Source organism: Diadema setosum, chromosome 2, assembly GCF_964275005.1.
Source record: "Diadema setosum chromosome 2, eeDiaSeto1, whole genome shotgun sequence".
NCBI classification, from domain to species: domain Eukaryota; kingdom Metazoa; phylum Echinodermata; class Echinoidea; order Diadematoida; family Diadematidae; genus Diadema; species Diadema setosum.
The window spans coordinates 15,530,633-15,602,721 of record NC_092686.1 but is presented as its reverse complement, the minus strand read 5'-3'; the positions used below and the strand labels follow the sequence as shown (position 1 = coordinate 15,602,721).

At 38.1% G+C, this 72,089-nt stretch overlaps 2 protein-coding genes across 2 annotated transcripts; one reads left to right on the top strand and one right to left on the bottom strand.

Annotated features, from left to right (window-relative positions):
• Window positions 1-23,062: 23,062 nt before the first annotated feature.
• LOC140242819 (uncharacterized) lies at window positions 23,063-57,733 on the bottom strand. Its single transcript, XM_072322574.1, has 19 exons — window positions 57,697-57,733; window positions 57,570-57,575; window positions 41,854-42,055; window positions 40,975-41,243; window positions 40,084-40,204; window positions 38,851-39,235; window positions 38,183-38,318; window positions 37,783-37,948; window positions 36,893-37,126; window positions 33,864-33,987; window positions 32,151-32,288; window positions 31,091-31,295; window positions 29,788-30,045; window positions 28,747-28,974; window positions 27,589-27,720; window positions 26,550-26,707; window positions 26,092-26,176; window positions 25,204-25,362; window positions 23,063-24,571 (listed from the first exon to the last, which is right to left on the bottom strand). The coding sequence occupies exons 1-19, from the start codon at window positions 57,731-57,733 to the stop codon at window positions 24,315-24,317; spliced, it is 3,300 nt and encodes a 1,099-aa protein (XP_072178675.1). The 3' UTR covers window positions 23,063-24,314.
• LOC140242808 (phosphatidate cytidylyltransferase, mitochondrial-like) lies at window positions 57,732-69,522 on the top strand. Its single transcript, XM_072322567.1, has 8 exons — window positions 57,732-57,866; window positions 59,510-59,692; window positions 62,749-62,841; window positions 63,728-63,878; window positions 65,489-65,634; window positions 66,612-66,771; window positions 67,818-67,880; window positions 69,276-69,522. The coding sequence occupies exons 1-8, from the start codon at window positions 57,732-57,734 to the stop codon at window positions 69,347-69,349; spliced, it is 1,005 nt and encodes a 334-aa protein (XP_072178668.1). The 3' UTR covers window positions 69,350-69,522.
• Window positions 69,523-72,089: the final 2,567 nt, after the last annotated feature.

Sequence of the window (72,089 nt, the reverse complement as noted above, 5' to 3'; positions counted from 1 at the left end):
TTTGCTTCGGCTGTTGTGGTACAACTTCGTGCGAAATTGAAAAATTCCGTATTCGTATGGCCATATTGTGCCAACTTCGGGATGTGACGCCACACTTACCACATCTTTACATGAACAATCAGCCAGGCAGCAATTGTTATTCAAGTAACCATGATCATGTAATGTTACGCTTACCTCGTAAACATGATCTCAATGATTATTTTACCAAGTGGTACAGCTTTTTTTTAAACAGTCATAGGTCAAGATTATGTTTCTTTTCATGCATTTTGCACGTCCGCTGCTTGCATGTGCAGGGCTTTACAAGGGTCATTCCAAGACACACAAAAATGTTCTGCCTTTGGTCTGGTTGCTTTAAACACTGATTACGGTGGGAAATATTATGAGAGCACATTATACCGTTTTACTCCAAACATATTCCACTCCAGTGGCGGATCCAGGGGGGAGAGCACCGGGCGCCCCCCCCCCCCCCTTCATTTTTGATAAAACAAAAGAAATAAAAAGAAAAAATGGGGAGGGGTGTGTGGCCCCCCCCCCTTTAATTTTGTAAAGGCGCCCCCTTTTTACGGAATTCCTGGATCCGCTCCTGCACTCACACTCGAGCTTTGTGGTCTTGTGAGAGGAGTTCATTTCCAGTGCAAACTGAGTGCTGTTCACTTTGACTTGTACTAGGTGTTACGAAAAACATTTCCCACTTTTGGTCCTTAATAGTTAAAAAGCTATATATCAGATAACACTGACATTGATATGGGCAATAGCTGAATAGTGTACAGTTTTGTTGGCGGTACTTTAAAAAACATGGCACAAATCAGTTTCATTAAATTCAATATTTATTGAAGTTGGGTTTCAGGTTTTGCAATGTTTGTTTGATAAGTACTTTATTTTCTGCAAATCAATATACATAAGTTACATAATAATGAACATGTGAGAAATATACAAAGTAAATTTAAAACAGAGTCGTTTGACTTGCATAAACAACGATATGATAGGAAATTAATGATATAATATACAGTATGCACGTCTATGCAGCAGGGATTACAATAACAAACTTATTGTGGTTAAGAAGCGATTATGCAGAGAGCCGCCATTGTAAGCATTGCTTGAAAAAATGGCCGGCCGTCTGTACTAAATTGTAATTTTGTACAGGGGTCAATTGGTGTGTATGGGAGTGTGTGGTTAACACCATGACAATGGTCCTGAACAATGGCCAGGATTGGAATACTCTATTACATATTCATGAGAAATTCCACTATCATAATAGCTAGTCCTTATTCATCCTGAAATGTGGTGTATGCAAGCACATGAAAACATGTGCTTATGTTTTTTCATGTGCATGCATTTTAACCCTTTAAAGTGGGATTTCACGGAGCACGCGAACGATTTGCGAAGGACGCGAATGGCAAAATCCAGCATTCGCATTTTGGTCTGCAAAAGATCGCCAAACGAACGTGAGGGTTCGGAAGCGTCGTCAATTGTTCGCGAATGTCGTTTTTCCTTCGGCGAGAATTTCAAAAAAGTTTGAAATTTTCTGCGAACCTTTTCCGCACACTTGGTCGTGATTTGCTCGTGAATTGTTCTCGAAAGTGTCTTCAAAGCCTCGTCATATGCGCAAGACCTTCGCAAGACACGCGCGACGTTCGCAAAATGTTCGTGAAACCCCAAACAGACTCCGAAACTTTGGAGAATGTCTCGCGTATGTTACGCGAAATCTGCAAAGTTTTTCCGATCATTTTACGACGTAATCGCAAACTGTTCGCGTACCTTTTGAGACATTCTCGCGAACGTTTAGCGCACGTTTGGGGGATGTATGACCTTTATTGACCTATATGCACGTTTTCTGCAAATAAAAATCGTAGCATACACCTAAACATCAAACAATTATTAACAACTATAGTAACAAAAGAAATTAAAGACTAGCAAAGAGAAAGAAGTGTTTGATATACAAAATAAATCACAGAATACAGTTAAAATTAATCTAAAGTATGTAAAATGTCATTTGAAGTATAGAGATTATGTGTTGGAGGAACTGCAAAAAAAAAACAACATATTATGCTTTACTAGTGGAGGAGATACGTCCTAGGAAAAAAAAAATGTAGGCAAGCACACAATAGAAAAATGAGAGAAAAAGAAAGGAGAAATAGAGGAAAGAAAAAAAAATCAACTCAAGACAGCTTCCACCTCTCCTTGGGTACATTTTCTCCCATGATTATTGAAAATTTTTCGTTGTTCGCATTTCCGTCGCGTGTTCTTCGTGTACGTAACATGCTGTACTTTAGCAATGATACACACGACATTCGCACATACGTCGTGGAAACTTCGCACAAATTGCGCAAGAATAGTTTTCGGCTTCATTGTCGGAAAACATTCGGAGAAAAACTTTTCCGAATGTTGGATTTTGTCATTCGCGTCCTTCGCAAATCGTTCGCGTGCTCCGTGAAATCCCACCCTTACCGTGAATTCAAACTAGCAGTGCCCAGGGCAATTCATCATGAATTATTAATAAAGCATTCATGTTCTTTGGAGCAAGAGTCCAGAAGCCTAGTCAGCATAGCTCTGAAAAGGTAGTATTCGTTGCATTCATGTCTATTGTTCAGGGTCATTGTAAGCACACACTCACATACACATCATTGGTTCTTGTGTAAAGTTCAATTTTGTACAGAGGGTTCAAATTTGACCAAAATCTGGGACTTGTCTCTAAAATAAATCATGGATTTAACGAAACTGATTCACACTCTCATATTCAAATTACCTCCAACTAAATTGTACACTTTTCAGCTATTACTCATATCAATGACAGTGTTATCTGATGTATAGTTTTCGAACTATTAAGGATCAAAAGTGGGAAATGTTTGTTGTAACATATAGTATTATAGGCCTGCCCACCTGAAATCATCGGTTCGAGCCTTGGTTCGATATTTTGTGTTTCTTACAATATATAGTATGATAACGTTATTCTTTGTTGTTGTTGTTGTTGTTTTGTTTTGTTTTGTTTTGTTTTGTTTTTTTGTTTGTTTTTTTTTTTTTTTTGTTTTTTTGTTTTTTTTAAGGATGGAAGAAAGTGCACCAACCTACCGGCCCACGGTGGCCCATTTACGCAGGAATGACCGCAGCTAGAGTACGAGCAGTACTCGGACACGTTGCCGTAGTAATCCGTCGCATTGAGAGCACTGATGCAGTCCCACTGAGCGGAAACTGCAAGGAAATGATGAAAGATTAGCAACATTCAGAGTTTTTCTAAAAAAAAAAAGAAATACGAAGAAATCATATTACATATAGAATGTAACGACTTTCCAAGGGAAACGGGAAGGAGGGGTAATAGCTCACCTCCTCCCCCCCCCCCCAGAGTGCACCCCCCCCCCCAATGCACACACACACACACACATGCACACTAAAAGATATTCCTCGGCCCCTGGCATTGATAAGGTGGTAACTGTTGTAAAACGAACCAGATTTCCGCTTCCTTCATCATTTTCTTTTTGTAATGATGAATGTAAAACGCACAACATTTTCAACAATACTAATATCTTAACAACGAATACAGCTGATGGACATTCAAATATTAAGAGCTGCTTACGTACACGTTCGAACGTTCTAAAGAGAGCTAATTCCGTCTATGAACTTAACCATTTTTATCTTAAAACGAATTAATGTAATATATCTTAATGTTTAAAGGTATTCTTTTATCTCGTTCTGTCAGTAATTCATCGCTACGTCCGGTCTTTGAAAGCGGTCTGCATGTCTTGCTTATTCTCAACCGACGTATAAATGACGCAAGTTCAATTTCAAGTTCTCGTTTTTCCTCGTTGCACCTTCTTTAAAGTAGTTCACGTCATGCAGTGTTACTTTACGCGGCAACAAAATTACACTGGTCTAAACGATGTTATAAAAATCATATTGATGATTGTTAAAGATGATGTTTCAGGACATCATCTTCAACAATCATCAATATGATTTTTATAACATCGTTTAGACAGCGTGGGGTTAATGAAAGCTTGTTGAGCCCTAGCTTGAATTCTGCGGACAATTATATCTCGCCTATATATTCTTTAAGCCACGTGGTACACAATGTTATACAAGTATAAAAATATTAGATTCAACACTGTTGTACAATTTGTTCCTTTCATTTGTTCTTTTATCATTATTATTTCATCATCATTTGGTTCATTTCAAATCTGCATTTATTCTTGTTGGAATCGACGGACATTAAGTGATTAGCAGCAAATTTGGCAAAGGAAAAAATAATAGTTTACTACCAACATAACGGTCGTCTTCTAACATGTCTAACAACGAGAATCCAGATGGACAGCTCGCAATACAGACGAGTTTGGAGAAGACTGTTTCAAACACCAATCTCATAATAATGGGCCTCTCCTATCAGCGGTTATCGGCAGAGACAGTACAAGCGAGCATTACATAATTAATGTGAGCGAAAAGGCGGCATAATGTCATCACTAAATCAATTATCTCGACATGCAATTTTCAGAGGTTATCTCAAATAGGTTGTTTTGAAAAACATCAAACAATGGCCTCATATCTCATTTAATTGTTTTTCCCCGCATATCGCATATCCTATAGTAACCTCTCCTTCCGAAAATGACAACAATCATATCATTGTTCATATCTGAAGTTTTGACAGCTATGCAATTATTACGTTGTCATTTACTAATGGATCTTTGCATATTGTGTGGAACTTTTGCATTCCCCCTATCCAATCGATACAAAACTATTGTAAAGTAACAATATTCATTTGCGCAAGCGCGTGAAAGACATACTGAGATAAAACAATTGGGTAAATACGAATACATACATGAAATAGATATCAAACAACCAAATAGTATAATCCATTATACGTATGTACACCTCCTCCATGTACATACACCTGCATAGACGCGTAACATACAAATATCTTGATATTCGTGGAACCAATTAAAGCTAATCTATATGTAGCACTGGAATGATATAATGGAAGCTAAATAACTTCACTAAAACACGACGTACATTTTCACTTCCCATAAAGATGACTACAGTGGTTAATTAAGTCTGTAACAGTATATAGGAGATGAAGACTAAAGGACGGGTGACAAGAATCGAAAGGTTGAATCGGAAGAACAGTGCAGAACAATACTCTGAGCAATAATATCACTGTGTCAATGTGAAGAGATAGAGCTGTGTTTTCAAAGCATCACCAACATCACTGGTTACATCAGAGAAAAGACAGCGACTTAAAAACAACAACAACAACAACAACAACAACAACGAAGAGCGCAACTTTCCTCTAATCTCAGTTTGACATACTGATTATGAAGCGATTCATTAGCCGGAAACATTCGTGTTTATCTCTTTTCTTACAGATTTAATACACCGTATGTTTCTTTTTTTTTTCTGTTTTTAAAAAATAATGTGCGTTTGAGCGTGTTCTTCAAAGAACTGATGTTTATATTGAAGGTATTGTAAGCAGTTACCATGAGTTGTAATTTGTACTCAGCACTAACAGAACCAAAAAGTGTAAACCCGTCATAATCGGCATTTAACTACACTATCTTAACTACAATGAATATATGTATATATATATATATATATATATATATATATATATATATATCCACTTTGAGAGGTGAATTAATCAGTCCCTGACAAGGAATTGTGACAGGTTATCGATCACCATGGCGACCAATGGATGTTCAGATGTAATTGTGTCTCTTTTAATTCGGTAATGACACGGATAATCTCCGATGCATTCAGTTAAGGCCTACCAACAGGCATCCCTGCCTATAATAGTGCATGGTTCAATGGCACAAGTAAAACTATCCTCACCGTATAAGATAGATAAATGACTTGATATTGTTTTCAAGATAGTGATTAAGAAGAGTTTATTAATTGTTATATTCTTGACAAGCTGATATTTGCACGGCGAGACCATTGAAAATAAAGTCTTATTCAATCGTCATGTTGGTGAAAAGTTTATCGATTACCATTATGCAATTATCACAGATCAACTTTTGATTTGTCCAAGTAAAAACCCTTTCATCATCCCGCAACATCCGTGTATTTCTCTTTTCTTAGAGATTTAATACACTGTTTGTTTCTTTTCGGTCTGGTCTGGGAGTGTCAAAGTTGTTCCTGTACCCCCTCGGGGGAATACGGTTCTCCGACATCCGAATAACAGGTACCGGGGGCCCTACATGAAAGGACAGGATGACATCTTTTTTTTTTTTTCGGGGGGGGGGGGGAGGGTTGTCTTAAATTTCACTTTGATGTTTTATCAAATATTTTGTTTCATGAAGTGTGCAATCTGAAACAAGAAAAACGTTTTCTTCTCGATGTCTTTTTTTTTTTTTTACTTATCCACTGACCTTACATTTCCTCAGATTCTCACTCAATGAACATGTTAATTGATTTTAAATATACAATACAAAGTTGTATGACAAACACTGTAAGATTTTTACAGAATAGGGGGTGCAATTAAAAAGCACGGCAAGTTTGCATTCTCTCAATCCACTAACAGTTGCTTTGATGTCTTCGCGCAAAAAAAAAAAAAATGAAAAAAATAAAGCATCGAACGTGGAGCGAGATGCTTAGATACGAGTTGTCAATAATGATACATTGCAGGAAAAAAAAAAGATATCCAGTAAGTATGTATATGAAGTTATTGGCGTCAAACGTGATTTATGCTTTGTACACATAGAGAATGAAACAAGTATATTAATTCATGCCCAAAGAATCATTCAAACCAAGCATCAATAAGTATATTAAGAATGCTAATCACTCACAAATTATCATGTCATCTGACAGTGTCTGAGTTTAAGAGTAGTATAGTAAGCACTAAAATGCAACATAAAAAGGGAGGTACAGTTTTCTATATACAATGAAATCTGATTTTTATGCACAATGATAATTATGAGTGAAGGCCTGGGTTGAAAATCACAAACAAAGTCCATAGCGCTGTATACCTGAACTCCATTAGGATATCATTTCTTTTTCTTAGAAAAAAAAAGAAGTGAATAAAAGTTTGTTAGAGAAGAGGATAGATACAAACAGACAGAAAGACAGAAAGACAGACAGACAGACAAAGAAGAGAAAAGATATACAGATGGCTGGCAGAGAGAAGAAGAGATGAAGGTAATGGAACTCTCTAAATTCCTTGGATTGGAAATCAATCTATAACATTGTGGTTAGCGACAAATCAATAATTAGTCAATTCAATTCAATCATAGTTTATTTCCAATCAACGAAAATCAAAACATAATACATAATACAAAGTATACATGTCATGAAATGATATTGTCCAAACGTTTACAAAAGATTCATGTAGTATACGAAATAAATTATATACAACAACATATGTACAATAATTACGAGAAACAATGCATGTATACTTCGTGAGCGTTCGGAAAATAACTTCAATTATGGAAAATAGCGATCCACTAAAAAGCAAAGCTTGTGGGACGTGGATCGCTAGATAAATAATGAGTAAACAATATATTATTCAAAGGTTTTCTTTTTTTTACAGCTATTGTATTAAATATAAATTACTTAAATCGTTTGTAAAAATATAGTTATTTTAAGATACGCTGGCTTCGGCAATAATAAGAAATAAGAATAGAGTATCAATGCTAATGCCCAGACAGTGTTCATTGAACTGCGTGTACCGGGAAAATATGACAAGGACGACACACTCGTCCAGACAATTCAGTTACCCACAACACATATAAGACGCGAGACAGTACCGAGAAGAGAGAAGACAATAACAATACAAATCTACGAAGAACAAAAGACAGTAAAGGAAGAGGAAAGAAGAGAGAAGAGAGGTCTGCATACAGAACACGCCAAGTGCTGCGACATCAGGACAGGTGAAACCTCAAGCATGAATTAAAGCAATTTAAACTATCTAGAATTATAAGTAGATAGTAAGTGTTTTCTGAATTTGTATTTAAATGTGAGGAATTTGGGGGAATCTTTTAAGCTATTATCTAGATTATTCCAAAGTCTGGGTCCGGTATAAAGAAATGTATTTTGGGCATGCGCGGTTCTCATTAATGGAAGATGGAATTCGTCGGATCGTCGCGTGGGATAGTTATGTACATGACTGTTTCGATGAAATGAGTCGTGAAATATTTTGGGTACAAAGTTGCTGTTATAATTAAACATGAACTGGCCAAGTTTAAACACATACAAATCTTTTATTTTTAGTATTTTATGGTCAAAAAACAAAGGACCTGTATGTTCTCGAGTATTTAGGTTAAAAACAATTCTGAGCGCTTTCTTTTGCAATAAAAAAAGTTTATCAAGTAATATCTGATATGTGTTACCCCAAGCAAGGATCCCGTAGTTTAAATAAGGTAGTATCAAACTAGAATAAAGAGTTAACAAGAGACCCGCGGGTCTAGCGCTCACCTGAGTATCACAAGTTCGCCTTTCACGCAGTCACTAATCTAAATTATTCACAGCTCTACTAAAATTTGACCAGGCATTCTCAAGTAGAAGATGAAAGTGTACAATAAGGGCCCAAATTTTTAAAGATTCCTTATAATTTGGGGGGATTGGGGCCCCCTGGGGCCCTCTGGTGGGGCATGGTGCCCATTTTGATAAATTTAGATCCTGACCCCCTAGGGATGCTACCTGCCAAGTTTGACGAAAATCAATCATGAGGTTTTCAGGAAGAAGATGAAAATGTACAATTCAGACCCCATTTGGACCTTCCCACCCCCCCCCCCACCCCACCCCCAAGAGGGGCACCCCTGGATCTGCTATGAACAACCTTGAAATTACAGTCATTAATGTACTCACTCATAGTATTATCTTAGCTCTAAAACTTCTGATTCTAGAGAAGATTTTAAAGATTCCTTAATTTTTTTTTTTGGGGGGGGGGGTTGGGCCCCCTGGGGCCCCCCTGGGTGGGACATGGTGCCCATTTTAACAAATTGAGATCCTAACCCCCTGGGATGCTACCTGCCAAGTTTGGTGAAAATGGGTCATGGGGTTCTCAAAAGGAAGATGAAAATGTACAATTTACGCCATATTAGGACCCCTCCCCACCCCCCTCCCCTGGGTTCCAAGAGGGGCACCCCTGATTCTGTCATGAACAAACTTGAAACTACAGTCATCAATGTACTAACTAATAGTATTAACTTAGCTCTATCACTTCTGGTTCTAGAGAAGAATATTTTTACAGATTCCTTAATTTTGGGGGGTCTGGGGCCCTACTGGGGGCCCCCTGGGTGGGGCATGGTGCCCATTTTAACAAATTGAGTTCCTACCCCCCTAGGGATGCTACCTGCCAAGTTTGGTGAAAATGGGTAATGGGGTTCTCAAGAAGAAGATGAAAATGTACAATTTAGGCCCCATTAGGACTCCTCCCCACCCCCTCCCCTGGGTCCCAAGGGGGGCACCCCTGATTCTGCCATGAACAAACTTAAAACTACAGTCATCAATAGTTATAGCTCATAGTAATTACTTAGCTCTATCACTTCTGGTTCTAGAGAAGAAGATTTTTACAGGTTCCTTAATTTTAAGGGGTTTGGGCCCCCTGGGGGCCCCCTGGGTGGGGCATGATGCCCATTTTAACAAATTGAGTTCCTAACCCCCTAGGGATGCTACCTGCCAAGTTTGATGAAAATCGGTCTTTGGGTTTTTAAGAAGAAGATGAAAATGTTAAAAGGTTACGCACGACGCACGACGCACGACGCACGACGCACGACGGACGACGGACGACGGACGACGAACGACAGACGCTGGACGAAGAACGATCGCAATAGCTCACTTGAGCCTTTGGCTCAGGTGAGCTAATAATGCAGATGAAGGAAGATAATTACGCCAATGTTACGTGAAATATTTTACATATGTTATCAATATGATTCCTCCATGAAAGCTTGTTATCAACGCAAACACCAAGAAATTTAAAGATAGAAACTTCTTCTAGGGGAGTAGTATCAAATGTTATATTGCCTGGGAGGCTATCTAAAGAATTACTAAACAGCATAAATTTTGTTTTTTGAATATTTAATGACAATTTATTTGCGTATATCCATTGTATGACCTTTTTCAGTTCTTCATTTACTGTTCTTGCTAAGATATTTGGGTCAGGGTGGGAAAGGAAAGATTAGAGTCATCCGCGAATAATATGAATGATAGTTTTTGAGAGGATCTATGAAAATCATTGATACAGATAATGAATAACAATGGGCCTAGTAAGTTCCCTTGTGGAACACCACATGTAATCGTTTTATTTTGAGAGTCAAAGCCGTTGACATGTACAAATTGGGACCTATTTGATAGGTAACTCGCGAACCACTCCACTCGTGAACCACTCCATAGTCGATTAGACTGACAAAATAGATTGACTTCTAATATATCAGATTAAGATTTTCAATCTAAGTTTGGATTTGTTCCTCATCTCAATCAAAGGAATTTAGAGAGAAAGAAAAAAATAAGAAAAAGGGGGAACTAAAATGGTTAACAAAGGAGAGAGAGAGAGATAGAGAGAGAGAGAGAAACAGACAAAAAGTGAAATAAAGGAGAGAAATGGGAAAAAGAGAGTGAGAGAAGGAGAGAGAGGGGGAAGGAAGAAACTGGATCGATTCCTATACCCTCTTATGTCACCTTCATCATCTATTTAATGTCACCTCGATTCGTTCTCTCCCTAAAGGTGTGTGAAATCAGTCAGATATTTAGCAAACTCAATGAATCTGGTGACACCATAAAGGTTACCGAATATGTTTACATCAGCGACATGAACAATGATATATACTCTCTAAATTCCTTAGATTGGAAATCTGTAAGATTGTGGTGAGGGATAAATCCAAAAACATATATTGAGAAAAAGCATGACTTTTAAATCTATTAAATTGAGATTTTCGATATAATGGATTGGTCCCTCATCTCAATCTAAAGAATTTGGAGAGTAATAGTAATGATAGCTATTTTTTTATATAACGCATTTCAGACTTGCTAAGAATTTCAAGCACTTTACAGATTATCATTACCCCGGTATAAATGGATACATTATTTCCAGCCAGCACTGACAGTGCTCACTCTCCACTCCCTGCATGGGGTGCGCCAGTCGCCATTTGACAGGTAATGAAACATTCAACTTTTGACAAAAGCTTAATTTCTTCTGCTTCCGAAATTTTATCATGCAGCGTGGTTAATGGCATCGAACAAACCATTATCGTAATCACGGTAATGTTCTTCGATGGCTGGTCCTTCAAGCCGTTGCGTGAGCCAGAGGTCATAATCTATTATACATTTGTTACAGATCGAATATTATGTTCACCAGACAGGTATTTTTTTTTAAACGTCGCGCATACACGAACTGGGGTAAAATATATAGCAACATTAATCGGAACATTCAACACGTGAAATCAAGGTACAGTTAAATGATGTCGGGGAGGTTTCAATACGTGCGTAATTTCTTTCAAAGTCTAGTATGTAGTTATTTACGGTGCTAACTAGTTTCTTTGTCAAACATGATGTGTAAACACGAGGATGGTTTGCAAGGAAATCATGTCGTTTCTTTTCCTTCGGCCGATGAAGATAAGGACCTAATATTCTCAAACCTCGCATATCTTTAGGTCTCTTCAGTACCTCGGATTTGACTGAATCTAGCTTCATACCAAATACGCAATATACATTTCATTTAAATCAGACAAAGAGCAGGTCTGCTGTTAAGTCATAATATTGGTTTTATATGTACCATTCTGTTCCGAATAAAAACCACTGCGAAGTCCATTGTTCTTAGAATGATAATACACGTATGTGTAGCCGATCATAATAAACTCGACTGTATTTGTATCGTATAGTATCTTTCATTTCCTTCCATATATGGCGGATTTTCTCACTAATCTATCTATTTAGCAAGCAACGTTTAGCATCATTCAATTCATATACTTCTGTTTGTCAGCTGTACAAAATGCAAAAAAAAAAATTGTAATGCAATGTAAAACTGTGACTAAAAAGGACTTTAACTGTGACTAAAAAGGGCTTTATACAGTAGTATTTCACTCATCATAATATGCTCCCCCGATGTGCAAATATCTTGAGTGGCAAAATAAAAATTCAACGAAGTAAGAGAAGCAAGGCACTCAAAACAAAATAATATTACTTAAAAGTTAGTAGAGTCACTACTGAACTACTTAAAGAAGGAAAATGTTCTAGTGTATTATTCTGTGAAATCGATTTTTAACAGACTACGAAAGTAAAGACAAATATTCAAATTTTTACCGATTCCGAAGAAGCTTAGCAAAACAACGCCACACAACAACAGATCCAAGGTCATTCTGACATGATTTCTTGATCCTGGACCTAAAGATCCTCGCCGCCTTTGTCGGGGGTAACTACGATTGTGCATATACTGGTAGGTAAATGCGTGTTTAGCTCTCCAGCAGCAATGTGAAAGAGCGCCGCACTTGGTATCCTGCTTTTATATACGGATACCTTGCGTCCAGTGGTTGGCTCTCTGATCAGAGTTGTCATCTCTCTCTCCCCATTCGAGGATGTTATAATAGCGAGTGCCGAACATGGATGGGTGATCAGAATCGGCGAATGAGGGAACTTCAGATCTGACAATCATTTTTTTTTTTAAAGAGACGTAATATTCCCTGGCAATAGTCACCGTATAAATGACTGACTCCATAATCATGGGAATGGAATGATCATATGTTCAAGTGGTAATGTGTGGCTTTGGATGATTTAGCAGCAGTATATCTGCATGATAATATAAGTTTATGTTTATGTTTATGTTTATTATATATATATATATATATATATATATATATATATATATATATATATATATATATATACATACATGCATACATACACACAGGCATGTACATTATTTTATGTTTCTCACATATTCTGAAAGCAGCTTGTGTTCTGCTTTGTTTTAATGTCCTCTTCAAATAATACTGTGGATAAAACAAAGCGTTCAGAAAGATGATTTTCTCTTCTTTTTTTTTGTTCCAATGTGACAAGGAAATAAAAAGGAGAGCATCACTAGAAGAATAATTATAAGTTATACTCTCATATTTTTCTATTTGGAGTTTGATTTTTTTTTTATAGTTCGGAGCAAGGTTCTCCCCCCCCCCCCCTCTCCGCCCAAAATGATCTTCATAAACCCCTGTAGTTGTCACGTGCAATCTATCACGATCTATTTTATACATTGATTCTAGCGAGTGGGGAAAGGTTTTTTATGTTAAAAAGTTTTCAGCTCTACAGCGGTCTACTGACAGGGCACAACAAACAAATATCAATATCGTTCTAAATGTTATATTTATCATTTTTATTTTCTCAATTGATTTTGTTATTTGTAATTTGTGTTATGTTTAAGTACAGTGTATCATGATTATCACATTATTATTGCTGCCAATGGTATTTTTACATGAGAAACTTGACAGACATTTCGAAAAGCCGACGAAACATTAAAACGCATTTTATGTCAGGGTTTGTTGACATAATATTATATTCGGCTGTATGGTGTAGGTGGTTGCCTTTGAAACAGACTTTCTGATTTTTTTTTTATGTCATGCAATCCTGACGAAGAAAGCTCATAAATCTTGCACAACGAGACAATCTGCAAAATGAATACTTCCTCTGAAAGTATCTAAATCTCCGAATCTAAATCTCCGAATTCTAATATTGTATGTGGTGTTCCCCAGGGATCAATTCTTGGCCCCCTATTGTTCCTTGTATATATTAATGATATAATAAATACATCAAAAACTCTTAAATTTATACTTTTTGCGGATGATACTAATATTTTTTACTCCCATGAGAACCTCGAAACACTGTTTAATACTCTGAACACGGAAATAGACAAAGTCTCCCGATGGTTTATATGTAATAAATTATCCCTTAATGTCTCTAAAACAAATTTTATACGTTTCAAACCTACTGCTTCACAGAACATTAACAGCAGTTATAATATCAATATTGATGGATTATCTTTAACTGAAGTAAGATCTACTAAATTTTTAGGAATCACAATTGACTCGAGTCTAACTTGGAACGATCACATTCATAATATCCACACGTCTGTCTCAAGAACTGTAGGAATTTTATATCGACTGAAAAACTTCATTTCTCAAAATTCCTTGACTATTCTATACAATGCATTGATCTTACCACATATCACATACTGCAATATCGTTTGGGGAAACTGTGGCTCAACTAAAATTAATCCAATTCTTACTCTCCAAAAACGTGCTGTACGTTTGATTACCAATTCCCGTTACTTATCCCCATCCAATCCCCTATTTCATCAACTAAAAACATTGAAAATTGAGGATCTTCACACCTTTCAAACTGCTGTTTTTATGTATAAATATACATTTAATTGTCTTCCAAAAATTTTTGATGGCTTCTTCACTCCAAATTTCACCGTTCATTCATATCCAACACGTCAGTCGTCCGATTACCATCTCGAAAACCCCAGAATCATTTTAGCTCAAAAATCTTTAAAGCACAATGGACCAGATATTTGGAATTCTTTACCCCCTAATTTAAAACAACGTACGTCGTTGAACATTTTTAAACGAGAACTAAAAAACACCCTCATAATCCAGTATACTTCTGACACATAAAAATATTCATACCACCTGGTCAACAAACACCCTAAACAATGAGTTCACGGTCATAACTGAAGTAATATTCACCTCATCACACTGATACACAAAATAACACTCAACGTACAAACCAAGATTCATCCCAACACAATGCACACCGCACTGCACCGCACGCCCTTCGCACAATTACTTCCCACTCAGTGAGTGGCAAGATTTTCTTTATGTATCTCTTCGTTGTGCCCTTTGCACAATTACCCCCCACTCAGTGAGTGGCAAGATTTTCTTTATGTATCTCTTTACCTGGGGCCATCTTCCTCGTCAAGCTTAGCTTATGATGATGGTCCCCTGCATTTCATTTTTATCATTTCCTATTGCTTCCTTTCATATATGATATTCGTTCTTGAAAAAAAAAATGTATGTAAGATCCAAACGTTACGAATATTAGCTGTGTAAATGACTATGTAAGTATTTTGTTGATTTGTGGATTTGTATTGATTTTGAAATGCAGAAATAAAAACTGAACTGAACTGAACTGAACTGAAACAACAAAGGGTAATAGATGTCAAAAGCCAACTTTTGCAATACTATAAGAATCAGGTTGATATATTCATCAAATTAAGTTATTCTGACATAAAATTATTATGGCTTATTTGACTCATATGATTTCGTACTATACACGTTTTTCACGATTACTTTTTCACTTGAAAGGCACTGATGATTTTAAATTCTTGTTGAAATATTAATGAAACTGACGCTGACATTTCGCTCTAGGTGAGTTTCGAAGTCAATATATCGGATGTTCATGAATATTGTAGCCTTTCATTACATTATCTACACATGAAGAATTCATAATACGTTGTCCGACCTTCATCGTAATAAAAAGCATCCAGATCAGGTATCTGGCAAACATGTTACTCTTTTCACCTCTAGAATTGGGATATTCGAGGCCCACTGCAACACAGCTATAGGTATCATCGTATTCCGCATGCGCGAACTTTCATTATAAGGACATATAATTCAGCAAACGTCTTTCTGATATACACTGAATCAATCATCGTAAGTAGGCCTATAAGTAAGTCCTTCGTGTAATGCTGCAATTCTTCATATTGCGATGATTTTAATTCAAAGAAGCTATAATCATGTATTAAGTCTCTAGACGAACACGATATGGAACACTGGTATAAGTCTTTCTTTTAGTTTCATCACCATAATCTTTATTATTGTTATTCATCAATGGAATCATCTATGCTTCACTCAATGTGTGTTAAATATATCTCATATATATTTGCAATTACTAGGACCTACCTACGCAATGATACACAGTGTGTGCGAATTGCGATATCGGGGAGAGAGGGAAAAGAATTGCCGTATATATAAAAACAACAACATGGTATATTTGTGTTATGATGAAATAATCTATTCGCAGTTTATTTGTTTAGAGTGTCATATTAGGACCTAATTGGAAACAAAGGGAAACTGACCAAAATAATAATGATAATAATCTATAATATGAATGAAAATGAGCAAAGAAAATGGGATTCCATCATTATTTCGAACCCTAGACCTTCGGACTGCTAGACCTATGTTTTCACATACGTAATACATTTACGTATATTTGCATCAGACGACCGAGCAATGAAAGTTGAAGGGTTTCAGAGAACACTGTATACTAGTATTATACAGGGCTTTCTATAGCTCAGTCAGTAAGAGCACTAGTCAAGCCGTCCGGATGTCTCGGGTTCGAATCCTTATGGAATCCCATTTTCTTTGCTCATTTTTTATGTTCATGATTAACATGTTTACTTTAGCAATTATCTCATATGATACTGATATATTGGACATTTATATTAGTCTACTGTGATATGATTCTGGAATCCAGTTGTAAAAAAAAAATATGTGAAAATGTAATCACACAGTGTCCACATGTACTATCTAGACCTATTGGGAAAATCATGCATTGCAGTGTGTGCGAATTGCGATATCGGGGAGAGAGGGAAAAGAATTGCCGTATATATAAAAACAACATCATGGTATATTTTGTGTTATGATGAAATAATCTATTCGCAGTTTATTTGTTTAGAGTGTCATATTAGGACCTAAATGGAAACAAAGGGAAACTAACCAAAATGATAATGATAATACATTTGTAATCTATAATATGAATGAAAATGAGCAAAGAAAATGAGATTACATCATTATTGCGAACCCATATAGACCTTCTGACTGCTAGACCTTTGTTTTCACATACGTAATGCATTTACGTGTATTTGCATCTGAAGACCGAGCAATGAAAATTGAAGGGTTTCAGAGAACACTGTATACTAGTATTATACAGGTCTTTCTATAGCTCAGTCAGTAAGAGCACTAGTCAAGCCGTCCGGATGTCTCGGGTTCAAATCCCTATGGAATCCCATTTTCTTTGCGCATTTTCTATGTTCATGATTAACATGTTTACTTTAACAATTATCTCATATGACACTGATCAACACATATTGGACATTTGTGTTAGTCTACTGTGATATGATTCTGGAATCCAGTTGTAAAAAAATATGTGAAAGGACAATGAAAGCGATCGTATAGTTTTGGTTGAGACCTAATTTCAGGTTTCTAACATTTTTTGGTGAGATAATGAGAAACCTCTCATGAAATATGAAAGAACATGTAATTTCATGAGGAATTCAACGTTTATTTGATGAAAATTGGTTTTGAAATGGCTGAGATATCCAAAACAGAGCGATTCTAATAAGTGTGGGACCCGCACTTTTTTACGATCGCTTTGTTTTACTTTGTTTTGGCTGTTTCAGTCATGCCAAACCCGATTTTCATCAAATAAACTTTGAATTCCTCTTAAAATGGTATCTGCTCTGTACTTTGTCATAAGTGTTTTCTTGGTATCTCGCAAAAAGTTAAAAGCCCAATTCTCATCTCCACCAATACTGTACCATCCCTTTAATATATATATCGAATCCTATCTAATATACCTGGGTGATAGTTTACCGAGCGACCATGCAAATCTGTGCCAAGATCAGTAGTGCATAACACCTTGAGACTAATTACATGCGTTCTAATTGCAGCCTCTCTACATGGATATCTATAATAATACATTTCGCTGCAAAATGGCCGGACGGAGCACTCCCCTACATTATATTCATCTCGAGAAATGAATTGATCAATCCCCGACGAGGAACTGTGACAGGCCATCAATCACCATGACGACCAATGGATGTTCAGATGGTAATGTGTCCCTTTTAATTCGGTAATGACACGCGGCTAATTTCCGATGCACTCAGTTGTTGAAGGCCTACCAACAGGCATCCCTGCCTATATCTAGTCCATGGTTCAATGACACGAGTAAAATTATCCCTACTGGGACATCACAATTTTGATATTTTTTGAAAAGATAGGTAAATGACTTGATATTGTTTCCACAATAGCAATTGAGAAGAGTTTGTTAATTTCTATGTTTATTTGAATCGACACCTTGTTTTACAACAGGATATAAAAGGTTTGTTGTCAAACCTCGAACCAACGTATACTTTTACTGTTTTCTTCCTTCAGGAGTTCAAATTCTTGACGAAATGATATTTGTACGGCGAGACCCATGAAAATAAAGTAATATTCAAGCGTCGTGTCGGTGAAGAGTTTCTCGATTACCATTATGTAATCATCACAGATCAACTTTTGATTTGTCAGATCAACTTTTGATTTGTCCAAGCAAGAATAATTTCATACTATTATGACTAATTAATGATGAAAGTATCTTGTACGTGTCCCTTAATCCCTGAATCAACTCCTCCAGGGCTCAATCGTTCAAATTGTCTCCACCATAGATGCGCCTCTTCCACTCTAACGCACATCTATCAAATGTTTTAACTTTACATAGATATGATAATGTCAACAATTTGTAAATGACTTATCTCGATCTGACGCAGTAAAGCTCCAAAATCTAAAATTACTGACTACTGAGTGACAGCTTATGAAATGCAATCTACATGTACTGCAACAATATTAGCATTGAACAAATATACGATACTTATATTTCTGAAATGTTGGCAATTTCCATTTGATGAAAGGGGTGATGAATTTTTTTTATCATGTTCATCCTTCAAAGGGGTGTTTGTAATTGTAATTTCTAAAACTGTCAGTGCACGAGACCTCGAATGAATTTCCTTCTGGTCAAGATTTATCACTTCTTGTATACACGTGTGCCAGTTGTAAGTGCGAGGGTTATTTAATGTTAGGGGAAAATGCCACTGGTGAAAATGTCACGGGTAAATACATCATGAGTAAAAATGTTAGGGGAAAATGTCAGGGGAGAATTCCAATCAAAAGAGGAGTGATCCTCGATAATCTAGCTCTACTACAGATTCACCTATCCGTAGAACGATTTTTTTTTTCGGGCTCGCAGCAGTCGCTCGACGCAGGGCTTCCATAAAACGGTTCAATGACATTTGCTCCTGTGACAATTGCTCCCATAGAATATCTGCACGCTAAGCCAAACATAATTTATACCCACAAACATAAGCCCAATCCTAATCCTCAGATCAAACTAAATCCAGAACCTATCACAACCCTAACACTAACCCTAAGTCATTGGAGAAAATAAGACTGGAGCAACTGTCGCAGGAGATAAAATGTCGTGTCACCCAATAAAACAACTCGTCACATGCTATATAGTAATGGCTACATGGGCAATTACTTTCACACTGTCCTCACCGAAGTTTTTTTTTTTTCCGATACGTCTGAGGTTATATATCATAATCAATGGTGTATAATAATCTACATATGAATATTAGTATGCTTTGAAAATATGCTTTAAGACATGTTTTAAAATTCTCAATAAAAGTCCTAAACAGTTACTTATGTTTCATGTATCCAGTCGATATAAACAGTCGTAATCCACGACTTTACAGATCTGCTTTATAAAGAATATTAAAGAAATGGCAACCCCATTAATGTCAAGAGACATGTTGTGTTGCATCTGTATCATAATTGTAGTCATTCTGATCTAGTGTCTATGACGTCATTTTCTAAATATTCCATCTTCAGCTTGCAATGTGTATATACAACAATTTTTTTTTCTCTGATACCAACTTTTGGATACTGCCAAAGGTATCGAGTTGACAAGAAGGGAATAATTATTGGTTGGTCCACTTCGAGGCGTCCGTTTAACTGTACATTGTTGACTCGTTGACTGCATTTCTCGTTTATATTTTTCTTTTCCTCTCAGTTTGAAATCAATCGAAGTCTTATGATTGATACATGAGAAGATGTGTATCTACGGTTTCTCATTTTAATCAAGGCTTGCAGTAAAAGAAATTGGTCCCTTTTTTTACTGAAACACACTGCATTTGTCGTTTTCCCAATTTGAAAGGGAGCAAGTGCAATTTGACACAAAGTGATGACCATCTATAATTGTGTACACTGACATCAACCTTTAACAAGTCGTAGGCGTTTTGGTCATCGTCTGTGTAAGATGATTAAAATGGATGACATAACGAGGGAAATGGTGGCAGCAAACAAATTAATACCCTTTCAAAATGCCTCATGACACATATTTGCTTACTTTGGGCCGGCTCTATTTCCTCCGCCGAATGGCAAACGGAATCAACGAAACTAAAGAAGGTTTTAGAGGGTGACAAAAACTACTGTTCGCTTGCATGGCGAAGTGACTTGTGATTCCCTGACCATGCTTGTCAACCACTCCAGAGACGGGGAAATTAATCTGTCAAGAGAAGGGAGAGCCTCTACTGTAATTACATTTCACTGTTCACTCCTGTCTGCGACTGTTTTCAATACGATCGTTTGCTTTCGTTTTTAAGATTTTGACACTCCCTATGAGAGCATACGAACATGACATTGTTCGGTACACGTTATTACAATCTGAATTAGTTGTACTAGTCGGTCTCCTCTTTTCGCTGAATCCACAATATAAAAAAAATGTGCGAAAATACACGATACAATAGGTGTCCGAAGCTCTGAGTAATAAAGCAGGCATAGATAGACCTGTGCTCAATACGTATGAGCAACATTGTTAAACATGTAAAGGTTATCAGATATTGTATCTGTTTGAATGAGATAGACGCCGATTAGACATCTACCTTATGTTAGTTGAAGCAGTCGCATCGACCCGTGATGGATCATCGTGATCAAATCACCAATATATGTGTGGGCCTACACAATATGCATGACAGTACGTTGTGGGGGAAGAGGGTGGGACAGGAGGGGCACTCCCCGAAATTGTCAATCCCCCTCCCCGTTTGTTTGTCTGTATAAAATGATTTTTTATTAGGATTTAAGATTGATTTTCAAATAATTGAACAGTAAACAAGAAAATGACCGAAGTGACTGAAGAAATAACTTTTTATTTTCTTGTGTTGGTAACTTGCATTTATCGCATCTCGTTATCCTGTTGTGACACACGGCATTATCGTAATATCTTTCACGACTTCATGAACTAGTGTTTATTTTGTCATTGCCGATGAGCGCTATCCACCTCCATAGACTCAGTAGTAGGCTACAGAGTGAAGACACACACGCAAGAAGAGGTGACAGATACCACAATTCAACTATTCACATTGTCCATAAGTTTTTAGTTTTTATTCATTTTTTGTATTAAACATTTTTTAAGTACTCCACCAAGGGTGTACACGCGATTGTTGAATTTCAATTCCAAAAATGCAATCGAATGGATAGGAGATACACCAAGGCTTCACCAAGCTCGATACTCCTCCGTAAACATCATACTGTACACAGTAAAAAGACTCACACGCAAAACAAGTGGTCACAGATGTCACGATTTAGCCATTTAAATTATTCCTGAAAAAATATATTTTCCCTACTGTTTTATCTAAAATTGTCTAAATATTCCACAAAAATAATGTGCACCAAATCTTGAAATTTAATTGTAAGAATGCAAAAGCTTCCTCATGTGGGATGGGGAACGCTCCCCTCCCTACATGCTTCCAACCCACGATTCATTTTTATAGGCTTAATAGGTAATACACAGTAACAGACAACCACGCGGAAAGTAGCAATTGACATGTTCTTGAATATTTAATTTTTCTACTTTGTAATTAAATATTTTCAAATCTTTCAGAAAAAGTGCATCACATCATTGAATTTTAATTGTAAAGATGCAAAAGCTCTCATGTGTGTGTTTGTGTGTGTGAGTGTGTGTGTGGGGGGGGGGGGGGGGGGGTGGGGGGGGGGTGGGGTGGGATGGGGTGGGGATACCCCCAGCCTCTCAAACAATCCCCCCCCCCCCCAGTCGCAGCGCTCCCTCGTTTTCATCCCCCACCAAATATTGAACATATTCTTACCACCCCGTCCCTCCAAAAAATTTCTGCATACGGCTATATTACAGTATATGATTCATAGCATAGACTTGCCAAATAATTTACCACGTCACATCATGCACAATTCTATCCAGTCCTATGTCAAACTCGAGATATCATAGTTTGGCGTTTCGGACTTCTGCTGAAAAACATTTAACATCCAAACAGCCCCATCAGGCTAAGTCTATTAATGGATATATTCACAAATGAGAGGTCGCCTCCCTTGATTTGCACATGATAATATGTAAACACTCATCAATCATGTAACCTCATTACGAAAGAACCAACCTTCCAATTACAGATTAATTTGGTTTCTGTGAGGTAGAGTGAACAGGAAATCTACAGTAATTATCGTCTGAATATTCGTGTGTATGTACGTCACAGTGATTACTTGTTTAATGTTAGTCGGGCAGTGGTAGAATTGGTTGACTTGCTTAAAAGCTAAAAGGCCTACCTAGGTTTCTGTCTGTATTTTCATAAGAAAGTTCACAATCCCCCCCCCCAAAAAAAAAAGGCACAAACCAAACAATGAAACACAAAATTAAAAATAGTGGGCTCTCTTTGGCAAATCAGCAGGTACAGTAATGTTATAGCATTCAAATATTTGCAAATATTTGCCCACGTTCAGGGCATGCATTTAGATGTATATACACTGTATATATATATATATATATATATATATATATATATATACACACACACAGAATTATATATGTAAATATATACAAGGCTTGATATTAGCAGTGGCAAGAAATATAGCCACCAGAAATATATGTCTGGCCACAACTTTTAAAAAACAAAAACCAACAATAAATTTGTAGATAAAAAAGGTATTTGAAGTAAAAACATCTATATACTGTTACACATGTACACACATTTCATATGTCTATATATATTTATATCTCTATATGTGTGTGTGTGTGTGTGTGTGTGTGTGAGGGTGTGTGTTACTTTATGTGGGTGCGTGTAAGAGTGCAAGAAGTTTTAGATTGTGTCTGGCTATCAAGCATCAAAGCACTATGCAACACTGGACCGGTCAGGGTTATGCTGCACAAACCTATCCGATAGTATCACTCCATACACAGAGATACAGAATGGACAAACTGAGCTGAGACTTTGACATGACATGACATTTAATCATACACACGTTTTTCAAACATGGTCTCATCAAAAATATTTCATGAAACAACTGATTTTCCTTCTTTGGCTTCCATTGCTATTCACTAAGAGTCCTAACTCAGAATTCTACATCTAAGGTGGATATGAACTCATTCGAGTGAAACTACATTGTACATGTAGCAAACATTAAGCATGCAATACACTGAACAGACTGTGGTGTGAAAATTAAGGTAGCGTGTTAAACACCAAACAAGTAACTGGAAATTATGTTTTGACGACAATCACCTCCACTTTGAGGCTGAAGGTGTTCTTGTTTTCCATTTTACACACTGCTTTAAACATGTAATCAAGAATACAGCACTGAAGTTTTATGTATCAAAAATAGTTCATGTACGTGTAAAATTGTGCTATGAAACCTCCCTGTATAACATCATGAAAATGATCACATTCAAATGATTCTTCATGTCAGATCTAGCATATATCTGAATGTAAATGACCCTCTGTGTATCCCATATGCATGATGTTTGTGTGCATTATGTGCATGTGTGACACAAAGCCAGGAAATGAATGACATACTTGTATATAATCAAGTCTTGAATATGACTGCTATCTCAAAGTTTGCATAAATCCCAAAACAAAACATTTTGAACACATGCATCACTTACAATATGTATGTGCGCAGGGCTCAACATTGGCAGTGGCCCTGGGTCTCTTCAGATTGATGGTGGGCCACCAAATTTCCCAAAAGATTATCTTCTGGTGGCCCTATCGTTCAACTTACATTCAAGATAAATTGCTTCCTTTCCTTTTTAATTTAGGGCCAATACATGTTTTTGGTTGTTGTTGTTGTTGTTGTTGTTGTTTTGTCCGAACCACCAAAATTCAATGTTAGTGACTTTCGATCTGTGATGGTACAAGCCACCAGAGAAAAAAAGTAAGTGTTGAGCCCTGGTGTATGAATATACATGTACCATATACCTGTGTATGTGTGTGGTGTGGGTGTGTTTGTCCAGTTTACACTATGAAATGTTGTATCCTCTTGTAGATTGAGATAAATCAGCACGATATATCACAAAATCAGCAATAAATGCATATGATGTTAATACTTGGCATTTCTAGGCTCAAGACACCACCATAATTTACTTCATGTGGCATTTGACAACACATCATTCAGATGATTTTGGAAATCACGACATCGATTGCTTGGTTGGTATATGAAGTTGGTTTATGAGAATAACACTAGAGGAGCAAAAATCTTTTTCTCTGTCACGGTACGGCAGAGATGGGGCCAATCCTCCATCTAGTGGTGGTCATCATGGTGGCTGGTCACACAGGAACTACAGACGCAGGAGTCGTGGATGCGGACGTTGGCCTCACGCCTGACCATGTGCGTGGCATCGCCGTGACCAGCGTGCGGCCGGCAGCTGAACTCCACGGTGTCGGTGTGGTAAGTGGAGGGCTGGCAGTCTTCGGGGCACTGCGGCCACTGGGACACGGAGGCGCAGCCACCCATGTTGGGGAACGGATCCAGGATGGTGGATAGGACTGGCTGGCAGGCTGGCAACAGAAACGAACGAAGGCACACAGTCACAAGGTGACTCAAACTCAATGGTGATATTAGTTGTTCTTCTTCTATTTTACCTGCCTTTTTCAATCTAGAAGATTCTGGTAGAATGATAGCGTGTGTTTGTGTGTGTGTGTATGTGTGTGTGTGTGTGCGTGGGTGTATGTGAGAGTGTGAAGTAGTAGGAGTTTGTGGGCCTTTGAGTGCCATAAATACAAATTCACAAAGTGAATCTTTTCCTCTTGTTTTATGTTCTCTTACGTTGGTGTCTCCAAAAGAGAAATTAAAGCAAAACGATCAAAACAAACTTTCAAAAACCCTCCAAAGATTTATAGAGAATAGAGAAGGTTTCCGCAGAATCTCTTGACACGGCTGCATTCACACCAATGAATGGACAGATAATGAAGATGAATGCCATCACTCCACTATCTTCCCTTAACCACAAACACCTAAAAAGCCCCCACTCCCTCGACATGACAACACACACCACATGGGTGCATAGATCATTCCAAGTCAGGAGAAAATTACATGTAAAACTTCAGATAGAGCCTATGCTGTCTTATAAAATGCAGCCTTTTGATTGCCCTCTGATCATTTTACATGTCCAGCAATGGTCAGCACTTACAGCAGTTCATGCAGGGCCTGAACTCCCTGGTAACCTCAGAGTCACAGAGCATGTGGCGGTCCTGGATACCCTGGCCACAGACACCAATATCCACTGACCGGCAGGTGGACCATTCCTCCCACATACAGTTATCCATCAAGCCCTCGGTATTCACAGCACCTACAAGAGGTAGTCAGAACATCACAAAGATTTGCACATACGAGAGTGAAGACTCAAAGGACCGTATTCACAAGGGTGATTTAAATCAAAACCATGGTTTAAATTTAGTCCATAGACTATCAGTACGTGTGAAATGGGCGTACCTTTCATGTACATGTATCAATTCGCAGGCATTATTGGATGTCTGTTGGCGTACACAACCTGTCACATGCAATTACATAGAGAAAATATGTATAACCCATGGACTAAATCTAAACTACTTGGTGAATACTGGCCATTCAATTTACTAAGTGGCATGTAGGCTCATAAACTTTGAGTTTCTGTAAAATGAATTCACAAAACTGCTGTTTACCTGTTAATGCTTAACACTCATGCTCTTGCTGACAACCTGTTTGCACACGCCAATGCCATTTGACAGCAGCAGGGTTGATTATTTGTGATAACGGACTTAGGCGTTACTTCATAATTTTGCACTAAGATAGACATTGGCCATGTAAACTATATTCATGTAGTTGTCAACATTTTTCTCCATGCCACCTGTGAATCTTGTTACCAAATCCAGCACATTTTCCCCTTGTCCTCTTCTGTGAGAGTAATCTCATGACATGGTTTGTGTTTGTGTCTGTACGTGCCCTTGATTGCCAGTAACTGTACTGTGATGAGCACAGCAGACACCTGATTGGAGAAGGCAAAATGTCTACACAGAAACTAATCTGTGGGACCACATACCTGGCTGCATTCCATTGTTGCAGGTCACACGAACAGGAATATCAGCTCTGACACTATCTCCCTCAGGGTTTCTGCTAGGAATCACCTAAAGGAGACAGACAGAGGATCATGGTAACTCCTAGTTAAAGCCAAAAACACTAAGTTTCAATAAATCAGTTTTAAACTTTGTAAGAGGCTTTTGACTTGACTTTTGACTTGTGGGTTGCATTGCAGGAATTATTCTGTGAGGTCATCTGTGTTACAATGATTTTTTCTTTCTCAGAACAATACTCCAGTCCATAACTCATTTCAAAATGTTGTGGAGAATTTACTTTAAAAAATGAAATAATCTATTCTGTTAGAGTGTCATGAAACCCACTCTTAGTCATCACTGCATAAGACAGATATCAAAGGAATTCTTTTCTGTTCTCTTGAGTTCATCATTCTCCTACAGACATTGGCATCATGCAGACACCCACCCTGATCTCAAGAAGATCATTGTAGAAGGTCTCACGCGGGTCGAGGCAAGGCTCTGGGACGTACTCCATGGCATTACGCAGAATGACCTGGTTGATGTCGAAAACGGAGCCTTGCATGTACAGCTGATTGGTGTCTGTAAGCTTCTGTAGGTTGGCCCCTGAGGGTGGATTACCACATCAAAAACACAAAGAATTATGCATGATCTCCTTAGCATTTTGGGAAATGCATGAACACTTCCTCTAACCAGCTTATCTGGTTATTTTTTTTTTCTCTGGGCAGAAACAAAGGGAAAGATTTTCATTTCCTAGGGCATTAATACTGCACAATGAACAATAGCACCAAAAACAATGCAATACAGTGACGTCTAACAAATATCAACTATCGAATCCGCAGTCCTAGTGATTTTGACATCCTAACTAGTTAGGTAATTAAGTATCATATGAAAAAGCAGCACTACACACATGCCTACAATTATGTATCTGCAGTTCTTAACAACACAGTGATCAAAACATGATGGATGCATAAACGCCAGCTCCAACACAGTCAGTCAAAATATTCAAGATACAGCTAAACTGATTATCTGACATAAAAGTTCAGAATGGGAATATCACATGGGGTGCTGATCTTTAATACTGATTCCCAACACAAGCATTTTTTTTTCACACCACTTTAAAGTCCCTGAGATTGCAATAAAAACTGAATGACAGGAAATGCATGCATTTGGTTCACATGAGATAAATTTCCAAACATGACTATTTCTGACCAATCCTAAAATAATGTTCAACAGAAGTTGCCTCTTAAGCTGTTGATGACAAGGTTATTTTGCTACAACACATATAATATTTCCCATAGACATCTGCCCAAGTACACTCAGGACTAGTCTTCAACGGGTTAAGGGTCGGTTAGGTCTTTGCTCACTGACGGCAGTGTTGTACCATGAATACACACAATTCAATTGCGAAGCAAGTTCATGAAGCATTTACAGAGTTCATTTATAATGGTGATGCTAGAGAAAGCTCATCTTTGTGTCGCACTTACTCAGTTGTGGCACCTGGCAGGTATGCCCGCATCCGTTACTGCAGCACAGTTGGGTGTCAGGGCAGCTGTCATGATCGACGCACATCTCAGCACACATACCAAACATTCCACTGGGGACCTCTGGACATTCATCTGGTGAAATTATTATACATGTATATGTATTTAATTTTTTAAAAACATTATAACCAAGATAATGAAGAAAATAAACTCTAAAGATAGCATGTGTTAATAGCTGGAGCATAAACACACAATGCTACAAAAGTTATATGAAGTAAGATATAGAAAGCTTATCTGTTATCAGTTTCTGGCTCATTTGCTTTCTAGATCACTCAATGCTTCACCCTGATACTTCAGTAATGTGTTGTAAAGTCATATTTGTGTGGGGTTTTTTTCTACCAGTGTGGTGTATATCTATCTAGTCTTGCGCTGATAATTCATAAACACATGGAGCCAACAATAAAAACGGATATGGTTGTAGATTCAGAACTTACAACAAAAGTCTTCTTAGACTGCAGGATGTTTTACAACATCCCTTTAATGAAAGGCATCCGAGGATACATTTATTAAGGACCAATGAATTTGTGCCTTACAAGTTATATTGCAAGAGCTTTTGAGGGAGTGAAATGAGGAAACCTTATATCATCAAACAAGAATGACAAAATACACCATATTTCTTTTCCAAGTAGAATAAAATGCCTAAAACATGACAAATATGAATAAGACTATGTGGTCAATGACCATTTACCAAATTACCTGGACAAAGTAATAATATGTCTCATCCAAATACTGTATACAATGAATATTTTGCTAGGTTTTTATTTTCACGAGTAAGGTGCTATTCGCGAATCTTAAGACATGCAAAATATTGACTCTGATCTCTATATGAACATGACGTGCACATAAACCTTCATTCTCTGTTCAATACTGTACTCCATGATCGCGAATTTAACCACTCGCGAAATCGACAGAAAGTCCTGATTCGCAAACATTTTGACTCACTAAATATATGGTGTACATACATTAAATTTGAACACTGAACATGATGAAATTTCATCATGAAATAAAACTTGTACCAGAGATACAAAATATTTTCTGCCCAAAAAAAAAAATGAAGATTAGGAATTTTTTTAATGTGATCATGAATGAGTGTGTACTCACAGAGAGACTCATCCGCCTTGTTGATCCTCAGTGACCCCACTTCCGGTTCGTTGATGTAAAACGTGACGATCTCGTCCTGCTGGAACCTCTGGACGAGGGTTGTCATGTTGATGGGGAGAACGGAGGAGTCCCCGAGGCACACCTCCTGGGGGCGGAAGACGACGGGCATGTACGGTGCCACACCCTGGCTCATAGCAATGTTGATGTGAAGGCGACGCAGGGGCATGACTGTATGGGACATGGAGAGACACAGACATTAAATCTTGTGCATGAGGAATGCGCCAAAGTCCATAAAACACTTCAAAGGAACACAAAAGTATTCCCTCTCGACTGCCTGAAGTGAGAAGTTAAGTCCATTCACTTTGATGTTACAGGTCATGCACAAGGCACACATCTCAGCCATTAAAACTTAGATATATAAACTTCTAATCATATCTGCACTGAAAGCGGTCATTGAATCATCAGCACAAAACGAAACTAAAGATCTTATACTGATTTATAGCACGGTGATAATCTCATTGTAGTTTGAGAGAGATGGAATATTCCAGATTTTCGAGATTTTACAAGAGAGTAGCAATGGCCACAATCCTAAAGGCAAATTAATTCTCAAATAATGCAAAGACATCATTCCCTAATACCTTCCGCACTGATGCATACATACAAAAATATTTTAAAAGGTAATTATTTCGGCAACAATCAAAGGTGAAAAGGATCTCCATAGAAATACAACAATCTCTTTTAATCAATACAACTTCAAACTGATTTGCCGGTTCAAAGAATATTTTTTCTGCTGAATTTATTTTTATCAAAAGAAAAAGAGAAGATCTTAGCACAAGCAAATGGGATACTCTTGAATATGGCAAGCACTTCATCACCTTAGCTAACATGTAATCTGTATTTGTAAGTGAAAACGGTCTGTCCTGTGTATATGAGAAATGTAAAAATTGTGGAATTAATTCTTTTAATCATCCATACAGTTTCAATGCAACCGTCATTGCTTGCTTGATTTTATAGCTCTATTCAAAGATTCAGCCAACTTGCCTTGTCCGTAGAGGAGCCTGCTGGCTGTGGAAGGAATGCCATAATCTACTGTGATCTTGGTCCTTCCGAGCAGTGGCTTGAATGGCGTGAAGCGGGCGGTGGCCAGGGCACGGACGACCATGTCCACGGGACCGGCCAGGCACAGGTAGGTCGGGATACCCTCCTGCTGACCCATGTGGTCGGAGTAGATTCGCAGACCATCGGGAATCTTCATGGTGACCAGTCCGTGTTCCGCATACACCTTCACGTGCAGAATGCCTGCAGGTTACAAGGCAAGAAACAACTTACTTCTTTGAGTCAAATTCATTATGCATTCAAGTTAACCTGATTTCTTTTTTTTTTATTAATAATAATAGAGGTTACATGATTAAATAGAAAAATTATATAATAAAAAGAATAGTAACTATTATAATAATTATTACTTCTACTACTACTACTATTACTATTCATTCAGCCAAATGAAAATGACAATAACAGTTACATGTACATAATAACAGTTACATGTACATAATGTACAATCACATGGACTCAGCACAATTGATGAATACCACAAATAGTATGAACAGGGAAGGAACATATGGGCTAGGGCTCACAAAAGTAATTATTTTACTATTGCCCATAGGCATGTGAGCCCTCATGCAATGCAGTCCCGTACTCATTCACAAACTAGAAAAGCAGACCTCCGCCAAGCATGCAGCTCATTTCCACCACTGATCTTGTTCTTCCATAGAGATATCAGTGATTTTCACCCATACGTACTTATATAGCATTCTGTGCTGAAAGTCGCCAGATTTCCCAATATAGAAGCCTTTGTTACGTCATAAACCCTCAGTTGCACGGCGCGCCTTGCACCAGCAGAAACTAGAGCGTGCACTTTAGTGCGCGCAGGCAAACCTCAAATACGCGCAGCCTGAACTCCCAAGTTCATTGACTCTACCTGCCGAAATATCAAAAATCCTTCATAAATTCCCCCGAAATTCTCAGATCATTACCAAAAGTTAATCGTTTGTTACTTGTGTCTTTCTCAACCTTTCCTGCAAGTTTCATCCCAATCCGTTGACTACTTTTTGAGTTATTTTGCACACGGACAAACTAACTAACTAACTACATGTAACTAACGAACAAACAAACCAACGGTAACAAAAAAATAACCTCCTCCCTTGGCGGAGGTAATAAGGAATAAATACAGCTGTGTCTGGCTTACCAACAAGATTGAAAGAGGAAAACATCTTGAAGAATATGACAATTGTAAATCAGCCATATTGAGCTAATATAAGGCAGGGCAATGTGAAAACATGCAAACCTTGGGTAATTTCTTCATTGACAGGCAGCATCAGGTTGAGAGGATTGTCTACAGAACCCTGAACCATGAAAATGGTCTCCTCCACAGTTTCAAGCTGGAATTCCGGATGCAATGCCGTAACGTCGATGCAGTCACGCGTGGTGTTGAGTACCCACACAGTCATGCGGTCACCTAGCGTCTGCATACCATTCTCGTACATATCAATCTGTCAAACAAAGGAGTACAAAGACCACCGTATTCACCTGCCATGTTCATTAAATGCACCTCACTCTTCACACTGTGGCCAGATTCTTACTGAACTATACTGTGGCTCGGTGGTTAAGATCAAAGTCTCTTGATAGTCTTGAGGGTCCTTGGTTCAAGTCCACTGGCAGCAATGCCTTGGGACATAACCTTAGAAACCCTAACCTAGGGCCTGGTCTGAAAAGTTGTATCATGAATCAAAGAAAAACGACTAACAATCAAAACAAAAGATGAACTGATTTGTGCATTGCCATGCTGATCTTGATAGTTTTTGGACTTTCTTTGTGTCTGTGTCTGTGTCCATGGTCACACACAAGAATGATCGACTTTTGCTTTGAGTTGCAAATATATATCCAATTTTAAAACCCACTATTTCTGGGTGTGTCAGAATAAGCCTTAAAGGGATGGTATGGTATTGGTTGAGATGAGGATTCAGCTTTTAACTTTTTGCAAGACATTTAGAAACCACTTTATGAAATGTTATAGAGCATACAATTCTAGAGGAATTCAAAGTTCATTTGATGAAAATCGGTATTGAAATGGCTGAGATATCCAAAAACAAAGTATTACAAAGCAATCCTAATAAAACGTGGGTCCCTTTTTTCATTAGTATTGCTTTGTTTTGGATATCGCAGCCATATTTCAAAACCAATTGTCACCAAATACACTTTGAATTCCTCTTATAATTATATGCTCTTTCATGTTTCATAAGAGGTTTTTTGTTATCCTCCCCACCCCCCCCCCAAAAAAAAGTTGGAAACTTAAGGCAGCATTTCAACTGAAACTATATCATCCCTAAGAGTGCAGTACCACTCACCTGGACTGCAATGCGGCACTCGTCCTGGACACCTTCCCTGATGGTGACGTTGACACGTTGCAGGTGTTCATTACACTCCTCTATCGTGCTGCACACGACCGAGTCCAGTCCAGATGACACAAACTTTGCAGTGGCCAGCTGTGAGAGTGAAGGCATAATGTAGGGCTTGACATTAAACTTCCAAAAAGATTATCATTTGGTTCCCCAATCAGGAAACTAAGATTACAGTGAACAAAACCATTTTGAGGCCCTTATAATCTACTATTACTAATTCAAAATGGCAGGCTCCAATCATATAAAATATAATTGTACAACATTACTACACACAATATACAGAGATGCAATGGATTTCTTTGTTTGCTTTTTTCTATTTCTGGCTGCTGCAATTTATCTTCCGGCCACCAAATTTCAAAAATACAATTTTAGTAGCCCAAATGGGCCATCGGAGAAAAAAGTTTGTGTGAAGCCCTTTATAATATCAACAAATGATATTCCTGGTCAACATTTCACATCATCTTCCTTTATTGTGGTCATAACACACAATTAGGACAGCCAAAACTGTTTACTTCAGGGCTTTGAAACTGCAATAAGGCAATGGAGAAAATAACTTTTCTTTTCAAACTAGTTCCTGTAATTGGTAAGTTGACTTCTGTTACTTCACTGATAGTTTGTTGCAAGGCAACCACAGGAAACTCACTTAAAACATCACCAGAAAAACTCCATGCCAGATTGCACCTTTCTGATATTTTGCAAAATTTTGAGCAAAGATAGTGAGTGTAAAAGCTAACCACAGAAATATTGTGACATTTAATCATATGAGTTTTGGTATTTCTGGATTGGGGGAGTTAATGTGTGCTCTTTGAAACGGTGATCCTATCTATCTTCCGCTTGTCAATACAGGTTTATACTGCACTGCAAAGACTGTAATTGTACCAGTACCTCCCCCCTCTCTCTCCCCAGCTCATAAAGTACAAATGACTCTCTTTTGATCTCCGAAATGGAAGAGAGAAGCAATTGCACACATGTACTACTAACAAAAAACGTTTTGATGTTGCATGCAACACAAACTTTGTGATTTTTTTTTTGCTCAAGTACAAATGGTAGAATCAAAATATTGTCATTTTAAATATTGTGATGTTACTATTAAGTGTGCCAAAAGAAGCTTTTATATTCCCTTGCAAGGATATCATGATGTGGTCAAGATTTCAGGAGGCTTCCTGCAGAATCAGCAAGACTTGGCAGCTCTGCTGGTGGTAGTTCTACTCTACTCTTTTTTTTTTTTTTTTAGTCCTGTTTCATTGCATTGTCTTGTTAACTTTATCTGAGGCATCGTATCTGGTAGAGACCTTGGCATGTAATTGTCAACATTGCATAATGATGATACCACCTTTTGTTTACAAAGCGTTTTAGCTGTTGCTGCTCTTCTTTGTTTTGCATTTGTATGTTCTTTTTTTTTGTTTGTTTGCTTTTTTTAAGTACCGTTCCATTACACCCAGTGCTCAGGCATGCTCATACATGAATAACATGTTCTCTGTTTTACACAAAGCACTCACAATTTTCTATCAAATACCAACACAGGCTATAATTCATACACATCAGAGAATAAACAAACAATCAAACAAGCAAACAAAACACATTCACACTGATCTTCATTTTGTAAAATGTCAAAGGTATGGATAACGTGTGAAGGGAGAGATTGGTGAGAGCTCTCACAGAAGGTTCAGTGACGGTCAGGTTCATGCGGAAGCTCCTTCCAAACTTGTACTTGAGAGACCTCAGGTGGAGAGTGTCAATGGTCACAGCGCGAGCCTGGGGATCCATGTAGGTAAACAGGTTACTGACGGAAAGAAGAGTACAAATTTATTTAAAGTTGTTAGGATTGGGTAGTGAATTTCTCCTTTTATTATTATATATATATATATATATATATATATATATATATATATATATATATATATATATATATATATTGAGGATATGTGAAGAGAAAAAATGATGTATTGCCACATATTTTCATTCTACTGCACAAGATAATTTCAGCTAGAATTCAGCAAAAATTGCTGATACTGATACCTATAAAATGCCAACGTCTAATCACTGAAGATCTGGGGAAGTGTGTAAATACTTAATCTGCTTTTAGTTTCTTTTTCTGAGGATGGGTAGGTTTGAGTAGTCTTTCTTTTTTTTCTTCTTCTTCTTTTAGAGGATATGTGAAGAGAAATATGATGTATGGCTACATGTTTTCATTCAAGTGCACATGATAATTCAACAGTTAGAATTCAGTATAATTGTTGATACCTAGTGTCATCTTCTGATCACTGAAGATTTGCAGGAGTGTGTGAATACTTCTGCTTTTAGTTTCTTTCTCTAGAGAATGCAAGCATTGTGTAACCAGCCATGATTACTCTCAGATTCAAACAATAGTTATTGTTGGGTCGTTTTCTTTGTTGTTGTTGTTGTTGTTGTTGTCATTGTTGTTGTTGTTGTTTTGTGTGTTTGTTTTTTTAAATACAAAAGTGTTTCAGTCTAGGGAGGATGAAGGCTACCTAAAAAAAAGGTTTACTCAAATGCATGTTTTTACATTGATGCTCATTCTTTGCAACAGAACATTTGTGCTATCTATGAGATATGGTAATGTTGTTTAAACCTTCAACTCTCTTTGATATCCTAGTGTAATTCACTTTATCTCTCTGGTTTCTAGAATTTGTAATTTGTATTTGGTCAGTCAATCTTCTTAACAATAAACACTTAGATTTCTTTAAACAGGTCATGGCCAGAGATTAAAACCTACTAATCATTAGTCTCAACATTATCAGCCAATAATGTCTGTTTGTCGATGGCTGTTTACTTCTAGCTTTGATCATTAAACATTGTTATGCTTGGGTTGTTGATTTTTATTTTCTAAGGGATCTGTGAAGGGAAACTAATGGTCTTTCTATTAATCTTTTGACTGATGTGATTTTAGCTAGAATTCAATTAACAACCACTGCTTTTTTCTGCAGTCTAAATTTGGGAGAGCTTGTGAATACTTCTCCAATAGCCATAAGTTTCTTTGTCCTGAGAACACAAATTATGCCGCAGTATCAGCTTTTCTTTTCTTTTTTGCATCGAACAATATATTTTACACTGAAATGTTTCAGTCCACCATAAAGGCTACCAGTAAAAGTTCATACTTGCGTTTATTTTCACACATTTTTTGATTCTTTACAACAGTAAAGTCGCATTATCTATAAGATAAGGTCTTGTTGGTAAAACCTTCAACTGGTTTTTAACAACCTACTGTATTTCACTTTATCTCTTTGGTTTCTACAGTTTACATTTGGATAATCAATGCTCTTTATCAATGACCTTCAAACATTCAGATTGGGTTTTTAACATTTTTATGGCATCACGTTGAAACCTACAAAATATATTAGCTGTAATGTTGCAGACATCAATGAATGCTTGACTGTGGATGATTATTTACATTTTAGCTTCCATTACATAACATCATGAAATGTTTGAAGATGTTACCCTGGATGCTTGTTGAGACCTACATTTATCTGTTTCTAAGGTTAATTACACCAAGAAATCTCACATTCAGTCTGTTTGCAATCAAATTTTAGGTTCAACTGATTTAAAATTCAGAGATGTTGGGAATGGTAATACTAATCACACTGCAGTTGGCCCAGACATGCAAGCAACCATTAATTTCTAATCTTCTGCAACAGCATTCCTATTTCTCTGCAGTTAAGCAACTTTATGAAAGAAACATTTCATGTGTACAGATAAAAATCAGAAGAGAGAAAAAAAAAATGTCAGGCTGCCAAAATACCCTAACCAAATCTCATAAATACTTGTGAGTTATATGCATCTGAATGGGTAAAAATAATTCCTACATTGTAAGTCATTGAGATATTCATATTCTCTTGTCAAGACATGGCAAGATATCAACATTTTCAGGTAACCTCCAACACAGTCATGAAGACATAGTGGCTCTACAATTACCCTAGAATTACCAACAGAACAACCGTTCATGCTTACTTTTGACAACAGTCTGATAGGAGGCCACATGGAAACATTACATGCAAATAATGGAGCAAAGCAATTTTATTTTGATTATAACAGACAAACACTCATGCTGTTAGACATTACACACAGACTTTGAAAAAAAAAAAAAGATGTTTTTGAAAGGGGAGATGGATGAAAATAGAGAGAGATTTTGATGAAGAGTAAATTTTGAATAAAGCATCAATATTACTACATATTTGAAGGGGATAGTTTTGAAGTATGCTATTCCAGCATGTGTATTAATTGTGTAACCAGGAGGGATGGTGTTTAAAGTTTTAACTGCTCCAAAATAACTGTCGGTGGTACAGTCAGGACCAACACTGTGGCACAAGCTAGACAGAATTTGGGGCATGTTAGTCAATGCCCTGAAGTGTCATCACAATGATGAATGAAATAATTTTTATCACATCTGAGGATCAGTAATATCAGCATATGTATTATGACTTATAAACATTAGATATATTCATGTTCCCCTAATGTAAAGCTAACCTTCTTAGAATTCTCAAAAATGCTTCATATCAATCATTTTCATGCATATTTTGATAACATTGATAGATATACACTGTACATATGTTATTGCATACACCGAAATCACCATTGATTGAGCCTCTTCTTATTTTCTAATTTGGCTCTCCTTGTTTCATTTAGATGTTTGTAAAGAATGGCTGGATAAATATGAACTGTCTACACACCTGGTCACTAGGCTGACCGGTGTCTTGCCACTGGTGATGACCGAGATGTTGGCAGACCACTGGACATTCGTCTGCTTCTCCGTCTGCTGACAGGACGTGGCCGGAACCTCCTGGATGGTCAGGTTGACCATGCTGGTCCAGTTGGAGCACATGGTGTTCATCCACCAGGGAGGGATGACCCTGGGCCACCAGGACCAGTGATGGGTGGGGAACGGGTACCAGAAGCGAGGATACCTGGAATTAAGGAGTTTGCAGCCAAGGCACAGCTGGTGTAAGTCATGTAATTTGTATATCAATATCAATGATCCTTGCCCCCATTTCCACTCATTTCATACAACCAATTTAGCTATATCTTTTTTTTTCTGGTCATCCGTTGGTCAAGAGCAAACTTTGACAGTGGAAAATGGTTCTATGCAATGAAATACTGGATGGACAGGAAGGAAATACAGGAAATGCACTCTTTGATTGCGAATGCCCCACAAATATATATGAATGATATGATTAGGATATCATAAAGATTAGATTTCATATCATTTTGTATTACACAAGATGGAGAAAGAATGAGAAAGAGATATAGAGAGTTCAAGAAATTAATTGGGAACAATGTGATTGCATTCATAGTACAGCATGTTTTACAGTAGAGTAGCATGCTTGATGTTAAAAAACAAATGCTTGTATTTATTCCATTCAGGACATGGTTGCTAATTGGAGACTTACTTACAATGTTGAAGAGTACAAATAATCATTTCTACAAAAAAAGCAACAAAATCGATGTTTGTACATAGCCTGCCCTCTTCAGTATTTAAAATCAGTCCCCAATGAATCAAAATGAATTCAGCAGGTGACTAGGAAATGACGGAGTAGTACATTCATATAAGGATGATCCGTACCACTGTGGCCAGATGTTAGGGTGATACCCATCGTGGGCGGGGTCCAAAGCAGCGGTGTTCATCCAGCTCTTGGCTGGGAGGGGCCAGGCGGGCGGGGTTGGCCAGTCGGCACACCACGGCACAAAGGTCAAAGTTGAGAGGACTTGATTGATGCCCTGGAGGGAGCCTGCATGACACACAATGAACCAAGAGAGCATGACAATTAACTGGATCCCAGTGAGCAAGAATTTCAAAGCAAATAAAGTCTTTGGCTGCCATCTTACCATGCTAAAATCATCCATTGTTATTCCATTTTCTCGCTATGTTTAGCCACAGAGACATATATTTCATTGTCAGAGTCTAGCGTGCATACAAGAATGAGTCTGACAGAGAGGGAGAGGTAGATCGTTATCTGACTCACCTATCATTTGGATGAGCTGACCGCCATTGTTATTCACCTCATTCTCAACAGGATGAGGCATCTTGAAGGTGCCAAACCTGTACAGCAAATTGTAGACTTTGTCAGCGGATATGTCCTTTGGTATGATTTCAACCGTCTGTTGGAAAAATACAAAGAAAAAAGAAAGAGATATGATGTTCACAAAATGAAAGAATTCTGCCTCTCACTGACATTGGGTCATTTCTTGAAAAGTTTGAAAATCTGCAAGTTTTAAACCTCTTGGTCTGTGTTCTACACACTCTTCATTGAAAGGTGTTTTTTTTTTGTTTTTTTTTTTTGGGGGGGGAAAGATTCAGGTAATACAATCTGCAACCTACATTGTAGCTGGATCATAGTACACAGACTGCAAAAATTAATGCAAACTGAACATATTTTGTACAACAGATACCCTCAAACATTTCTTGGGCAGATGTGTACTGGGAGAAGGTGCAACAGTTGCAGCCAGACTTGATGAAATTCATATAGAAATACATCCCTGTACATTCAAAACCACTGATCTCATACACAAGTCAAGCATCATTACCAAAAATTTGGAGTAAAACACAATAACTATACAGAATGGGGAACAGAAATCAAGAAGCACAAAAAAGTGGTGCAAAATATGATTCTGGGCTAAGAACCCACTTTACCCTCGGAATGAAGACGACGTCCTCTGTCAGGTCTTGTCGGACAAACAGCTGACCACCCTTGTCCAACTGCACAGTGACCACGTAGGTCCCCTCGACACCATCGACATCGACCACACGGAGGTCGTGGAACACAAAGGGGGAGTTCTGGGTGGTGTTCAGAGCAATGGGGATGTGGCTGGGGATCTGGTCGACGATGGGTTTCGTTGGAAGCTCAGAGCCAACAGCGTCAATCCCTTTGACCTCCTCTTGCCTGTTAATGACAATGCTCTGGAGGGGGTGGATGTGGAAGTTAACTGTCTTCTTAACAGTTGTTGTCTCGCCATGGCTCTCCGGCTTTATCAAGTGAACGTTGAGGCAGTGCTCTGCAGCTGATGAAGGGGCAGCTCTGCAAAATTAGACAATAACATTAACCAGAATTATCGCCTTCCAATAACTGCCGCCCAGCAATATAGAAAACAGTGATGATGGTCACTGATAGTGATGTTCATGAAAATGGAAAACAAGTTGCTGACAATGGTGGTGATGATGGAGAAATGACCTTGATTTGATTTGATTTGATTTATTTACAAAATGCATATACATACATTACATAAAAATATGTACATAGTTTGTAAATGGAATATGTCATATTCATTTTGTGTGGATCGTCATAAGCTATGAAAAGCTTGACTGGGTCGTCCAGTAAATATAACTTACACATAATTATGTACAGAAACATTATACAGAAAAAAAAAATTGATTGTGATATTCATCACATCTCAGCACCATGAACCGAATAGCAATGTGGTCTGAATCAAAGCTTAACAATCAGATTATATCTGCAAAATCTATGATTGTTCTCAGACACAATAAAGATAATAGCAATGATGTACATCAAACAAATGCTGAATATGCAAGTAGAAGTTTTCTTCCTTTTTTCTTTCGTCTGTTACCACAAGTTCTGATATATACAAGAACAGCTGACTTTTCCCAGCTATTGTAAATGGTACGGTCACTTAGAATGACATTTCTCCATGTGCCAAAAAAACAAAACAAAAACAAACAGGAAACAAAATGAGTACCCACACAATACCAGGGAGGTCACATGAGCTACAATTAAGGTTAAATTTCTATGAACATCAAGCAGAAAGAGATTTATAACACTTGTACTTCAGGTATATGAAATGGATATTGCATATATGGATGAAGTGGAAATTGCATGGATATGTGATATTACCAAAATGAGGCACTCACCGCAAGATCAAGTTCTGCGCTCTGTCCACATTAAAAGAGCGCAGTTCATTGAACGATAGCTGGCGCTCTCTATCAAAAATCTGCCAGCCATCAGGCAGATTGAGGTGGCAATGACAGTCACCTGGCGGATCGCATAAGAATTTGTTTTTATTTAAAGAGATGAATCAAAACTAAGATCACTAGTTGCATTTTAGATAGAGAAAATGGACAACTGTTTGATACATCCATGATTCACAATAATAGTCTCCAGTTTTAAAAATTGCATGGACAAATCATGTTGGCTTCAATTTTTCGCTCATGATATTCATATGCACATACAAAACTGTACATGAAGCTTGCTTCTTTAATAAGACTACTATTAATATCTCATATGGTAACCAAAAATGTGATCAGTCAATTACCTTAGGCTACTTTGATGCATTCATATTGAAGAAATTACATCAAATACACCCCGTGCCTAAATAGTCAAAGTGTCAGATCAAACATGCATCTTTAATTGGTCATGCTCTAAAAGATTTCAAATCAAATGTCTCGAGTTGATTGAACCACTAATAAACCGACAACTATGTATTGCAATTTGATGTAGTCACATTATACATTATTGTTTCACAACACTTTGATCAAATAATTGACTCTTGACTTTCAAACTGATTTTGTTCCATAATGACTGCAGCAAAAATACACATTCAAAACAAGACCAAGGGAGGTATATATGTACAAAAGAGTTTTTTCCCACACAGTCTGCAGGGAAGAGGCAAAGTTTTTTCTTCATTTTCATTGATAGATAGCTGGGGAAAGTCTACAGCTTGCAAGCACAGGGCCATTACTTCAATGAAACACAAAAAGCAATCAAACAAACAAACAAACATTAAAATTGGTGTGATTACTGACCACCAGACCTGTCGCAGATCAAGTCATGGGCACAGCTACAGATGGCCAGTGACAAGTCCTCTCCAGTACCCTGATTCTGCCCATCGATGACGATGTCGAGTGAGATGTTCTCTGCCTCCAGGCCAACGATATGGCTGCGGACGTCAAGCGAGGGCAGACTCCTGGCCTCTGGCTCCACAGAGATGGTGACTGTATTGAAATCACTACTTCCTAAGTTGTCGTCCACTTGGTACGTGAAATCGACGATGCCGATGAAGTCCTCGGGGGGTCTGATTGGGACAAGAAGCAACAGAGAAAACAGTCATCAAATCAGCTCATGGCTATTACGTACATATAGATCTGTACACTTCACAAGAAGAGTCTTTAGTCAACAGACCGTTCTGCTATCTTTGGCAAGTCTTCTGTAGGCCCTACCATAATGCACATATAATGGAAAAATGGTACAGCAATCCACAGCTTGCCCACTCTGAGCAAACTGCTTTCTATGAATGTAAAACAGCTAGATGCTTGATGATGCTCAGGCAAATATCACAACAAATAAAGTTAGCACACAAATAACACCCCAGAATGGCTACTTAAGTCCGACATTAAGCATTACTACTTAAAACGTCAGGTTTTAATTCATACACCATGAAAACTTATAATCACATTAATAATGCATATTACCATATCTGAGCTGCCATGCACACACAATATATTTCGAAGTTTATCCCCATGCAAAAGTGCACTTATAGAATCTGAGCATCTTGAAACATCAATTATGGGTCTAACCCTTGCCATCATGCTGATACGCAATTTCGATACCTTTTACATAAATACACTGTACCATTTCAATGAGATGAGGTAAAAGAATGTTCCTCTCCGATCAATCATACTCACGTGTACACAAAGTATCCTTTCGCTTCATTCACGAGGACCACGTTCACCCGGGGCGAGGTCTGGATGTGAAAGCGCAGGTTAGGCGAGAGCTCCTGTCCAGCCCGTGGGCAAGCGGTCAGCTGGCCAAACAGGACATGGTTGGCATGGGTCTTGAAACTCAGTGGTAAGACATGGAGTTCATCTGCCCCCCAACTGCCAAAGGCTGGATGGAAAATAAAGGGAAAATGCAAAGAGAAATATTGCAGTACTCTAAAAATGTATCAAAATGTAGTATTGACATTTCCATATGTTTGCTTTCCTGAACCACTTCATTCAAGGCAAAAAAGAAAAGAAAGAAAAAAAAACACACACACACACCTGATCAGTGTATTTAAACATACATTGTGTGCATATTGTGTATATTTCTATATATCAAAGAGGGTTTGGTTTTTCATTTTGTTTCCTGCAACAGGAATGTGGCATCAAACTGCATTAATGCAGAAGACAGTCTTCAGTGATCAATGGAGGAAAATGATATGTATGATTTCAATCATTTCAGAGTACTGTAATACTTCCTCTGATGCATCACTGGATATCAGATGTCATGCCGTCAAACCCCCGTTTGAGGCGAGACCCCATCACCAAACGAAGCTGATGGGGTGCTATACCCCCCTAACGATTCCTCGTTTGAGAAGTAGGAGTAGATGTATTAGCCCACTGCAAAATAACTTTCTACTCAGGCGTGGCAAAACCTGGAGGCCAAGCCAAGGTTTAATGACTGCAACAGCTGTCATATTACATAAGAGCATGATAAGGATATCTGCCTGTGGCAGACCATTCAAAGTGCACTCAATTTTCTCTATTCTTTCTAAAGTTTTAGATTTTATATTCTATTGAGGAATTCTATAGTCATCCGTTTTGAATTTCGAACGAAAAAATTTGACCCATAAATAACGAAAATACAGGAATAAGAAGGAGAGCATTGTAGAAGTTCGTCGACACACACACGCACCATGGAGCTACATAGCCCATGCAAAAACCAAAACAATCTCCCCCCCCCCCCCCCCCCCCCCACTGATGCTTAGATTAGGCCAGGGTCAAGAAACAGGTGTTTTATATCTTTGGTTCTTAAGTCCTTGATTGCCAAGATATACACTGGCATTGTCTACAGGGGTGTAGCTTCTCCAAACGCCATAGAGATTTGCCTCATGATCACAAATTGGTTGCAACAATCTCTTACTACACCAGTTAAAAACACATGTGAGATGAATATATTATTACCATACTTAATTTTCATGTAGATGCAACCATTACAGCTGCTACAACTATTACTTCTCAAAAGCGTGCGAAACACTTGTGATTTCCATAGCTTGCTTCATTTATGTAAAATTTTTGATAAAGCCTTTCTCAGTAAATTTGTATAAATGCATTCTATCTAAAATTTACAGACAGCTTGAATGTGGAATGATATCTGGTAACACTCGTAATGAGGGCTCACTTTAAGGGCAATTTACTTCAAAGATACAAATTTGGATTCAGTGTATATAAATGCAGAAATAGTAGAAAAACACATCAGTGAAGTTTGAGAAAAATCAGACAAACTTCTCATATGATACAAATTTTTAAAGTTTTTAGTAAATTTCATATGCTCTCATCACTGAACAAGAATGCTATGCAACAATTTCATTTCATTTCATTTCAATCTATTTCATTTAACTGACAAAAGTATAGATTACAATATGACATTTGCATAATACAAACATTTAGAGTACAACAATTGTTAAAGTCACAACAATTTGTGATGCCAAAGTAGAGGAATGATATATAACTTAGAAATTGCAAGATTTCATATTTCATGAAAAGCACACATGTTGGTATCCTTACTACTATATCATACATTGCAAGCAATATCATTTGTTCTCCCATTGTTCAATCAGGACTTTGCACACAATGCTTTTACAACTTGTACCATATTATGCAGAAGAAGACAACACATATTGCAGTAAAGAGAGAAAAAAAAAAACACAAAGTGATAAGAAGTAGCATAATCCCTGACATTTTACAAGTCTCTTTTGTTTTTTTGTCTACAAGATGCCATAGAGATTAAAAAGTCCCTTGTAGTCTTGCCGAAATCAGTTTGTTATCATTTGTAGGAGTCATTATAACGGCATATTTCAAAGTCTCTGACTCATTTTTCCTGAAGTAGTTAACCCGACTACCTCATAAATCTGATACCTAAACACACAGTGATTCCATTACGAGCACACATGACACAGTACGTGCTACCTGAATATTAATGGCTGCCCACAATGATTAGGAGGTGCTCATTCTACTTAACCTTGTAGTGCCCAGGCACTCAGCTTTACCTGATAAGCCTCTTCAGCAGCATTCAGCATAATTGCTCCTAACCAGCTGGCCTAGTTGTAAAGTGTGTGCTTGCCAAGGAAGCCTACTTACACTGTAGGTGTAACCAGGGAGGTGTCTCTTTTCACCTCCCTGGTGTAACAATGCTGGTGCAGGGAGGTCATAGTAACACGCTGGGATGGATGATTATACATGTAGGTACAGTGTGTACCTGTAATTACTGACAATATGTTTTTCAGACATCTGCATGAATTAGCAAAGAGTTATGAAAAGCACTCCAGCAGATGTGCTAGTTGGTGAGCAAGTGAAGCACAGTACAGTCAAACCTGTCTACAATATGGCCATACCAGGGGAGTAAAAAACGTGGCCATTATAAACAAGTGACCACTATAGACAGGGTCTTTAAAGGGTGTGTACAGTTCTGGTAGAGGTGAGGATTTAGCTTTTAACGCTTTGCAAGATATTCAGAAACCACTCTATGAGACGTCAAAGAGCATGCAATTCTTAGGGGTATCAAAAGTTTATTTGATGGAAATCGGATTTGAAATGGCTGAGATATCCAAAAACAAGGTGAAACAAAGAGATCCTAATAAAAAGTGCAGCCTGTCGCCTATTATCATTATCACTTTTTTTTTTTATATCTCATAGCAGCTATTTGAAAACCAATTTTCATCAAATAAACATTGAATCCTTCTTAAAATTACATGCTCTTTCATATTTCATAGGAGGTTTCTCATTATCTCACTTAGGAATGTTCAAAACATCAATCCCCGCCTCAGCCAGTACTGTACAGTCCCTATAACATGACTCTTCTCTCAGAGGGAATCCTTTTTTTTTCTTTTCTTTTTTTTTTTCGGTGGCCACATATGGAAGGTGGCTCCTTTAGACAGGTGGCCGCTAAGGCAGGTTTGACCGTACCTGGGTTTTATTGGGTTGTTCATGCTGTTTTACTCCAGCAGTACTTGACGTGATGTAACGGGTACTTAAGTGTATTCCTTTCTGACTAATTGCTTTGATTTGGACAGTGTGCAATTTATATTGGAATACAGATTGTTTGAAAAAAGCTCTTTGTGAATAAAAAGGCAAAATCACAGACGACTGAGAGAAAGATATTGTGTGCTTTGTATGCGTGATACATCCTTTTAATAACCAAAATGTACAAGCACTTCATCTTGGGGGACAGATTCTATGAAAAAAGCGCAACTATTTACTGAAAGAAAAAATATCGAAGAAAACAGAAAAGAAAAGAAGGTTTGGTGAAATATTGGAACAGTCACATGGCTTAAACTCAGCTCATGATTATGTCATATTTCCTATGACATACAGTAGATAAAATATGCAAATATAAACTACAAAACAACATGAGCAATCAGGTTAATTTTGCCTGTGTATGAGAGGCAAAAATTGATTTTACCATATCTAATGTAAGGTTCACTAAACTGAAAGGATGAAGGCATCCCGGTGTATTACTATTTTCCTACGTGGTAACCTGGTGTTAAACAAAGAATCTTAGCAGTCAGCTTTAATAGAGGTGGGTAAAATTTCTAATGAGCCCTCCACCAATCATCATAATTTCAAAAGAACTGTGTGTTGGGTCAAAGCAACCATCTAAAGGCTTCACTATTAAGCTTGGTTGAACTTTAGCATATCAAATTGCTTTAATGTTTGAATTCCAGAGGTTAAGAAACTAAATTATGGACATTTCACTCCAAGCTACATTTGCACAAATTGTACTGTTTTTGATAAGACCAAACTCATCCCCCTTCTTTTTCTCCTGTATGTTGACAGATAGGAGAATGATAACCAAACTGATGCATGAGTCGACAGAATCTCAAGGAAAATTCCTGGACAATGGTCTAGCTCTTCTTGCCCTTTGAGCCCACAACAGTTTCAAGATAGTGTAGAGGATGTTGATGATGCATTACTAGATTCTACTGGGTTGCCTGGAATCACTTCACTCCTGAACTTTGCTAATTGCAAAAAAAAAAAAAAAAATTAAAGCAAATGACTGAAAAAAGAAGAACAGTTATATATACCAGTATGAAGTTGAAAGATTTGAGGGGGGGGGGGGGGGGGGGTAGTAAGGAATATTAACAGACAAGGAAATCAAGGCTTGTTTTAGCCTATGTTGATTCCTCCACTTTTTAATACTTTTTTTTACTTACAGCCTCTGCTTTGCACATTTTCATATGCCTGTATGCTTGCATATGTTATTATGTTTCATCTGATTTTTAAATAAGTTGAATTGAATTGAATTGTGCAATTTGATTACTTCATTTGCATAAAATCAAAATGGAATAGTAACATCTGCAGAAGATCACTGACTATACACCAGGGCATTGATATTAGGGGTGCAAACCCAGGCCCATAATCTAATGAAATAATCTAATGAAAGCAGTTTGACAGCCAAACTTCAAATTTTAGAAGAATTTTCTTGTCTACAGACTCCCTTCACGAAAGCTACACGTGCAACCTGTACCTCATAATGTCTATACTTGAAAAATGGGGAGGGTTTGTAGGCATTAATCTAATGAAATAATCTAATGAAAGCAGTTTGACAGTCAAACTTCAAATTTTAGAAGAATTTTCTTGTCTACAGACTCCCTTCATGAAAGCTAACCTGTACCTCATAATGTCTATACTTGAAAAATGGGGAGGGTTTGTAGGCATTTTCCTGTAGGTTTCCCCAAAGTACAATATATGAGGCTTTGTATAGCATGGAAACTGTGTAAATTGTTCATGGCATCATCTTAACCCGTTGAGGACGAGTCCTGGGTATACTCGGGCAGGTAGGAAATGTGTGTTGTAGCAAAATCAAACCGTCCTCAATGGGTTAAAGGCGGGAGGATAGAGAGTTGGAACAAGCCTTGCATAACCTATCCATCTTTTTGTTTTGTTTTGTTTTGTTTTGTTGTTTGGTGGTTTTTTTTTTTTTTGGGGGGGGGGCTGTATAACGATTTTGCTTTAAAAACTTTATATACCTCAATTACAGTATGTATTTGACAAATCAAAGTGAAATACAAACTGTAATTTTGATGTGGCAAGTAAATGTATCCTTCACAAAAAGTTATGAATTGATAGAAGTTGTGTCATAAACCGTCAAGGCTCAATTTTGATTAGAAAATTAGAAGTTAGGCAAATCATTCATTTTGCCAATAGTGCACACTTTTAAAAAAGAACTAAACACTGCAATTTGTGTCTCATGGTCACTTTGTCTGCATATTGACTTGGCCACATATGTAAGCTCACTAAGTTAACTACAGTTAAACTCGACTTAAAGTCGACTTCGCATATGTCGAATAATCGCGTAAGTCGATGATGTTTAAAAAGTCCTGATTTTTCCCCATTGACTTACGTGTATTAATTCGCTCACAAGTCGAATTTTGTAAGTCGAATACTCGCCTAAGTCGATGAAATTCCAAGAACACTTTCACAGAAAAACCACTGAATTCACTGTGCCTAAGTCGAATAAGATTTTATAGTGTAATAAATCACTGTCATTTATTATTCATTATTTATTACTCATTATTATTTTGTTTGTCAGATGAGTTTGAGGTGACAAAAAATGATCTAAATTATCAAGATTCAAAGCGATCGCATGCGATCGTTGAACTCTCTTCGTGTTTGGAGGTCCACTGGTACAGCCCTGTCGGCTGTCGCGATACGTACGTACAGCGACTGGGCTGTGTATAGCAAACACCCAGACTTCATGACGCTTCTCTCCCTATCTTTCCCCCCTCTCCTCTTTTGACTCTTGCTAACTTTGGATGGAATGTGGTGTGGGAAAGTTGAGATATTATGCAACCTTTCTCTACCCGTCTAATAAATGTTGCAAATTCGCACGAATATTTTGGGTCTTTTGTTTTCGCATACAGCCTCGCTGTATGAACGCCTTACTTGCTCCACTCGCAGTAAGGCGTTCGTACAGTACACATGCATTCATTTACATGTACAGTATTGAGCTTGCAGTGTAGCTTGGCATTTGCAGCGCTGTGCAGTGGAGTGGTATGGATGAAGCTGCTGAGGTTTCAAAACAGAAAGTAGGGGGAAAGTTACGGGCACGGCCGGGTAAATCAGAATTGCACCTCTACATGCATTTCAAGCCACGGTATGGTAAACTGGAATCAATCACTGCTCAAATATCGTTCATATTCACTTCCCCAAGGTTTAACAAGGGTGTAAAGTAATCGGACCTGTGCCAATACTAATGCACTGTCCATGCAAAGTTAGCCGCGGCCCTGCCCCCAGGCGACCCGTGCTGTGGCACACCGCTTCAGCTCTCGGCTCCAGATATGTACCGTACGTGTGGTGTAACTGTAAGTCGATTTTTTTCGACTTACGCACAAGTCGAAAATCGCCTAAGTCGATGTGTTTTGCTCAGTCCCGAGAAGATCGACTTATGGGAGTTTAACTGCATATGTATGCTATCTTTTGAGTAATCCTGCACAAAATTTTGATATTAAATTAAGTGTTCTGCAAGGGAAAACCATTTCTACATGTTTCACACAATGCTTTGTTTAGAACAATCATCTTAACTTGGTATTGATGCTTACCTCAAACACTGCACGCTTATCTGCCATTTTCCTGGATTATGTGGAAGACCTATACAAAACATGAAAGAGAAAAACACCCATGAAAAAAGTTTGAGCACTTACTTTTGCAGCTGTTAGCTGTGCAGACAGCAATGCAAGCTGCCAATACAAGAAGAAACTTCATTCTGAATGTGGGATGTTCCAGCTGCCGCTGATCCCTCTGCAAAGAGCTATCTAGCTGCCTCGTACACCACCAGGCACCAAGTGAAACATCACCAACTTGGATGCGTCCTTTTATTGGCCCAATCTTGGCAACAGAATCAGGTTTTAAAGTCTAATGTTTATTAGCAAGATACGGCTACACCATTATGATGAAAACATCATAAAATGACCTGTTTTGTCAACAGTCTGGGCATTGTCCTGACACTGCAAACAAATGATCGTTATCAGTCTGCAGATGAAGCACAGAGACACTGAGCTTTGATCTGTAAGTATGATTAAGATCGAACCATCTTTGACTTGAATGGTCATTTGTCATTTATGGACCCGACTGACATATTGTAGAGAGATTGTAAGCATAAAAAAAATCACACCACACTCATTAACACTTGTGTGCTTAATGATATCTAAACCATATCCATATTGTCGCTGGGGTGATAAGACCTTGTATCTGCAATTTTGGTGAAAATGAGTTTTTTTGATTAATGGTCAAATAATGGGTTAAGTGATGTCCTGTCCAAATCCAAACTGTCTTACTCCAAAAATGAAGCCACCACGGCATGTCAAAGGAAAGGCTATCCCATTCGCCACAGTGCTTTGGCCGCCATGTTTTTTGGCTCTCCTGAACATTTGACATTTTGTAGATCGATACGAGGTCTTATCGCCCCAGCGACGATATGGTATTGGATATCACAGAATTTAGACCTAGTCCACAGGAGCTTGCTTTGACAATGACATACAGAGCAAAAACATCAAGACCTCTAGTTGGAAGGTTCTCAACTGGCTGGGAGTATAAACTGCGAAGGATCCGCAATGCAGGGAGGAGGATCGTTTGGGAGGGAACCTGCAAGGTCAACCCTCTCCCATCGCGTACAGTTGGGAGCTTTTTGCGGGCTAGAATGAGAAATTGTGCACTATAGTTTGGTGCATACCTATAATACACTTTTACTGGCCAGCATACAATTGTAGTTTTCATCTGTTTGCTATGGAAGATGGTCCTGAAAGGCATCATTTTGAGCATTTTTTGCTAAAATTTAGGTCAAGACTGTGGTGAGTCTATATGTATGACTGACATGACTTTATAGTTACCTATGACACAATTTCTAAAGACCTTTTTGATGGGTAGATGTAATTTGTAAGATACAGCCATGTAGGTATCCTCTCGCCAGCAAAGAGAATAAGGAAAAAAGTTTCATCTAACTCAGTTCAGCATTAGATTTCCATATTGGGTTTCCTATATATGCATCCAATTCCATAATGTTTGATATGATCACATACAGTGCACTCCCGTTATAACGAAATGCTCGGGACCGGCAGTTTTCTTTCGTTATAACGAAATTTCGTTATAACCGAACAATACAAAATATAACGAAAATAAGGAACCACCTATATATATCATATTATGTTTGCTGAATACTCATCATACCACTGGAAAGCTATGTGAAATGTGATGGGATAACTGTATTACAATGATAAATGCAAGTTCCCCTCGAGGGGAACTGTGCGTGACACAAGGAGCGAACACACAGTGGTGTGAAGCGTTCACCCATGCAGAGATGCTATAAATGCTTGTTCCGCTACGTATTTTCGAAAGCAATTCGCATTTCGTTATAACGGAGCACATTTCTTTTGTTTTTCTTTGTCTGTGGCGCTCGGAAAAGACTTCGTTATAACGGAAATTTCGCTATAACCGTGTTCGTTATAAGCGAATTTTGTAACATAGACTTTAATAGTGACAATTTTGGGACCAGAAGATTTACTTCGTTATAACGAAATTTCGTTATAACCGTGTTCGTTGTAACGGGAGTGCACTGTATAAGGTTTCATTTATTTTTCTTTTTTTAAAAACCTGGGAGGCATGATGATGGCCATGTCTCTTCATGGTGAGCTTCTTATCTGACATTGGGACATGTATTGGGACATGTATGACCATACATGGCCCAAAGTCAGATAAGAAGCCCACCATGAAGAGGCAGATACCATCAGTCTACATGAGCGTATGATTGCTTGGTGGGTGAGTGCAAGATGGGTCACGGGGCAACTCAAGACTCATGCCATAGCAACATAGGCATAGGCATATAGGCAGCTAGGCAACTTAATTGGTAATGGAAGGTCGGTCTGAGACAATAAATATCATACATTCTAGCAACTAAAAAACCATAAGAACCAACTTTGACTCTGTGACATGCATTAATCCAGTAAAGCTCCCATCAAAACAAACATGGTTATCACGACATTTCAGATACAACATAGTAAAATTCAGATCAAACTAGAAACATCTTTATCTGTTCACATGTGATGTACAGTAGTATCTATACAATTTATTAATTTTTTTCCCTTTTTTTCGGCTACAATCAAATTTCAATAGGCCCAAGCTATCATGAACATTTATAGGAACTAAAAGAAGAAAACTGCCAGTCCCAAGGCTGGACCCTGTTTAACCCCTGTAACAAGCAGTAAAGTTGCCCCCAGTATATTTGACCCTGCAGATACTCCCTCCTGATAAGTACCCCCTCCCCATCACCAAGAGTGGAGCAGTCTGCAAGTAGCTTAATTTGCATATTAAATCCCAAGCCAGCCAAGAGCTGTTAGAGAGTTCTTTGTGGGTGCACAAAGACCCCAATAATTTGTCATTGTTCTAGCTGCTCTACCAAGGTGAACACCTATCTCCCACTGAGCATCTCCTCAAATCTGAAATTTGCCCAGAAAATCTATAGCCCGAAGGTATGTTACTGTATCTTTTTATTGATTTTCTGCTAGTTCCATTCACAGAGTATAAATAGTTAAAGTTGTATACTTGCCAGTATTGATGATGAAAGTTTTCAACTCATGCAAGTTTGAGTGATGTACTATATAACTTGTGCATGGTTAACGTGTTATTGGTATGGAGAGTGTAAGTGAACAAAATTGAATTTGTATGTTAGTCATGAATATTGTGAACAAAATTGAATTTGTGTGTTAGCCATATATTAGCAGTGTGTTACAAGGTAGTACAAAAATGTATGATGCTAACGTAGTATATATTTGTAACTAAAATATGTATATGAAGTAGATGAAACTTATGAGGAGTTCGAAGAGTTGTCTCATAAGGTATACCATGCTGTGTTGCAAGGAACTCTGCGATGCAAGAACACAGGATTTTTTGTGATGCTAAGCTGTGTGTGTGTCTGTGTGTATGAAAGAGATATTTTGCCTCATGGGGCCAATGTGTAGGCTTACTATACAGATTACTACATGGAAGCATATCTATGCAAATTAGGTGGAAGCTTGGATGTGTGTGGAGTGCAAGGTGGCAGAGAGATGAAGAGAGTGAGGCAGAGAGAGGGAGAGACAGGATGAGAGAGAGAGAGGGGGATTGATTATCTCTGTGTGTGTGTGTGTGTGTGTGTGTGTGTGTGTGTGGAAAGGTCTTGTATATACTTGATACATGTATATCTGAGTGAAGGTATTAGGGCATGGCACAGAGTGCAGTATTTTGTTGCATACTCTCCCTGACCAGTCCCTCTTGTTACTATGGCAACAAGATAAGACTCAGTAGAGCCAAGGAAGGAGTATGCTTTGTACACATGCACTGTGTGGCTGAATACAATTGTTACCTTAAAGGACAAGTTCACCTTCATTAACATATAAGGATTGAGAGAATGCAGCAATATTAGTAGAACACATCAGTGAGAGTTTTAGGAAAATTGGACAATCGATGCAAAAGTTATGAATTTTTAAAACTTTTGTGTTGGAACCGCCGGATGAGGAGACTACTAAGGCTTGTGATGTCATATAGAGTACAACAGTATAAAGAAAATGTAAAGAAAATTCAACATATTTTCACTTTTTTCGCATAGTAAAAGAGCACTTGACTTGCCTCATTCTAAAGGCGATGGGAATAATATTACCCATATATATGTCAGTAACGAGTCAAGGGAATGTGTACTTTTTTCAAATGATGAAATTTTGTGAAATTCTCTTTATATTTTCGTTATATGGTTGTACACATGTGACATCATACACTGCAGTAGTCTTCTCATCCAGCGGTGACTGCACAAAAACTTCAAAATTCATAACTTTTGAACGGATTGTCTGATTTTCCTCAAACAATACAAGGAAAATATAAAGAGAATTTCACAAAATTGTACTTTTTGAAAAAGGTGCACATTTCTCTGACTTGTCACTGACGTATGTTAAAGGTAATATTATTCCTCCTTGCCTTCTGAAAGAGGGAAGTCAAGTGTTCTTTTAGTATGCGAGAAAAGTGAAAATATCTTTAATTTTCCTTATACTTTCTTTATATCGCTGTACTCATGTGACATCACAAGCTGTAGTAGTCTTAGCATCCAGCAGTGACTATAAGCAGAAACTTCAAAAAATCATGACTTTTAAACGGATTGTCCAATTTTCCTCAAACTCTTGCTGCTGTGTTCTATCAATATTGCTGCATTCACTCAATCCACATGTCTATGAAGGTGAACTTGTCCTTTAATGTCACATCTATGACACTTTACTGTCACATCTATGACAACTTGTCACTGATGACAAGTTTTATGAAATGGGGCCCCTGGTTTGCACACAGAGTGCAACCTCATCACACAGTGCAGAGCAATGTGCTCGCAGGGTTACATGACCTCCCACTGACCAGCCAGGCGAAAATGTTTTGGCCAGGGATTAACCTTTCCGACCCCTGCACTGGGCAGGAGCAGAAGTGCACATTTTCACCCAAATACACTGTATATTATGTGAAACTGCTAGTGGCTCATTGAGACCACAAGGCTAGCAGAACATTGACAGCACGCTAATCGAGAAAAGAGAGTGCCTCAGCATCCTGTTTCGAAATACTGTGCATTAAACGGGTCTCATAATAGTTGGTGAGTTTACAACCTTTTTTCCTCCTTTAAAGGTAGGGGATACCTTTTACAGACCTCCCAAAATGCAGCAAAACATTAAATATGAACCTCAGGGGACTTGTTTAGGCCACTGCTGAGAAATTTGGAAGTCAACAGTTATCTACAATTTGAATAATGCACAAAACTCAACTACTCAGTAGTTCTGAGTTACACGAATTACTGCTGTTACACGAATTGATCTGGAAATAAATGTTCTATTGAAAAAAAAAATTCTGTGTGTTGTTTGTTGCAGTCTTCTGTATTTTTTTTTTTATCTATAAACACAAATCTAAAAGTATAAGAGCTGATGTAATAACATATAGAGTGTGTGGCAAGAATGTATATAGAAATGTTTGTAAGTTTTGATGAACTTTCTTCACAAAATATACATGATGGACACACATGCAGTGCATGGGTCTGCAAAGGTAGCCTAGTAATGTACTGGAATTTACGGTGAGCCCCGGAAAAAAATTCAATTCAGAATCTAACGGTCAATAAAAATGTACTAAATGTTACCTTCCACTTTCAATACTTTATGGGAGTTTCTAAAATGATACTCTCTTCAACATACCACTGTGTTTATACAACTCTTCATTTGAGGCATGCAAATGGGATTCCCTACCTTTAAGTTGATACACTGTTTTGTTTATAAGTTGTTTTTCCTCAGTTGTGAATGATATATTCAGATCCATTATGAGAATCATGAGTATAGCACATATTGCTTCATAATCATAATCATGTGTTTCAGGATCTTTGTTAAAGGACAAGTTCACCTTCATTAAAGGACAAGTTCACCTTCATAAACATAAGGATTGAGAGAATGCAACAATATTAGTAGAAACACATCAGTGAAAGTTTGAGGAAAATTGGACAATCGATGCAAAATTTATGAATTTTTAAAATTTTTGTGTTGGAACTGCTGGATGAGGAGACTACTACAGCTTGTGAGTCATATGTGTACAACAGTATAAAGAAAATATAAAGAAAATTCAACATATTTTCACTTTTTTCACATAATAAAAGAGCACTTGACTTGCCTCTTTCCAAAGGCAGGGGGAATAATATTACCCATAACATATGTCAGTAACGAGTCAAGGGAATGTGTACTTTTTTCAAAAGATGAAATTTTGTGAAATTCTCTTTATATTTTCCTTATATTGTTGTACGCATGTGACATCTAAGTTATTCACACACTGCAGTAGTCTTCTCATCCAGCGGTGACTGCACAAAAACTTCAAAAATTCATAAGTTTTGAACGGATTGTCTGATTTTCCTCAAACTTTTACTGATGTGTTCTACTAATATTGCTACATTCTCTCAATCCTTATGTTAATGAAGGTGAACTTGTCCTTTTACTTGCATTTAGCTATGATGGATGGGAAATTTAGTGTCAGTATGGAAAGACAAGTTTATGTGTCAGACTACTGAGATACAACCATCATGGAATATTGAATATAACATGTTGGTAAATTATTGTTAATGCCTAGTTTACAGTTTACTGATATTGAAGTCTACTTGATGTCATATTCTTTTTGCTTTGTATTATCTTCACTTCTGTTGGGTGAATGATTGGTTTCATAGTCTTTTACATAATATATGATACACTGTTTTCATGTGAACCTATGCAGTGATACATTGAGATTTGATAGCTGGTTTAGCTGAGAATTTCTCATTGAAATCATTCTTTTCTTGTACATGGTTATATTCTATGATGTATTGTTGAGTAAACATCAGACATTCAGTTTGTTATTTCCAGTACATGACACCTCTTTGGGGTTGGTGCTGTAACACATCTTTCTCTATGATGCGTTTATCCTGCATCACACCCCGTTGAGGGGCGCTGTAACCAGTGTACCAGTATACTTAGAGTGAGTCAACAGCCTGTATCATATAATGTTATCATCTTTGAGTTGGATCTTCCCTCTATAGAGTTCCTTGTCTTTATCACAAGTTCCATGTTCTAGTGCATAGCTACTACACGTTACAATAACAGCACATGAATGAAACCCCCCCCCCCCTCCCGCATCTAGCCTGCCCCTTTTCCCAGCTCACTGTAGCGTGACACTCTGTCATTAGGGCTAGGCAATCTAGCAGACAAGAATTTTATGAAAGGATCAATTGATTTAAATTCAATTCAATTTATTGAAAACCAAACCAAACATAGTCCCCAAGAAGCACAGCTTGTGAGTGGGGCCTACTGTAACATATAATATATAAACAGTTATAACATATAAAAACATTTAGTTGCATTGGCTAAGCCACGATTTATCTCGAGTCCTAGCCTAGGGTAACTGTGACCAGCAGCCCCATACGGGACGCTATGCGTATGGGGCTGCTGGTCGCAGTTAAGCCTACTAGGGTACCGTAAAAGTGGATATTTTCGCGCGACTAATTTTTCGCGCTTGCATGGCCGGGTCAGAAGAGTTTCGTGTGTTTTAATTCCGAGGAATCAAGACATCACGCACAGGAACATATAGCAAGCAAAAATATTCGCGTGCTTTTATTTTCGCGCTAGTGTCTGGTTGCGTGAAATGCGCGAAAATTTCAACATCGCGAAAATTTCCACTTTTACAGTATAGTTAAAGGACAAGTTCACCTTCATAGACATGTGGGTTGAGTGAATGTATGCAGCAATATAGTACCATAGTAGAACACATCAGTGAGAGTTTGAGGAAAATTGGACAATCCATTCAAAAGTTATGAATTGTGCCTTTAAAGTTTTTGCTCACTCAATGTGCTCAAGGTTGGATGAGAAGACTATTATAGCTTGTGATGTCACATGTTTTATGTGTACAACGATATAAAGAAAATTCAACATATTTTCACTTTTCTCGCATAACTAAAGAACACTTGACTGATCTCTCTTTCAAAAGGCAGGGGGAATAATATTACCCTTAACATATGTCAGTAACAAGTCGAAGAATTGTGCGCTTTATTCAAAAAGTGAAGATTTGTGAAATTCTCTTTTTATTTTCTTTATTTCGTTGTACGCATATGGGATAACTGACATCATACACTGTAGTTTAAATATAGTAGTCTTCTCATCCAGCAGTGACTGTGCAGATGCTTAAAAATTCATAACTTTTGAACGGATCTGATGGTCCGATTTTCACCAAACTTTCACTGATGTGTTCTAGACACTAATATTGTTGCATTCATTCAATCCACATCATGTAAATTATATGAAGGTGGACTTGTCCTTTTAGTTAAGGGTTGGGTTGGGGTTAGCCCGACCAGACACTGTTACGCTATAGTCGCGACGTACCATGTACAGCGACTGGGCTGTGTATAGTTAGGTTGGGGTATTTTTTCTCGTATTCTACTTACCTCAGCCTAGGTCCTTTTGAAGGTTTTGCACTTCTTTTATTGGGGTTCCACAGTCTTCTTCTTCTGATGATGATGATGATTAAGTCTGCCTCCTTCAATAGGCTGAAGATTCTTGCAGACTGTGCTATTTACATTGTAATACAGTCCATGTAGTTGGCACTAACGCAAATGGCAATGCGTGGGCAGCAGGCGGCAGCATGGACCTAGATCACGTAGCAGACGAAATCTTATGCCAGTGTTTACTACACGTGTACACACGTTGTGGTGAGCGCGGGGCGGCCGCGGGCGGCTAGAATACTAGTGACGCATAGCGCGAGCGTGTGATGAAACCAGCTTGCACATTTGCAGGCAAGGAGGATCGCGCGCTCGCAAGCGCTCCTAAATACCCTGGACATGAGATCGCGCAAGATGGCTAGCTTACCTGAGACTGTCGGGAACAAAAATACCAATAAAAAGGGAATTTGAGAATTATATGACTACCAGTTCTTCTTGTTAATGTGCAGGTTGGCTTAAAAAGTGTGGAGGTGACGGGAATTACTGCGGCTTACCTGTCCAGCTCAGGGAAGAAACGAATTTTGATACCATGTCTTCTGCTGCTGCGGCCGCTCGCATCAATCGGTTTCTGTACAACCGCATCCTGGGGAACTTTCCCGGTGAAATTTCGCTAGCTTTCGCTTACGGATCAGGGGCTTTCAAGCAACTCGGAAATGCTAGCGAGGTAAGAATTATGAGGATGATGGAAGCGTCACCTGAGTACAGATCGCCACAATATCGTCTGTATCGTTGACCATATTTACATAGACCGGACACCAAGTTGTATTTAGATTGTAATTGTTTTTGAGATCTGTTTATAGTGACAAAACAGTTAAATTTTACTGGTAAATTTAATTCAAGACTTTGTAAGCCTGTAAAATCTAGGAACATTTTAGGTGATACTGATACAAATGAAGTTCGTAAATTTATCTTCTCAATGATTGTAGTGTTAATAAATTGTGTGACTAACAAAATGATTGTTCAATTACCTTTGCAGGAATACAGATCCTTTCTGTCAATCTTCTTCTTCTTCTAGTCTGGTAGTACAGTCCGCCTCTGGCGTATTATTGTACCTTGTGCTTGTCAAGTGCTTGGTGTTTTTGTTTTTGTTATCAATATGTGTGAACACAGTTTACAGTTTAGTTAACTACATTGTATACACCGCCCAGTCGCTGTATAAATAGCGACAGGGCTGTACCGGCACGGCCCACAACACAAAGAGAGCTCAGCGATGGCTTTACGATCGCTTTTGAGTTTTGATACTTGACATCATCTTTTGTCACCTCAAACTCATTAAATGTAATCTTCATTAATGACACTACATATCTATGTTATCGATATTGACATACACATTTCACAACTTACCGAAAATGAAGATTTATGCAGCATGTGCGAACGGTACATCTGATGATTGGCAGTTCACGCGATCTGAATGCACTTTTAAGGGTCACGCTGTCGACCGTGCTGCTACCAAAGAGCGCACGCATATAGATCGCTGCACTTCCAGCCATGCACGTGCACGCATAATCTGCTGAGTGGTCAACGCGCCATTTTGAATTCTGCAACGATGAACCCCGACGGTCGGGGATTGCGCTAGAAAGTGCCATTTTTTTGTTCAGTGGACTTATCATAAGGGCTCTCTATGGACTTATGTACCTTCTGTAATATAAGCATGCACTTTATGTAACGTACAAATGTTTATAAGTAATGTATAAATTGATATAAGTTTTGTAGTTGTGTTGTGGTTCCCCACTTTGATGGCGAGGCTCCATCTGTCTGAAGCTGTGCTTCGCACAGCGTCTGGTCGGGCTACAGTTCAGTATACAAAGTTCATTGATGCTTGCTTGATGCTTGATGCAATGCCCTTGTTGCGGCTCACTCATGAGCAACCACACTGGCGATCCCAACACATAAGGAGGTGCCATTGATGCCTGGAATATCATGATGGTCAAATATATATGATTATGAGAAGAAAGAATGTTGTAGAGAAACTTTAGAGAACCTTGAACTGATTTGAAGAAGTAATTCCATGACTGTGGCACTAGCATTTTCGTAGCAGCTCATCCAATAAGCTGAACTGGGCTGAAGCAGCCATGAAATAATGCAATGCTGCATCTAGGAAAGCATGTTTAGCTTTGAATGTAGATACAACGTAAATTCATATCTTTGTATATGTGAGAGTTGAATGCCTTATAATGGTAAAGTATATAAAGCTGTGAATTATCTTGAATCATAATCATCTTGTGTTAGAGAATCAATCTTTATCTATTTATACATAATTGTATGATTTTGTGTTAATGGTGTGTTTTGTTTGTTTATCCTGCCTAGAATAACATGCTGGATTTCATCTTTGTGGTGGATGATCCCAAGGAATGGCACAGGAAAAACCTCCAGTCCAATCGTCACCACTATTCTGCCCTCGGAATCTTAGGACCCCGGACGGTGGCTAATATCCAGGACCGCTTAGGAGCTGGGGTCTACTTCAACACGTTGGTGAAATGTGAACAGAGAGTGAGGGACCATATCACAACCATAAATTTTTAATATTAAAAATTGTTTAGTTTCTCTTTAATTTCACAAATGTGTGAAAAGAGTGGAAGACATGCTCTGAAATGCTAGGATACTTTGATGAATTGATAAATTCAAATCCTCTTGGGATAACGTCTGTTGTGGGATTGTTGATATAATATGCATGTAAAAAGAAACAAAAAAAAAAGTGAAAAACTGTTACATGGTTATGATTAATTGACTTGAGAAAGCCCACTGGAGTGGATGAAAGTTTACCCACAAAATTGCTAAAGATCAGTTGAAGTCATAACCTCCTGTTATATTATCCTCCCCAACCAATGACATTTTTATGCCTCCGCCAACGAAGTGGCCGGAGGCATTATGTTTTCGGGTCGTCCGTACGTCTGTCCGTCCGTCCCGTTTTGTTTTTGTCGATATCTCAAGAACCGTGTGGTGGTTTTACATCAAACTGGTATGGGGGTATATCCTGGGGGGATAATACTTTGTTTGGATTTTAGGGTCACAGGGTCAAACTTCAAAGGTCACAGGTTATTTTGTGAAAAAAAAAAAGGTTGAAAATTCATGTTTTTCTCCATACAATGTATCTCGCAAATGGTTCAAGGTATCTTCATGGAACTTAGTATATGTGACAGTGCACCTCAAAACGAACATAAAGTCGCACACACTGATTTTGCGTGAGGACTGAAAATAAGTGAAATGGGTCAACCTAGCCGAACTTGACTTTTTCATATTTTCTGAAAGAGCGGGTCTTCTTTTACTTTATGCTAAAATTTGGTATCATAAAACGGGCAGGAAAGTGTGTTTTTTAGCAGTTTATCTCGAACATTTTTGGTAGAATAGTGTGATTAGGTGTGTCTTTAGAATCCCTTTTTCATTTCTGAAAAACTTTGTCCGCACTCTTCACTTTCAACTCTAATAACTTTTGAAAGGATAGTGCTACTGCTTTGAAAGTTGGCATTAATTATGGACAGAATGTGTTAATGAGGCATGCTTAATTTCAGTTTAATCTAATAATCCCTTCATTGTTTTTACTCTGGTGGTTTACTTCCTGTTTTTTGTCCCATTCATCGCACAGCCAGCACGGTTTGTAAAGATTAAGCGCTTGAATAGACACTGTACTTCAGAGCCTCTTTTCTCAGTTCACACTTTTCCTGAGTTTGTGCTTTCTTTCCAATATTTAGATAGGTTAGGAGAGTCCATTTGATTTGAGTTATACATCATTTTAAAGCTTAAAGTCTGCTCTTTCAGAATATGGTCGTAACTAAAAATTCATGTCTGGCGACTTTTTGTTTGTTTTGAGGTGCAGGGTCACATATATGCTTGTTCCAATGGGCAGTGATTATCTAGGGAAGTTGGGGGTCATGGTTCAAAGGTCAGGGGGTCAAAGGTCAAGGTCAACTACTCAAAATACTTTCCTTATATTTATGCAATGCCTGAAGGTTTTTTTTTTTTAACTTGATGTATGCATGTATTACCCAATATATCTTCTGTGAGAAGTTTCTTGCCAAAAGGTCAAAAAGGTCAAGTGAAAGTGCTGAATTGCACTTTTTCCTCCATATCTCAAAAGTAACTCAAGGTATCATTGTGAAACTTACATATTTATGCATGTTCAACCTAACAGTGATTCTCTTTGGAACTGTGAGGTCAAAGGTCAAAGGCCCGGTTTAGATAATGCTATTTTCCCATTTGATACTGAAATTATACTTTTTCTCAATACCTTGAAAATTACTCAATGCATAAACTTATAAAAGGGTCAAAAGTCAAGTAAAAATCATCAGTTCCCCAAATACCTGCACTCTGACATTTTAATCATTCATCCAATTGAACCTAGTTCTAGGAAAGTGAACATTCAGCACATTTGTGGCAAACCTGTCATTTTAATATTTTGCCAATTGTGTGAAACTGTCATCACACATTGTCAAGACATTGTATTATAGACCTATTAGGAGAACCATGCATTATGGCGGAGGTATATCAGTCGCCGTAGCGATATATCTAGTTCTGTATAACTTTGTTTCTGTGTCTTACATCTGTGCTTTGCATCAGTTTTTTCCCATCTAAGTTCTTACTAACCTTGCATGATCTTTAGCTTAACAGGCTAGTCGCAGTCTACAAGTACATGTAGGACACATTCATGTTTAATTTGGGAAGAATTAATGCAAAAACAAAACAAAACAAAACAAAGCAAAAGCAAACATTCTAGTGTCCAGTGTGAAGCAAGTTAAGTTATGCTGCCAATCTCTCTCCTACTGGCAATGAATGCTTGAAATCACAGTAATATCTTCTCTTGTTGAAGAAATTTGTTTTGGAACATTAGACATTGACCAAGGATATTTCATAAATAAAATTATTCAAGTCCTGTGTTAAATGCTTCACTTTTTCATGTTAAATCAAGGATAACATTCCTACATGTACTTTAAACTCATTCTAATCTTCAGTGAAGCATTAAAAAAAAGGAATGCATTATTGCTTTCAAAAGGAACATCTAGAATGCACAAGAACAAATGGCAAGCTCTTGAAATTTGCGTTTCAATGGTAGATTTTCTTGTGTATTGTGCCATTTTATTGTTGTGCATGTATGTGCTGTATGAAGGTACATGTGAATTGTGGAAATAAACTGAAAAAAAAAAATCACAGTATTTTACTAACAACTGACTCTGTGATGCCAATTGCACTGGGCTTTGTTATGAGAACGCCTATAGATTTGCTCTCTATGTGATGCTTGCAGCATGAACAAACAGCAAAAAGTGTAAAAACAGAAAAATAGTAAAACCTTATCAGGCTGTAATTAGTACCCGGTAGAAACGAGGAATATGCAGTGTAGTACAGTTGTGCTATGCCTAGGCTCAAATGGTGCTTCTTGCAAGGTTTGAAAAATGTACATAAAACTTGAAGAGTCATACCTCCACGTGAATTGCATTATTGCTGACTGTGTATAAAATGTCTAAGCCTCATACTTCAGGCAATATGGAAACAAAAATTGTGATTTATTGGCTCATGTTAGTCTTCTTTTCTTTCCCCCTTTCCAATATTTCTAGCTCATCAAGTATGGAGTGGTAAAGACTAGCACATTAGTCCAAGAACTCATTCACTGGAACAATTTGTACCTCAGTGGCAGATTACATAAACCAGTAAGTTTCATATACATTTTCTACTAGTCTGGTAGGGCCTACTTTTTTTTTCACTTGCATGTTGGTAAATTTTGCAGCCCTTCTTGTGAAATGATACAAAATTCTAAGTGAAGTACATATATTAAGTCAACATAGCACAAGATGGTGCAATGTATTTAGTTGTATGGTATGTTATCTTTAAAGGGATTGTATGGTTTTGGTTGTGACCTAACTTCAGGTTTCTAACATTTTTTTGATGAGATAATGAGAAACCTTTTATGAAATATGAAAGAGCATGTAATTCCATGAGGAATTCAAAGTTTATTTGATGAAATTTAGTTTTGAAATGGCTGAGATATCCAAAGCAGATCGATTCTAATAAAAGGTGGGACCCACCTTTTATTACAATCGCTTTGTTTTACTGTGTTCTTGGGTGTTTCAGCCATTCGAAAACCGATTTTCATTAAATAAACTTTGAATTCCTCTTGGAATGGTATGCTCTGTACTATTTCATAAGTGTTTTCCTGGTAAAAGGTATCTTGCAAAAAGTTAAAAGCCCAATTCTCATCTCCACCAATACTATACCATCCCTTTCAAGAATGTGTTGCATGGTAGTAGAGCAAAAGTGGAGCTAATCGTCATGTCTTGTGAACTGTGTGAAAAATATTTTACTGTAAAACCAGAAACATTTGTGGCATGAAACTTTGGCAGATGGCCTTTTTCGCGGGAATTAAACTCTCGCAAACTGCCACTGGCATTCAATGCATTGCTTAGAAGAAAAAACTTTCCCATGCATTTTACTCTCACAAATCTTGGCTGCTAGCAAAATTTGTGCAAGTTTCATGCCTCCAAACATTTTCTTGTTTTACAGTGATCAGATGGTGGTTTTGATTATTTTGCTACATAGATCCATGTGATCAAGAGAGTGCAGAACAGCACCCTCTACAATGCCATGCGCCGAAACCAGCAGAGTGCGCTGTACACCAGTCTCCTGCTGCTGCCTGAGAGATTCTCGGAGGAGGAACTCTTCACAACGATTACAGGACTCTCCTACTCAGGTGAGGTCTGATGCTAAAATGTGCTCTTGCATAGAGGCGTATTCTTTGTTGCTTTTGTTGATGAAACAGCAGATTAATTCTATACAGTGTGTCCCAAAAAAAAATTGCAGTCGGATTTTTGCATTGATAACTTCCAATATGATTAAACTGTCTGAATGCTATTTCAGGGTCTAAAAATATATAACATCTTACCTATATTTCGCAGAAAACCCCATTCAATTTGGTTAAGTGGTCACAGAGAAATATGGATTGTTGTAAAGCATGTCATGGGTCTGATTCTTCCAAGTTTAGCACTTGGATGCTCTTGGAACTGCATATTAATGTGTGAACTCAGTGGACAGAACTTGGAGGGAAGGGAATCCTGATATGCTGTACAAAACTCCTCATTTCTCTGTGACCACTGAAGCAAATCGAATGGGGTTTTCTATAAGATGTGGCAAATGTGTTATAGTTTCATACCCTGAAATTGTATTTGGATTGATTCACTATTTTTAAAGTTATCATTGTGGAGGGTCCCCTTTTAATTTTTTTTTTCTTTTTTTTTTTTTTTTTGGGGGGGGGGACATACGGTATGTAGGAGCCACACTGTCTATGCAATAAAGTCTTGCTCCCCTTGATTGACTTGCTCTGGTGTAAGTTTTCATTGCTCTCAGCACCTGAAGATGGAGTCAGCCTTTCATTTGTCATCAGTTTTCTTTCCTTTAACAGAAAAAAAAAACCAGAAAAAGAGCACCAGTATATGCTTTGATTTGATGTAATACTTCTCTGATTCATTGCACAATCAAATATAATGTCTTTCAGTATTAGTTTCATGTCAATTCCATTGATAGTTAACCACCCCCATATTTTTTTTTTTTTTTTTTTTTTTTGATCTGCATACCATCCCTAGATATTTTTTTTAAAATCTGTAATGGAAACGTGGCAAACAGAACATACTTTGCAGATCTCTCCATAAAACTAGAGTGATTTCTTTCTTTTCCTCTCTGAGTCAGAATGATTCCATATGTGGTTTTTGTTTGTTTATTCGTTAATCTTTTTCTTTCATTACTTTTATTAGATGAATACCTATATTGTATGATGCAGTATAGGTACAGTTTGTGTGAGTTTTCTGTCATCTGTTCTGTTCTTTTAAATGACAGTTATAGATGGATACGAGTGCTCAAAAGATCTCATACAGAATCATTCTGTCACTGAGTTACCAAACCTCAGATGTTTTGAACTTAGGTTTTCTCCAAGTTTTTAAGTAGTTAAGGTGTTCTAGGCTATTGTCCAGCTGAGTCCCATTTCAGCTCATACACCGTGTCATATGCAAAAAGGCTCATGGGCCTATTACTGTATACGCCATGTATTTAGCGAGTCCAAATTTTCACGAATCAGGACTTCCAATGATTTCACGAGTGGTTACATTCGCAATTGTGGAGTACTGTCCTGAATGGAGAAATGCATAGTGCACATAACCAATATCCTGCAAGATTCTGGAAGCCCCACAGATTTTGTGCAAACCCACCATTGGCATTGGGTTGAAGTGTTTGCTAACCAAAACTGCCAAGCATATGTGTGCTTTAATGTTGACTCATTTTAATTCTATATGTTTACTGATATTTATCTAGGGGATTTCAGGATGATCATAGGTGAAAACAAGAACAAGGTCTCAAACATCGTGAAGCCAAATCTCAGTGAGTTTAGGAAGTTTTACTACAGCATGCTGGATACCACAGAACACATCCACTGGCACAAAAAGAGTAGAACAGTCGAGGTAAGTTGGGCCGTCTCTAATTGATTCTGATTGTGTGAAATACTGTCAAACCTGTCCACAATGACCGCTGAAGGGAATATGGTTGTTATAGTGAGTGGGTGGTTGCAGACAGGTTCATTGTAGAGACCATTATTAATTGAAGTATTTTCAGCATCCCATATGATTACAATTGTACATGTACACCATGATGCCACCTGTGTGTACCGGTAGACATATGATATGAAATAATTTACATAAACCAAAACAACAGCAAAAAATATTGAATGCTGCTATTACAATATATCTTGTACTGTGATTGTAATGTTTATATTTGAAGTATTTACCAAACAAGAAACATGCTCTCTTTCTGTATTTCTGATTTCTGTAAAATTTACCATTTACAGTACATACTAACCTCATATCTCTGTCTGCTTGTTTGTCTTGGTTCTCATATTTGATTGTTATTCAATTTAAGAGACTTTATTAACTTTTGTGGTAATTGTACATATTTTGTATGTGATACTGGACTTGTAAGTGGAGCTGGGAAGGCCGACAAAGTGGCAACTACCTGGCAGTCAAATGGCTTGGGTTCTAGTTCCAGTGAGTCTAGAAAAGCCATGTCGTGTGTAGTCATAGTATTCCTTCTAGGAAGAGGCACATCATTCTGTCCCTTGAATAAGACTTGAAATAGAGAGCACTTTCGTGAGAGAAAAACAAAAAATGCGTGTGAAAGATTCTCAAAGTGTATACCAGATAGGGTACTCTGCCCTATTGTATACATCAGAACACACTGTATAGTCTATGATAGTTTTGCTCCAGGTGACTAGCAATGGTAAAAAAACTTGCTTCAACCGGGCATATGGTGCCATTCTAGGAGAACAAAGATAAGATATATCTGATGGTCTTGGAAGCACTTCAAGTGCGACGGCTGAAGTCTAAGTGATAGCTCAGTCTCTGTATAAAGCTCGCGCACCCCATGCTCTTCCTCTCACTCACAGCAAGACCGCAGTCCAGCTTGCCTCTTCTCCCACATGAGCTCATTGCCAAGGAACCTCCAGTTTCAAGTGTGTCGCCTTGCGGGGTCCCGTAGCGAGGACCACCTTGACGTCCTGAGAAGGGTGGCCAGGGACAAGGAGGGCTCCCAGTACATCCAAAGAGGTAATGTCCACGGAGTGGAAATGCATGTACATGTAATAGCAAAATCAGTCCGTCCTCATCGATCAGTTGGTTAAGAGAAACTTCTTGCTCTTTTGTGCTAGGCATTAGACAGAGGTTTTTTGAATATCTAATAATATTTTCATGGCTTGTGCAAAAATGTAACCATTTCAAACTCCCTGAATATCCAGCATTTGGAAATGCTCAAATCGTATGTCTAATTAATAGTCCAAAATGAACAGCATCATTATCTACTTTCCTGTTATTGTGACCACACATCATAATATATACAAAAGTAGAATGCTCACTTGAAATTCCTCATTTCAGCGTGTTTGTCACATTATTGTCCTTTTCAATTATTTAACTGTTTTGGATGTTCTTCTATTTAGAATGTGGGTACCATAATTGTAAAATATTGTGGTGGTGGTGGTGGTTACAATATGCTAGTTTGTTATAACAGGAGGTAATGTATATACATGTTTGGGAGATGCAAAATAAGTATTTCAAGTGTTCCCACATGGAGAATGTTTCATAATCATATATGTTGTGTAATACAAACTCCCACATGGAGACATTTTTCTGTCGATTTGTTTTCTTTCCCTTCTTCCCTTTTCCTATGACCTCCCCTGAGGAAGCATTTACTGTAAAACGAGGAATGTTCGCGTGCATTTTAATTTCGCAAATTTCGCGAGCGCGAAGATTCGCGAAATTGAAATGCATGCAAAGTTCTTTTCTACACTATATGCATTGAATGCCAGTGGCAGTTCGTGAAAATTTCATGCTGCAAAAAAGGCCGTCGGCTCCAATTTGCGAAAAATTCATTACAGTATTATAATGAGCTCCCTGGTGAAGACATTTAATTAACATATAAGTTTAACTCATAACAGCATTTGATCTGTTTATAATATTTCATGATATGATCTCAGTACAGTGCAGTTATTAGCCTCAGGCAAATTATGTTTCAATATGGCCCCATTTATTTCTATTTCTTTTTTCCCCATAAACAACACACACATAATAACAGCAGGATTTGTCTTTTACTTTCATAGGTGTACAGAGGATTGTTGCCACATCCAGTCTGTCTCAGAGTATAAAGGGCATTTTTACTGCTGGTAAGTGTAATGGTACTTTAAAAAAAAAAGAAAAGAAATAGAATCAGTAATTTGGTGCAAAATCACCCAAAATGGTTTTCTTATGTCAAAATCAAGAGCAACAAAATCAGCAACAGGAGATTAATTTTGTAACAAAATTTTTAGCGGGGAAGTAATATTGTAATAAACAGAACCACACATGGTTTCTTTGGGTGCACCGTAGCAAAAAACCCCGCCCATTGCCTGTACCGTACTCGGCGTAAACGGGCCTTAATGGTGTGGAGTAACATTTATGACCAATGCCTATTGAAAGAGTGGTGATCAGGTGAAGAAGTAGGGATTAGGTTTTAAGTTACCATGAGTCTTTTTGATACTCGAATAAACAAAGCTTTCTGGTAAGTGACACATGAAGTTCAGGTCAGACACCGACCAATTTGGGGGAAATAAAGATGACCATGCCTGAAAATGACTTCTTGCTCCAGTTTTGTATTTTTCTTCTTTTTTTGTGTATTTTTTTTTTTTGTGTGTGTGAAAACCATGACACTTTTATTTATACAATTTCTTTTGACAATGTCTTATCTTGCATCTGTACAATTCATGTAGTTTTAAATGATGTAATGCATCAGTAAGTGCAACTGTTTGCAATAGAAAAACTTGTCCACTGATTAATGATTTACATGCAATCAAAAGACTACAAAGACAATTATTTTTGATTTAAACATGATATTTACCTCCGCCAAGGGAGGAGGTTATGTTTTTGTTACCGTTGGTTTGTTTGTTTGTTAGTTTGTTAGTTAGTTAGTTTGTCCGTGTGCAAAATAACTCAAAAAGTAGTTCACGGATTTGAATGAAACTTGCAGGAAAGGTTTAGAATGATAAAAGTAACAGATTATTAAATTTGGTAGTGATCTGAGAATTTTTGGGGAATCTATGAAGGATTTTTGATATTTTGGCAGGTAGGGTCAATGAACTTGGGAGTTCAGGCTGCGAAGTTTGCATGCGCGCACTAAAGTGCGTGCTATAGTTTGTGCTAGGGCGAGGTGCGCCGTGCAGCTGAGGGTTTATGACCTAACAAAGGCTTCTATATTGGGAAATCGGGCGACTTTCAGCACACAATGCTATAAGTACGTATGGGTGGAAATCACTGATATCTCTATGAAAGAACAAGATCAGTGGTGGAAATGAGCTGCATACTTGGTGGAGGTCTGCGCTCTCGGAGTGCTTTTCTAGTTCTACACTGTGAAAACTTCTGTACATTAATGTGTCTGTCATTGATGTGATATTGTATGAATTAGCTGAATAGAAATCATGGTGCCCATCCTTTGGTATCACTTGTAATCACATATTTTTCCACTGTTCACTAACATTTCAGACAGTATTAATGGTGTGTACATTTTTCTTTGGCCTCTTGTTTAGGAGTCACCAAGACCTTGAGGTACAGTGGACAAAAATTGTTGAAAATGCAGCAAGGAGGAGCTAAGCTGAGGTAGCATTAAGGATTGGACAGGTTGATGGTTGTTACCACGTTTACCTCTGAGGTGTACATGTGTCATCAAGGACTTGACAGGTTGGAGGTCATTATGAGTTCACATGTCGTAGCCTGCAGTACTCAACGTGGGACACCTCTTGGACCATTTGGTAACAACATATATAGCTCCTTTTGATCACCTATGCAATGTACATCATTCCAAAGATGGATGAACACATCGTCAAGAAAAGTGCATGGACTCACTCATGTGACTTTCATATTGGTAGCCTTTCCAACTTCATGGCCAAAAAAAGTGCGCAAATGTACAAAGAGGTGACCATTGAACAGCGCTTGTAGATGGCCATTCAAACAAAGAACATTGGCTGTGAGAACAGTGTGTGACAGGTTATGTTGGGAGTTTTCAAGTAATCTAGGATTCTGCATAGGTAATTGTGATGTACAAGTGCAAATGTTTTAGTGTTCAATCTAATTGACAATGCAACTTGCATGCTTTGTGTTAAACGATAGCAAACAGAAAATCAATTCTAGCATTTATCTATAGATTGTGCCAATCATTGATACAATGAGCCTCATTATGATGTTTAAGTGTCAGAAAGACTTTGTAGTCTACAAAGAAGTCACATAAATGTATACTATGAGTTGTGTTGCAATAATATCAGATGAGCCACATCTGAGAGTTTCACAGGTTACAACCTTTAACAAGGTATTAAGAATGCAAAAACAGAGATAACTCAAACAAGATATTAAGGGAACCATGCCTATAAGCTATTAACTGCTTCAGGATATTGTCCCCCAATCTTTCTTATTCTGGGTGCCAGAGGCTGAACATTGTTTTGCCGTCTGCCCGATGTTTTTTTATGGTTTTACCCTATTTCGAGAGCGCTGAATCCGAATCTGGATGATGCAACTCTTGCATCCTTCACTACAGGGTTTTGAGATATTCAAGATAACTGCCAAAATGGCCGCTGTAAAGAGACTAGTTATGAGACTAACTCATGATGTCAAGTTGTCCAGCACCAGTCATCCAGAAGTAAAAGCTAGTTTCCTGAGTATTTGATAATATCTCTGGAAAGACTCCTTTCTGTTGTCTCAGATTGGAATTCTGCAATGCGCATTTGTGACATCGTCAAACAAGCCGCCATGCAGATTGGAAGTTCTATGTCAGGGCAGTCATTATCCGAGCATGGCAAATATCTTCTGCTGAGAGTATCAGCAAGGTCTTTTCCCTGTTTGTATTGTACAGGCATCTGGTACTTTTGCAGTTTTAGGAGCATGCGTTGGAGACGTGATGGAGTTTTGGCTAGAGGCTTTTTGATGATTGATTCAAGCGGTTTGTGGTCTGTTTCTACTAGAAATTCTCTGCCAAACAGGTATTGGTGATGGAATATTCCCATAAAATCCCTTTGTTTAATTTCAAAGTCTGCATATAACCGCGAAAATAAAACAAAAATCTTGTTCCTGTCAGGAGGGTGAAGACTATCAACATTAATGATATTCCATTAAAAGAAAAACACATGCAGCTGGACTTCTGTGAGAAAAATTATATCCTGCATTGTACTCCGTTAAATAATTCCAGAAATTATTCAGTTTTTATCAAAATTATGCGCATTACGCCAAATCCGGGGCTATACATCTGGAAGTGGACGAGCTGGCCAATGACACCGGGGTTGTGAGAAGATCCTCAAGCAAGGTACATGTAGTTGCCTGTCTTATCTTGCCCTTTTAGTTTCCAATGATGTTTGCCAAAACATTTACCCCTGTCTTAAGCTCGTCCTGGAGGTGCAGGGCGTACCCCCTCGCATCATCACCGCCAGCCTCTATCTTCTCCTCCAGGTTGACAACGGACTCCCGGAGGCCGGCGACTTCGCTGCGGAGGGACGCCAACTCCGCTTTCAGCGTGTTCTCCATGGTGGTGATGGCCTGGAGGACCGTGCTTTCTGACGGGGCAGGAGCAGGGAGATTTGAATGTTGTACTCCCCCCTCTTCTCCTCCCGTCTGAGTGCTATACAATGTATTTCCTTTTCCTGGGGGGCTGTGCACTCCGTTGAGGGAGCGGGTTGGGTTGGAAGGCCATCCCCGCCTGGGCGGACGGGGAGTGGGAAGAGCCCAATCTTGAGCTAAGGTTGCCCCTCGTGGCCCCTCCCGTCGTGGCCCCTCCCGTCGTGGCAGGCAGTGCTGGCGATAGAGGAGAATATCGGAGATCAGGTGCAGATCTGGCTCGTCTGCTCCATGAGGAATAGTCCATGCTCTAACTCCTGATAGTTTCTCATCCATGAGCAGGGTGCCGGGCCATGAGCAGGGTGCCGGGTTGATGGGTTACGAAAGGGTTGCATGAGTACAGCTGTCCATTAACATACTGGGAGTTATTATAGGCGGCCATGTTTATATTTGTTTCAGTTAATTAATATAGAAGAAGAAGACGTACTTCAGGAAAGAGACAAGTAAATATATCAATTCACTCAATTCAACACTAGAAGCATCCCCAGAGTTAGAGCAAGGTGATAGGCGGTGTTCCCACTGTGAGAGTCAGAATGCGAGAATGCGAAACATAAACAAATCACAATGCGACATACAATATCCGATCAAGACAACGAGACACGATATAATCCACATAAATGTCCCGACATCAAACAGCAACCCCATTTGGTGGTTATCAGAGTTATCGGCATTTACATTATCCAAACAAGATAGGTCAATAGTAGTAGATGGCAGCTCCACAGCATTAATACCATGAGAAATTT

Bases quoted from the DNA above. Each gene is read 5' to 3' on its own strand.
- LOC140242819 (XM_072322574.1), bottom strand. From the start codon at position 57,733: ATGGTATCAAAATTCGTTTCTTCCCTGAGCTGGACAG. The intron at 38,319-38,850 runs GTAAAGTGGGTT...TTTTTCCAACAG, and splicing joins ACGTCGTCTTCATTCCGAGG to ACGGTTGAAATCATACCAAA. The intron at 33,988-36,892 runs GTGTGTAGACAG...TCTTTCCGTCAG, and splicing joins CCGGTCAGCCTAGTGACCAG to TAACCTGTTTACCTACATGG.
- LOC140242808 (XM_072322567.1), top strand. From the start codon at position 57,732: ATGTCTTCTGCTGCTGCGGCCGCTCGCATCAATCGGTTTCTGTACAAC. The intron at 57,867-59,509 runs GTAAGAATTATG...TATCCTGCCTAG, and splicing joins AACTCGGAAATGCTAGCGAG to AATAACATGCTGGATTTCAT. The intron at 63,879-65,488 runs GTGAGGTCTGAT...ATATTTATCTAG, and splicing joins TACAGGACTCTCCTACTCAG to GGGATTTCAGGATGATCATA.